This window comes from Ranitomeya variabilis, chromosome 3 (genome assembly GCF_051348905.1).
Source record: "Ranitomeya variabilis isolate aRanVar5 chromosome 3, aRanVar5.hap1, whole genome shotgun sequence".
Classification (NCBI taxonomy): domain Eukaryota; kingdom Metazoa; phylum Chordata; class Amphibia; order Anura; family Dendrobatidae; genus Ranitomeya; species Ranitomeya variabilis.
Genome location: NC_135234.1, coordinates 682,673,026 through 682,745,114, shown reverse-complemented (window position 1 = coordinate 682,745,114; position 72,089 = coordinate 682,673,026). Strand labels below are relative to the sequence as shown.

Below are 72,089 nucleotides of genomic sequence, written 5' to 3'. Positions count from 1 at the left end.
TGCCGGATTGCTGTGAGCGCCATCCAGTGGTCGGTGCTCATGGCAAGTCCTATGGAGACTATTGAAGCATGGCAAAAGTAAAAAAAAATTTTTGAAAAATATAAAAAAATTAATAAATTATAAAAGTTCAAATCACACCCCTTTCGCCCCAATCAAAATAAAACAATAAAAATAAAATCAAAACTACACATATTTGGTATCGCAGCATTCAGAGTCACCCAATTAATCAATAAAAAAAGGATTAACCTGATCGCTGAATGGAGAAGCGAGAAAAAACTGAAAACGCCAAAATTACGTTTTTTTGGTCTCCGCGACATTGCATTAAAGGGAACCTGTCACTTGAATTTGGCGGGACCAGTTTTGGGTCATATGGGTGGGGTTTTCGGGTGTTTGATTCACCCTTTCCTTACCCGCTGGCTGCATGCTGGCCGCAGTATTGGATTGAAGTTCATTCTCTGTCCTCTGAAGTACACGCCTGCGCAAGGCAATATTGCCTTGCGCTGGCATGTACTCCGGAGGACAGAGAATGAACTTCAATCCAATATTGCGGCCAGCATGCAGCCAGCGGGTAAGGAAAGGGTGAATCAAACACCCGAAAACCCCGCCCATATGACCCAAAACTGGTCCCGCCAAATTCAGGTGATAGAGTCCCTTTAACCCCTTCCCGACCTTTGACGCATACGCTGCGTCATGAAAGTCTGTGCCTTCCCGACCTATGACGCAGCGTATGCGTCATGGAATGATCGCGTCCCTGCAGATCGGGTGAAGGGGTTAACTCCGATTTTACCCGATCTGCAGAGACAGGGGGAGTGGTGCTTCAGCCCAGGGGGGGTGGCTTCACCCCCCCGTGGCTACGATCGCTCTGATTGGCTGTTGAAAGTGAAACTGCCAATCAGAGCGATTTGTAATATTTCACCTAAAAAACTGGTGAAATATTACAATCCAGCCATGGCCGATGCTGCAATATCATCGGCCATGGCTGGAAATACTTAAGTGGACCCCCCCCACCCCACCGATCGCCCCCCCAGTCCTCCGTTAGTCCTCCGGTCCCCTCCGTCCGCCTGCCGGCTCCCCCATCCTCCTGTCCGCTCCCTCCTTGTGTGAATAAAGCCCCCCTGTGGTCCGATCACCCCCCCTGTGCTCCGACACCCCCCCCCACCACCCCTTCATACTTACCGATCCTCCCGGTGTCCGGCCGTCTCCTCGCTGGGCGCCGCCATCTTGGAAAATGGCCGGCGCATGCTCAGTGCGCCCGCCGAATCTGCCAGTCGGCAGATTCCTTACAGGTACATTTTGATCGCTGTGGTAGATTCTATCACAGCGATCAAAATAAAAAAAATAATAAATAACCCCCCCCTTTATCACCCCCATAGGGACAATAATAAAATAAAGAATTTTTTTTTTTTCTTTTTCCACTAGGGTTAGGGTTAGAACTAGGGTTAGAACTAGGGGTAGGGTTAGGGGTAGGGTTAGGGTTACGGGTAGGGTTAGGGGTAGGGTTATGGCATGTGCACACAGAGCGGATCGGCCGCGGATCGGCAGCGGATCGGCAGCGGATCGGCAGCGGATCCGCAGCGGATCGGCCGCGGATCCGCAGCGGATCCGCAGCGGATCGGCCGCGGATCCGCAGTGGATCGGCCGCGGATACGCAGCGGATCGGCCGCGGATACGCAGCGGATCGGCCGCGGATCCGCAGCGGATCGGCAGCGGATCCGCAGCGGATCGGCCGCGGATACGCAGCGGATCGGCCGCAGATCCGCAGCGGATCGGCAGCGGATACGCAGCGGATACGCAGCGGATCGGCCGCGGATACGCAGCGGATTGGCCGCGGATTCGCAGCGGATTGGCCGCGGATCCGCATCGGATTGGCCGCTGCGAATTCGAAGCAGTTTTCCATCAGGTTTACAGTACCATGTACACCTAAGGAAAACCAAATCCGCTGTGCCCATGGTGCGGAAAATTCCATGCAGAAACGCTGCGTTGTATTTTCCGCAGCATGTCAATTCTTTGTGCGGATTCCGCAGCGTTTTACACCTGTTCCTCAATAGGAATCCGCAGGTGAAATCCGCACAAAAAAACACTGGAAATCCGCTGTAAATCTGTAGGTAAAACGCAGTGCCTTTTACCTGCGGATTTTTCAAAAATGGTGCGGAAAAATCTCACACGAATCCGCAAAGTGGGCACATAGCCTTAGGGTTAGGGTTGGAATTAGAGTTAGGGTACCGTCTCACAGTGGCACTTTGGTCGCTACGACGGTACGATCCATGACGTTGTGTCTGACACGCAGCAGCGATCAGGGACCCTGCTGAGAATCGTACGTCGTAGCAGATCGTTTGGAACTTTCTTTCGTCGCTGGATCTCCCGCTGTCATCGCTGGATCGGTGTGTGTGACAGCGATCCAGCGATGCGTTCACTTGTAACCAGGGTAAACATCGGGTTACTAAGCGCAGGGCCGCGCTTAGTAACCTGATGTTTACCGTGGTTACCAGCGTAAAAGTAAAAAAAAAAAAAAAACGTACATACTCACATTTCGGTGTCCTTCAGGTCCCTTGCCGTCTGCTTCCCGCTCTGACTGTCTGCCGGCCGGAAAGTGAGAGCACAGCACAGCAGTGACGTCACCGCTGCGCTCTGCTCTCACTGTATGGCGGCACTCAGTCAGAGCGGGAAGCAGACGGCAAGGGACCTGAAGGACACCGAAATGTGAGTATGTACGTTTTTTTTTTTTTACTTTTACGCTGGTAACCACGGTAAACATCGGGTTACTAAGCGCGGCCCTGTGCTTAGTAACCCGATGTTTACCCTGGTTACCTGGGACCTTGGCATCGTTGGTCGCTGGAGAGCGGTCTGTGTGACACCTCCCCAGCGACCACACAATGACTTTCCAACGATCACGGCCAGGTCGTATCGCTGGTCGTGATCTTTGGTAAATCGTTATGTGAGACGGTACCCTTAGGGTTGGAATTAGGGCTAGGGTTGGAAATAGGGTTAAGATTAGGCTTGTGGTTAGGGTTAAGGATAGGGTTAGGGTTGTGTTGGGGTTACAGTTGTGGGTAGGGTTGGGATTAGGGTTAGGATTAGGGTTGGATTTAGGGTTACGGGTGTGTTGGGGTTAGGGTTGTGGTTAGGGGTGTGTTGGGGTTAGGGTTGTGATTATGGTTATGGCTACAGTTGGGATTAGGGTTAGGGGTGTGTTGGGGTTAGTGTTGAAGTTAGAATTGAGGGGTTTCCACTGTTTAGGCACATCAGGGGTCTCCAAATGCAACATGGCGCCACCATTGATTCCAGCCAATCTTGCGTTCAAAAAGTCAAATGGTGCGCCCTCCCTTCCAAGCCCCGACGTGCGCCCAAACAGTGGTTTACCCCCACATATGGGATACCAGCGTACTCAGGACAAACTGGGCAACAACTATTGGGGTCCAATTTCTCCTGTTACCCTTGCAAAAAAAAAAAATTACTTGCTAAAACATAATTTTGAGGAAAGAACAATTATTTTTTATTTTCACGGCTCTACGTTATAAACTTATGTGAAACACTTGGGGGTTGAAAGTGCTCACCACACATCTAGATAAGATCCTTTTGGGGTCTAGTTTCCAAAATGGGGTCACTTGTGGGGGGGTTTCTACTGTTTAGGCACATCAGGGGCTCTGCAAATGCAACGTGACGCCCGCAGACCATTCCATCAAAGTCTGCATTTCAAATGTCACTACTTCCCTTCCGATCCCTGACGTGCGCCCAAACAGTGGTTTACCCCCACATATGAGGTATCAGCGTACTCACAACAAACTGAGCAACAAATATTGGGGTCCAATTTCTCCTGTTACCCTTGTGAAAATAAACAATTGCTTGCTAAAACATCTTTTTTGAGGAAAGAAAAATTATTTTTTATTTTCACGGCTCTGCGTTGTAAACTTCTGTGAAGCACTTGGGGGTTGAACGTGCTCACCACACATCTAGATAAGTTCCTTGGGGGGTCTAGTTTCCAAAATGGGGTCACTTGTGGGGGGTTTCTACTGTTTAGGCACATCAGGGGCTCTGCAAACGTAACATGATTCCCGCAGACCATTCCATCAAAGTCTGCATTCCAAATCGTCACTACTTCCATTCCGAGCCCCGCCATGTGCCCAAACAGTGGTTTACCCCCACATATGGGGTATCAGCGTACTCAGGAGAAACTGGACAACAACTTTTGGGATCAAATTTTTCCTGTTACCCTTGGGAAAATTAAAAAATTCTGGGCTAAAAAAATATTTTTGAGGAAAGAAAACACATTTTTTATTTTCACGGCTCTGCGTTATAAACTTCTGTGAAGCACTTGAGGGATCAAAGTGCTCACCACACATCTAGATTAGTTCCCTTGTGGGTCTAGTTTCCAAAGTGGGGTCAATTGTGGGGAGTTCCTACTGTTTAGGCACATCAGGGGCTCTGCAAATGCAACGTGACGCCCGCAGAGCATTCCATTAAAGTCTGCATTTCAAAACGTCACTACTTCCCTTCCGCTCCCCGACGTGTGCCAAAACAGTGGTTTACCCCCACGTATGGGGAATCAGCGTACTCAGGAGAAACTGCACAACAACTTTTGGGGTCCAATTTCTCCTGTTACCCTTGGGAAAATAAAAAATTGTGGGTTAAAAAATCATTTTTGAGGAAAGAAAAATAATTTTTTATTTTCATGGCTCTGCGTTATAAACTTCTGTGAAGCACTTGAGGGATCAAAGTGCTCACCACACATCTAGATTAGTTCCTTGGGAGGTCTAGTTTCCAATATGGGGTCACTTGTGCGGGAGCTCCAATGTTTAGGCACACAGGGGCTCTCCAAACGCGACATGGTGTCCGCTAATGATTGAAGCTAATTTTCCATTCAAAAAGCCAAATGGCGTGCCTTCCCTTCCGAGCCCTGCCGTGCGCCCAAACAGTGGTTTACCCCCACATATCGGGTATCATCGTACTCAGGACAAACTGGACAACAACATTTGGGGTCCAATTTCTCCTATTATCCTTGGGAAAATAAAAAACTCCGGGCTAAAAATCATTTTTGAGGAAAGAAAAATATTTTTTTATTTTCATGGCTCTGCGTTATAAACTTCTGTGAAGCACCTGGGGGTTTTAAGTGCTCACTATACATCTAGATTAGTTCCTTGGGGGGTCTAGTTTCCAAAATGCGGTCACTTGTAGGGGAGCTCCAATGTTTAGGCACACAGGGGCTCTCCAAACGCGACATGGTGTCCGCTAATGATTGAAGCTAATTTTCCATTCAAAAAGCCAAATGGCGTGCCTTCCCTTCCGAGCCCTGCCGTGCGCCCAAACAGTGGTTTACCCCCACATATGGGGTATCATCGTAGTCAGGACAAACTGGACAACAACATTTGGGGTCCAATTTCTCCTATTATCCTTGGGAAAATAAAAAACTCCGGGCTAAAAATCATTTTTGAGGAAAGAAAAATATTTTTTTATTTTCATGGCTCTGCGTTATAAACTTCTGTGAAGCACCTGGGGGTTTTAAGTGCTCACTATACATCTAGATTAGTTCCTTGGGGGGTCTAGTTTCCAAAATGGGGTCACTTGTAGGGGAGCTCCAATGTTTAGGCACACAGGGGCTCTCCAAACGCAACATGGTGTCCACTAACGATTGGAGCTAATTTTCCATTGAAAAAGTCAAATGGCGCGCCTTCCCTTCCAAGCCTTGCCGTGCACCCAAACAGTGGTTTACCCCCACATATGAGGTATCGGCGTACTCAGGAGAAATTGCCCAACAAATTTTAGGATCCATTTTATCCTGTTGCCCATGTGAAAATGAAAAAAATGAGGCTAAAAAAAATTTTGTGTGAAAAAAAAGTACTTTTTCATTTTTACGGATCAATTTGTGAAGCACCTGAGGGTTTAAAGTGCTCACTATGCATCTAGATAAGTTCCTTGGGGGGTCTAGTTTCCAAAATGGGGTCACTTGTGGGGGAGCTCCAATGTTTAGGCACACAGGGGCTCTCCAAACCTGACATGGTGTCCGCTAACGATGGAGATAATTTTTCATTCAAAAAGTCAAATGGCGCTCCTTCCCTTCCGAGCCTTACCATGTGCCCAAACAGTAGTTTACCCCCACATATGAGGTATTGGCGTACTCAGGAGAAATTGCCCAACAAATTTTAGGATCCATTTTATTCTGTTGCCCATGTGAAAATGAAAAAATTGAGGCTAAAAGAAAATTTGTGTGAAAAAAAAAGTACTTTTTCATTTTTACGGATTAATTTGTGAAGCACCTGGGGGTTTAAAGTGCTCACTATGCTTCTAGATACGTTCCTTGGGGGGTCTAGTTTCCAAAATGGGGTCACTTGTGGGGGAGCTCCAATGTTTAGGCACACGGGGGCTCTCCAAACGCGACATGGTGTCCGCTAAAGATTGGAGCCAATTTTTAATTCAAAAAGTCAAATGGCGCTCCTTCCCTTCCGAGCCCTGCCGTGCGCCCAAACAGTGGTTTACCCCCACATATGAGGCATCAGCGTACTCAGGACAAATTGGACAACAACATCCGTGGTCCAGTTTCTCCTTTTACCCTTGGGAAAATAAAAAAATTGTTGCGAAAAGATCATTTTTGTGACTAAAAAGTTAAATGTTAATTTTTCCCCTATTTGTTGCTTCTGCTGCTCTGAAACACCTGAAGGGTTAATAAACTTCTTGAATGTGGTTTTGAGCACCTTGAGGGGTGCAGTTTTTAGAATGGTGTCACTTTTGGGTATTTTCAGCCATATAGACCCCTCAAACTGACTTCAAATGTGAGGTGGTCCCTAAAAAAAATGGTTTTGTAAATTTTGTTGTAAAAATGAGAAATCACTGGTCAAATTTTAACCCTTATAACTTCCTAGCAAAAAAAAAATTTGTTTCCAAAATTGTGCTGATGTAAAGTAGACATGTGGGAAATGTTATTTATTAACTATTTTGTGTCACATAACTCTCTGGTTTAACAGAATAAAAATTCAAAATGTGAAAATTGCAAAATTTTCAAAATTTTCACCAAATTTCCGTTTTTTTCACAAATAAACTCAGAAATTATCGACCTAAATTTACCACTAACATGAAGCCCAATATGTCACGAAAAAACAATCTCAGAACCGCAAGGATCCGTTGAAGCGTTCCTGAGTTATTACCTCATAAAGGGACACTGGTCAGAATTGCAAAAAATGGCAAGGTCATTAAGGCCAAAATAGGCTGGGTCATGAAGGGGTTAAAATGCAATAACGGGCGATAAAAAGAACATATCTGCACCCAAATGATATAATTAAAAACAACAGCTCGGCACGCAAAAAATAAACCCTCACCCGACCCCAGATCATGAAAAATGGAGACTCTACGGGTATCGGAAAATGGCGCTTTTTTAAACAACGTTTGGAATTTTGTTTCACCACTTAGATAAGAAATAACCTAGACATGTTTGGTGTCTATGAACACATAATGACCTGTAGAATCATCATAGCAGGACAGCTTTAGTATTTAATGAACCTAGTAAAAAAGGCAATCAAAAACAAGGGTGGGATTGCACTTTTTTTGCAATTTCACCGCACTTGGAATTTTGTTCCCATTTTCTAGTACACGACATGGTAAAACCAATGGTGTCATACAAAAGTACAACTCTTCCCGCAAAAAACAAGCTCTCAAATGGCCATATTGATGAAAAAATAAAAACTTACACTTTGAGAAGAAGGAGCGCGAAAAGTAGAAACGCAAAAACGAAAAAAGGCTGCCGCATGAAGAGTTTAAGTAATGGGCATGGTTTGCCATGAAAATTTGCCAAGGTTGACTTCATCATTTTTTTATATTGAAGTAAACAGACAATGTAATTCTTATGATGCTTTTACATTGCATTTAGGCACCAATTCAGTGGCCCAGTTGGGACATATGTCTGAATACCCCACAAAACTAGATTCGGGCGTATGCACCGACAGGGCCAAATACTATAATGGTGCCAACAGAGTGAATGTGTGCTCTGACATGCATTATTTTTGGCATATATGTCTGCGGGAGGCGGACACCCAGATGCAGTCTGCTACGGCTGGACATCCAACTCCAGTATGCATACACATCCAAAAATTATGCATGTCGGACCACATATTCACTCTGTCAGCATCATTATAGTCTATGATCTTAGCTCAGGACATCAAATGATTTTCATATCCCATCACAGAGCAAGGGAACTCTTGTAGCTTGCTTGCTAGCATTGCTAGAATGATAAAGAAGGGGAACTTTGAGCACATGGATCTAAATCAAAGGGGAAAGTGCTGGTTTGGTTCTCATAGGTGGCACAGCAAATGCAAAATGGAAGTGCAAGAGCCGCTGGTGCTAGATATTTCACAGGCAGATGAGGTGTAGGACAGCTACGGTGCTTGTTACTGTACCTGTGTAGGGCCAATTTCTTTTCATGAAAAAAAAACAGGTAGTCCAATTGGACATCATATTCGTTATTGTCCATCTAATAACAATCATATTGATATTAATATGCCTCGAGCACCAAGAGAGCATGTCCTGCCCATTCTGTGGTCAATACACTACAAGCAGTAACCCCGAGACATTTTTGCATTTCGCTACTTTCGTTCCAAAGTGATGCATACCATGTTTAAGGTGAAAAATCACACCAGTATTTCCTTCCTTTATTTTATGACACCAATCTATTAATACATATAGATGTAGACAAATGACTTATTACACCACAGCTTAAAAAATATATCTGCACATAAATTAAATATGGATTTTAGGCTTTCACATTTTTTTGTAAGCATAAAATTTTTTTGTCAGACAGTGAAATAATTACATTTCCTATTCCTATATAAGATCATTCTTTGGAAATACACTGTGTTCCAAATTATTATGCACAAAGAGTTTAGGAGTGATAAGTAGTGTTGAGCGATACCGTCCAATACTTGAAAGTATCGGTATCGGATAGTATCGGCCGATACCCGAAAAGTATCGGATATCGCCGATACCGATACCCGATACCAATACAAGTCAATGGGACACCAAGTATCGGAAGGTATCCTGATGGTTCCCAGGGTCTGAAGGAGAGGAAACTCTCCTTCAGGCCCTGGGATCCATATTAATGTGTAAAATAAAGAATTAAAATAAAAAATATTGATATACTCACCCGTCCGGAGGCCCCTGCACCTTACCGCTGTTAACCGGCAGCCTGCTTTGCTTAAAATGAGCGCGTTCAGCACCTTCCATGACGTCATAGCTTCTGATTGGTCGCGTGCCGCTCATGTGACCGCCACGCGACCAATCACAAGCCGCTACGTCATTCTCAGGTCCTAAATTCCTAGAATGAGGAGTTTAGGGCCTGAGAATGACGTCGCGGCTTGTGATTGGTCGCGTGGCGGTCACATGAGCGGCACGCGACCAATCAGAAGCCGTGACATCATGGAAGGTGCTGAACGCGCTCATTTTAAGCAAAGCAGGCTGCCGGTTACTACCAGGGCGCGTCAGAGGGTGAGTATATCCCTATTTTTTATTTTAATTCTTTATTTTTTACATGGATATGGATCCCAGGGCCTGAAGGAGTGTTTCCTCTCCTTCAGACCCTGGGAACCATACACTGGGAACTTCCGATTCCGATTCCCGATACCACAAAAGTATCGGATCTCGGTATCGGAATTCCGATACCGCAAGTATCGGCCGATACCCGATACTTGCGGTATCGGAATGCTCAACACTAGTGATAAGTAGTGTTGAGCATTCCGATACCGCAAGTATCGGGTATCGGCCGATATTTGCTGTATCGGAATTCCGATACCGAGATCCGATACTTTTGTGGTATCGGGTATCGGTATCGAAACAACATTAATGTGTAAAATAAAGAATTAAAATAAAAAATATTGCTATACTCACCTCTCCGACGCAGCCTGGACTTCAGCGAGGGAACCGGCAGCGTTGTTTGCTTAAAATTCGCGCTTTAACTTCCTTACTTGAAGTCCCGGCTTGTGATTGGTCGCGCGCCGCCCATGTGACCGCGACGCGACCAATCACAGCAAGCCGTGACGTAATTTTAGGTCCTTCAGGATTTTAAAATTACGTTCCGGCGTTGTGATTGGTCGCGTCGCGGTCACATGGGCGACGCGACCAATCACAAGCCGTGACGTCACGGGAGGCAGGACACGCGCGCATTTTAAAATGCGCGCGTCTCCAGCCTCCCGTGACGTCACGGCTTGTGATTGGTCGCGTCGCCCATGTGACCGCGACGCGACCAATCACAACGCCGGAACGTAATTTTAAAATCCTGAAGGACCTAAAATTACGTCACGGCTTGCTGTGATTGGTTACGTCGCGGCCACATGGGCGACGCGACCAATCACAAGCCGGGACTTCAAGTAAGGAAGTTAAAGCGCGAATTTTAAGCAAACAACGCTGCCGGTTCCCTCGCTGAAGTCCAGGCTGCGTCGGAGAGGTGAGTATAGCAATATTTTTTATTTTAATTCTTTCTTTTACACATTAATATGGTTCCCAGGGCCTGAAGGAGAGTTTCCTCTCCTTCAGACCCTGGGAACCATCAGGAATACCGTCCGATACATGAGTCCCATTGACTTGTATTGGTATCGGGTATCGGTATCGGATTAGATCCGATACTTTGCCGGTATCGGCCGATACTTTCCGATACCGATACTTTCAAGTATCGGACGGTATCGCTCAACACTAGTGATAAGGTTAGAATTTTTTTGTTTGTCATTTAAACTCATTGATGGTGATGTGTGTCAGGGCTCTTTATATCACTGAAAGCAATTGCAGAAACCTGTGCAAATTAGTATGGCAGGTGTGTCCAAATAAAGGCAAGACTACTTAAGAAGGCTGTTCCACATTATTAAGCAGCCTACATTTTTTGCCAAAATGGGAAAGAAAAAGGATGTGTCGGCTGCTGAGAAGCAACAAACTGTGGAGTATTTAGGTCAAGGCATGACTACAATCAACATTGCCAAGATACTTCATCGTGATCATCGCACAATCAAGAAGTATGTAGCTGATTCCCAGCACGTGTGCGTGCTGATAAGGAAAAATTGAGGACTCTTTCCAACAGGCAATTGCGTAAGGTTAAAAGAGCAGCTGCAAAAATGCCTTGTCATATCAGCAGACAAGTTTTTGAAGCTGCTGGTGCCTCCAACGTCCCCAGAACAACAAGATGCAGGGTCCTTCAGAGGTTTGCAGCTGTGCGAAAGCCATCCTGTCGAATACCTCTATCCACTGCACACAAGCAGAAACGGCTCCAGTGGGCCAAACGATACATGAAGACTGACTTCCAAACTGTTTTGTTCACCAATGAGTGCCGTGCAACGCTCGATGGTCCAGATGGATGGAGTGGAGGATGGCTGGTTGATGGACACCCCATGAAAACACGGCTAAGGCACCAACAAGGAGGAGGTGGAGTAATGTTTTGGGCTGGAATCATGGGGAGAGAGATTGTCGGCCCCTTTATGATCCCTGAAGGGGTAAAGATGAACTCCATAATCTATGTGGAGTTTCTAAAACAACACTTCCTGCCATGGTTCAAGAGGAAGAACCGTGCTTTCCGCAGCAAGATCATTTTCATGCATGATAATGCACCGTCTCATGCTGCAAAAAACACATCTGCATCTCTGGCTGCTATTGGCATAAAAGAGGACAAACTTATGGTGTGGCCACCATCTTCCCCTCACCTCAACCCCATTGAGAACCTCTGGAGCATCTATGATGGTGGGAGGCAGTTCACATCTAAGCAACAGCTCTGGGAGGGTATTCTGTCCACATGCAAAACAATTGAAGCAGAAACCATCCAAAAACTGACAAACTCAATGGACGAGAGAGTTCAGAAGCTTCTTTCGAACAAGCGGTCCTATGTGCAAATGTAACATCACCTAGAATAAAGTTTTCACTTGAAAACTGTTTGATTTCATTTTGTAATAAGCAGATGATGTTTATAGCTTCACAATTGACCATTTTTTTGTTCAAAATAAAAAAAAAGGATGAAAACTCTGCTGTGCATAATAATTTGGAACATGCATTTTGAGTGTTTATTTTTTTTAAAAGACACTGTTTTCATAGGCAGTTTGTTCCAAAACATTGCAATTATACTAGAATAGTAGATGACTGGAAAATAACAATGACTGCAATTCAGATAGGTAATTTAGAGAAAATATGAGGAAATATTATTTGCATAATAATTTGGAACACAGTGTAGTTACACTTCGTATATCATTTATAACAAGCTCCTCTGAGTATAACGATGGACATTATTTGGTTGTTTTTAGTAGGGTCACGGCTGTTGTCTGCTACAACTTGTCTAAAAGACTCTTAGAGATCTCTGATTCCATGTGGATGACACATGAATTAATATTCTCCCCCTTTACATTTTTAGGTTCTTTTGTTAATTAATATAAAGGAGTGTTCTAGGGGATATTTTTCGTTAACGTCTTAGACTGTTTTAAAATAAGAAGATATATTATACTCACTTTCACACGATTCTTGTTCTCACACTGACATGCTCCTAAATGATCTCTGCTTACTGCTCTTCCAGAAATATCTGAAAATGCCTGGTCAGTAGAGATGAGTGAATCAATTGGGGTGGAATTAAATCCTACTCAAGTTTTATAAAAAAAAATCTATATTCGCCAAAATCCAGATTTTTGGTAATTTACCTCAGTGCAAATTCAGCAGAATGGCTGCTAGTTTTCTGAACCATAATGGGCCAATGAAGGTAAAAAAAATTGTGTTTTTCACCTCTCCGCTCACTTCCTCAGCCCCTCCTATATTCGCTGCCACCTGTCCTATCCTCACCAAATCTTCTGATCTTCAGTGGCTCACAATGGAATCTTCAACCCTCCTGCGTCATACCAAACTTCTGGGTGCTATGGCACCTGGGAGAGTTCTGCACAGGTGCATGGAAGGTCAACGGCATAATCACATCACAACATGCGCTATTGACCTCCCACGCACCTGAGCAAGACCCTAATGGGCACCATGACACCCAGAAGTTCAGCACAGAGCAAGAAGACCAAAGATTCCAACACGAGTGCCTGGGGATCAGAAGATGCGGCAAGGACCATAATGGTGGCAGTGAGTAGCAGAGGGACCGGAGCGATAAGCCAAGGATGAATATAATGAATATTTTATTTTGTACACAATGCGTTTTTATTGCTCTGGGGTCTGGAAAAACCACAGAGCATAATAACACATGAACAGGCAAATTCAAATGTTCCTTAATCACTATTGGTCAATTAATCACTGGCTGAGCTGGGTCACCATTGCAGTTATTATTTAGCTGAGTAGCCAATTCAGGACATTTGCCCTGGGTTGAGGATGGACTAGAAATCAGAGGCCATAAGGGAGCAGATGAGCCAGAACTGCACCTGTCGAGCATTGTGGGTGTATAACATTTTTTCTATTTTTAATTAAATTCTACTTGAAGAACAGTTATAGAAGTGTTCAACTATCTATAATACATAAGACAGAGTGTGACATACAGCAGAGTGAAAGCTTTCTTTGTTTTTCGTTAAAGGGAATCTGTCAATAGGTTTTTGCTGCCTTAAATGAGATACTCAGTTTCCATCAATGTGTCACCTATTGAGCTTCTTATTGTTGTTTTTATAAAACCACTGTCTTAGCAATTGATTATCACTAGAGGACTAGTAAACCTGCTACGAGGTAGTCCACCCCCACGCCCACTAATGATTGCCTACATTCTGCTTATGGTCAGTGTACACAGAAAGCTGCCAATCAATGGTGTGGGAGGAGTTATGCAAAGCTCAGAATTCAAAGAACTGGTAGATCTAAAGCAGGTATAATACAGTGGTATTTCAACTACATACATACAATAAATAATAAAGAGCTGTAAAGTTATAAAAAATATATATATATATATATATATATATCTAAAAAGGTTTCTGTAGCTAATATTTCCCTTATGATTGACTTTATAGTCTACTGGTTAGTGGTAAAATGTTGCCAATATTTCTCATGTAACTGGCAACAATTGTAAGGACTAAGGAGAATCATGTCAGTATCATGACTTAGGGTTACGGTGAGGACATGGGTCCAGGACAGCCTGTTATCATTAACATTACCTCTTAGCAAATTTATGCTACCCTAACCTCAGGCAGGTTCCCCTTAATGGAACTTTGGATTTGTATACTGTATTTCAAATGCTATCGCAGAATATTCAGGCTTTGTCCAAATATTTAAAAAAAAACACGCCCCCATGGAAGAAGCAAGAAGCGAAGCGGCGCTGTCGGGGTGAGAGCGCTAGATAGCAGGGACGCTTTTGCACTCAGCACTTTACAGGTACTGCACTTTTTCTAATATCATGAGCTTCACATGAGCTTCATTTTTTTGATTTGTTTAATAGCACTTAGTACATTTAGGCTAAAAGCCCATGCACAACTTATGAACAAATTTTAATACTTGTAACATGCACTATGCACTTATTTTTTTTCCTATTGTTTTTGCACTTTTAGTGCTTTTTCTTTCTATTTGTATGTATTAGATAGTGCAATCTTTCCTGTGCATACCATTATTCATGCCCTAATGCTCCTGCACTCTTTGTATGTTCCTGAGCTTGAGCTATACATTTCTGAATGTTTAAAATAAAAATTGAACTTTTATTACATAATATCTCATTGCAATTTATTGTCGAGCCTCTCCATACGTTTTGAGGTTGTGTTTGCGGTTTGTCCAAATATTCAGGTTTTGTCCATTAACATCAGCTGGAAAGAAAGTGAGTTTTGCAGTAGAACCACAACCAAAGGAATACAAAAAACTTCAAGCTAAGTAACCATTATTATTACAAAATGTAAAAAAAAAATACACTGGTATAAAATAGTTTAAAAAAATGCATGATTAAGAAAGGAAATTAATAAGTAGTGATCTTATTCCAGTTTAGCAGGTGTGAATGTCACCAGTTTTATTCTCGGCTATGCTAAACAATTATATTTTCAATATTTATTAACAAATTGCTGTTACAACACATCAAACTCCCATTTTTCTTAGTTTATTGGATTAGCTTTTGTTGCCATTACAGATTGTTCTAGTTTTGAAAGGCAGCATGGCGAATTTAAACTTGTATGTGAAAGGATCTGTCAGTAGGTATTTGCAATGTAATCTGTGGACAGCATGAGGCATGGGTTAAAACATTGAATTCATCGATGTGTCATTTATCTGGTTTTGTGTTGTTGTTTACTTAAAATGGAGGTTTTATCACCAGGACGTTATCATTGTGAGGACTAGTTGCCTCCTGATCTGACTCCACTCCCTCCTCTGATAAGCAGCTCAGTGTCTACAGACTATGTATACAGAGCCTGGTGTGGGTTGGGGGAAGCTTTCTCAGCTCTGTTACATTCAAGAACTCTTATTGTGTCAGAACTGCTGCACCCGGTAAACGAAGTGATAGAGAGCTAGAGATACCGGAGAGAGATAGCTTTAGAATGAGCACTGTGAATTACAGAAGAGGGATCTTTTGAAATTCTGATTGGCTTCCTTCGTCAAGTTTTTGAAATTACCAAAGCCTCCAATTTCCCGGAACACATGTGATCTCCTAGGAAAGTATTGAACATTTTTCAAGCTTTTTATTGCAAACACAACCTTAGTAACCCCAACATATATGGCTATGGATAAATGGATGGTAGCTGATTTTTACTGCTATAATATAACACACTATCCACAATTTTTATTCACTGTTTTATTCACTCTCTCTCCTCATCTCCGTTACTAAACTGTGAACTGCGACATCTTCTCACTATCCAGATTCACTAGAAAGTGACTGCTGCATTCACTTCCCCTGCTTTTATACAGGCTATGAATGGCTGATTGGCTGTGCTATACCATGTGATGTGATAGCCATAAAGCATTATCGGGAAGCCCATATGAGTTTTTTTGTGCTTTCTCATCTTCTGCTTTGTGTAAAACGGTGATGAGCATTTTTTATGTTTTATGTGAATTAAAGTGCCAATTGTTCCAATTGGTCAGGTCCAGAAAATTTCCTACAATTTGACATTAATTTGATTCACATCGAATCACTCATCTCCTGTAAAATAAAACTCTATGGTCACAAATATTTCCATTTCTTCAGTTTCTCTAATGCATCAAAAATGAAAAATGAAGCAACCACAATTTTACTTTCTTCCTATCATGCATTTGATAGGTTAACAAAAAGCATGGGGACATGTAGAAGGGAGCGTGGGTTCTGGATCAGACCACACATGATTTATTTGTAGTCTGTAATCTGTAGTCCAAGGAGACATGTTAATTTGCCTAGCAAGTATGGAGACAATATAATAAGATTTTTTTTATGAAGACTTAAATATTTTCAACATTTTTGTTATTTGCCATTTTAGATGCATTTGAGCAATGCAAAAGCTGCATTGGTGGTGATCTCATTTACTACTTTGATTTAATGTATTGAACATGATATTCCTGTGATAATAAGCCAGTAATATTGTCCGCACATACTTATTTTCCCACCACACACTGTCTTCAACAGCTTTATAGAAAATGCAATGATTTGGTACAAGTCTGTATTTTATATTAAAAAACTGTATTTCCTTCATTTTTAAGATTTTCTAACCTATCTTCTATCTTACTTATAGTCTCCTATAGAATATGAAAAGTTAGAGTGTCATCACGGTTCTTTTTCCACCAATCCCATAAAGTAAATATTACAATGTCTGAAGTTCCATTGATTTTCTCCTGGGTTGTTCCTGTCTTTCTTCCCAATCTTCTTCTACTTCTCTCAAAGTTGGCATTCTTCCTAGGAGCATAGACAACTTCTCAGAGAAGCTTTGCTCTTGGGGACATAGCACATAATTATAGATTAAGGAAGCTAGGATAGCCCCTACCATTGGTCCAATCCAGAAGATCTGCAGGGATAAGAAAAATATATAGATAGATAAAGATTTATCCTGATGTTTGTATAAGATAAAATATTGTCTGTTAGAGCCTCATCTATTACAAAATAAAGCCAAGCATTATTGTGGACAACCCCGGGGCCCTGCCTTGTCTATGTACAGGGCATGGTGTGGTTAGGAGGCCAAACACCATCGCTCCCAGCGCTAACGCTAATCAGGGGTCCCGGAATGCCAGGCTCTCCATCATCAGCTGCTGCCAAGAGACATGCAACATTATGTCTCCTGGTTCAGGTACGGGGTGGTTGGTTCCTTTCTCAGCACCCTTCTAGCCCCTTCCGCTATCTCACTGGACAGAGGATGGAGAGTGAGCGTTGCCACAGCGGTGTCAGGTGATCCATGAGAGGGATATTTAATCCCACCATATCCTCTTGGTCACCACTGATTATTAAGCTACACTTCAGTGGTACAGTTGGTAGTTCTTGGTGAGTGCTTCTTTAGTCTGTCTCTGGCTCTTGTGTATTGTGACCTCTGGTTCCTACATCCCTGTTTATGCTCCCTCACCTTCCAAGTTTAGTTTGCTAGGTTCTCTGCCTTATCAATATAGTTTATTGGTGTGTTTGACTTAACTGTGGCAAGTGTGCCCAGCCAGAAGCCTCCCCGCTATTGGGACCTGGGAAGGGCTCTGCAAAAGTCCCCTCCCTTTAGTGGGAGTGGGTGAAGAGTACACCTGACCCTCAAGGATGTGTATAAGCATGACGGCTTGGGCCAATTGTGTCTGGCATTCTGCTATTATTTGCCTTCAGTCCGGTTAGCTCACCATTAGGCCACATTCACACGTTCAGTATTTGGTCAGTATATTACATCAGTATTTGTAAGTCAAAACCAGGAGTGGAACAATCAGAGAAAAAGTATAATAGAAACACGTCACCACTTCTGCATTTATCACCCACTCCTGGTTTTGGCTTACAAATACTGATGATAACTACTGACCAAATACTGAAGGTGTGAACGTGGCCTTACTCTGATGTTACAATGTGTGTTCGTTATTTGCCCATCCGAGACCTTATTCACTGCTTTTCAAAGTAAGCGGCGCTGTGCAAAATAGGAGCTGAAGAGAAGATGACAGCAGCTCTGTTATGCAAAACTCCACTTACTTTGAAAAGACCATTATCAAGGTCCTCCAAGGTTCGATTTGCTATATGTTGATGAACTGGCACTTATATACATTATGATTGACCAAAAAGATTTGCAAGACCTTGGTCCAGGGTCTACATCGGTTTTCCATGGCAGCCGGACCACTGCAGTATAGAGCCTCCTTGATCAGCACATTTATTCAGGCATCCTATGCACCTCTTGTGAGTACTAGACCCCCATACAGTGGCGTATCCAGGGGGGGCAGCCTGGGCATGTGCCCTGGGCGCACCCGACAGGGGGGCACCAGCGGGCTGCCTGATGATGCGGCTGTCCAACAAGGCTCCTCGTCGGCGGCATTCTGCCGCTCCCACACTGAGATATTCACCTACTCCTGGCGGCGCGGTCCCTGCAGGTCTCCGGTTCCCTGGCACCCCAGCTTCTTCCTGTACTGAGCGGTCACATGGTACCGCTCATTACAGTAATGAATATGCGGCTCCACCTCCCATAGGGGTGGAGCCGCATATTCATTACTGTAATGAGTGGTAACGGTGACCGCTCAGTACAGGGAGAAGCTGCAGCGCCGCCCCGGGGAAGCAGGGACTGCACCGCACCAGGAGAAGGTGAGTATAACAGGGAGGGGAGCACTGCGCTGCGCGACATTCACCTGCTCCTCGTTCTGGCATCGCTCCATCTTCAGCAGTGACGCTGAGGTCAGAGGGCGCGGTGACGTGGTTAGTGCGCTCCTTCTGCCTGAGGGTCAGTGCTAAAGATGGAGCGGCGCCGGAACAAGGAGCAGGTGAATATTGAAAGTACTGGTGCCTGAGCGACGGAGAGGTGAGTATGTGATTTTTTTTTATCGCAGCAACAGCAAATGGGGCAAGGGTCTGTATGGAGCATCTTATGGGGCATAATCAACGTTTCTGCAGCATTATATGAGGCAAATATATTTATGGAGCATCTTATGGGGCATAATCAACGTTTCTGCAGCATTATATGAGGCAAATATATTTATGGAGCATCTTATGGGGCATAATCAACGTTTGTGCAGCATTATATGGGGCAAATATATTTATGGAGCATCTTATGGGGCATAATCAACATTTCTGCAGCACTATATGGGGCAAACATATTTATGGAGCATCTTATGGGGCCATAATTAATGTTTGTGCAGCATTATATGGCGCAAATATATTTATGGAGCATCTTATGGGGCCATAATCAACGTTTGTGGAGCACTATATCGGGCAAATGTGTCTATGGAGGATCTTATGGGGCCATTATTAACCTTTATGCAGGATTATATGGGGCTCCTGATTCAATATGGATATTCAAAAACACTCAACCTACCGCTGTCTCAATTAATTTTACTTTTATTGGTATCTATTTTAACATTATGGGGATTCAGGAATGTACCTTGGCTTGGTCATACAGTTTCAATAGAGTTAAGGTTCAAATGGGGGAGGTTTGGGGGGGGGGCACCAAACTGATCCTTTGCCCCGGGTGCAGGAAAAGCTGGATACACCTCTGCCCCCATATCATCGTGATATAGCATGAGGCATAGTGATTGGGTCTGGGTATGTTAGTTAATAGGCCTCCTGTAACATGATGATGTTGTGGAGCCCAGCAATTATTAGGTAATAACAAGGCACATAGGATGCCAGCATTCAGGAGTCAACTAAGGAAGCAATGCCCTGGTCTAACTGCCATGGAGTAAGATGTGGACACGGGACAAGGCTCCTGTGAATCTTTTTGCTTAACTCTACAGTAATATACACAGACTACTACTCTGTCATTCATTACATATAACTTAGTGGCATAATTTTGGTACATGTTCTGTTACAGAGTTGAAACCCATACAGCAAGAAATAAAAAGAAACTTGCTTTATCACATCTATTTTTTATAAATATCCAACAAATTGGAGAAATACCTAATGCAGTCGCCATTTTTTACATCCAGTGTCATAAATAATGTAATAATTTCCACTTATTGTCATCTTTTCAGGGCTTTTACTGCAATTTAGAGTTCTTTTCATTTGTCTTACCCAGTGTGTGTTGAAATTTCCAACTACCAGAGCTGGTCCAAATGAGCGAGCTGGATTCATTGAACAGCCGGTGAAATAAATCTAAAGTCAAGGACGAAAGAACAGTTTATGTTGGGATATTACATCATCTAGTGAGAAATATATTAATGTTATTATCTTCAAGTGTTGGTGGCAATTCAATCATTACAACAGATTATCACACACAGCCCATTACCATTACTCACATAGATAAACATGTAACCCATGGCACGATAATGTGATTCAAGTAGATGAAAGTTATTTTGTTTACTTTTATAAGCTGATATCAATCAAATATTTTATGTTATTAAGATTAACAAAATACTTAAAGACTTTAGCACTAAATTAATAGAAGAATCCTCTAACAATAAGCGGATTAACTAGTTTAAGACCTGGACATTTTCTTCCGATTGATCACCAAGCACATTATCATATTTTTCAAGAGTTTTAAAGATTTCTCAAAAATGGAAATACGTTTCTGTTTCATGTTTTTATATGCGACCGCAACTAATCACCTGATCACTAAAATACAACATACAATTTAAACTGTGTTCCATTTTCCAAAGCAATCATTTTAATGTATGGAATCGAGGCTAGAAATAACTATTTGGACTGACTTGTTTTTTTTTATTTTGTTCAATTTTTTTTCAGATTTTTTATTCATTTATTTTTGCAGTTATTTCACTCATTTCCTCTCCTCTCTTATAAGGTCATAAAAAGATCTTTGGGGGCAGTTCATGAGTTAAATACATTTTGTCATTGACACTTTCCTCTGTAGTTAGGCCTGGCATTTTATCTTCAATTAAAGGGCAAATTCAGCCCCCTGAGTGCACTGCTGAGCTGATCTGGATCTTCTCAAACCCAGCCATGCTGGCACCCAGTGATTACCGTACATGATTGCTGGGACTGGAGGAGGAAACGTACTTTCTGCTTCCTAATCTGTATGTACAGGGCTTATTGTGCTGTAAACAGGGATCAGGAGGGCAGAGATGGTAATAAACCATCTCAGCCTTCTCTAGGCAGAGAACAGCCCCCCAATCCAGCAGCTGCACAATCTCCATATATGTGTAGATTGGCCCAATGATTTAAGAGCGTTGGCAGTCAAAAGCAGTATAAAGTGCTCCACCGTGATGATCTCCTATGATCAGCTGTAATATGTGAGAAAAATTGGCAGCGAGTGTTCAGTTACCCTGCAGGCTCGCACCACAGGTGGAACTGTCCAATTCATAATATGCAGAGAAATTAAAGAGAATCTGACAACTGATGCTTGCTGCCCGATCCACGGCTTCGACTATATGATTCAAAGGACTAGCTGAACAATCTCAGCAACGTATGTTTAACTCTGAAACATTTTAGACTTTCAGAGAAAACATAGTTTAATGGCTGGGGACTGAGGTGCACAGGACACTAGTCAGACAGGTGGGACCCAAGGAGCTTCTCCCTGCCTGCTGCCCTGGAGTGACAGGTCTCCTCTACCTGTGCAAAGACTGAAATCATACAGGCAGTGTTTGATCCATGCTCGGGCAGCATTTATCAGCTGTCAGGTTCCCTTTAATAAAATGTTTGAGTGATACATCTACATGTGATGTCCTTATGAGAAAAATGTTTGTCTTTTTTTAAAACCGACTGCCTAAACCATTCAAAATACAGATATATTTTAGATTGCAATTGATCATATTCTTAGACAAAATACTTTCTTTACTGCCTACAGCAACCAATCGGAGCTCAGCTTTCATTCTTTTAATCAGCTTTCGGCTATGTTCAAACTAGGCTGTTTTAGAGTATTTTTATTGTTTTTTTAATGCAAATTTTCAGCTGCGTTTTACAGTAGCAGTAAAGTTGTTTTTTTTGTCCTCATTATTTTGTGTCTTTTGCTTGGTTTTTGCATGTCACTTCTTTCAGCGTTTTTTCAGCTTTTTTCACCGATTGAAAGTAATGGGTGGTGAAAAAACTCTGAAAAACGCTGAAAAAAAACCCAAAGGTATCAGGTTTTACAAAGTTTTCTGTGCCAAAACCTGATGAAATAGAATCATATATTTTTGTTTTGCACTAAACTTTATCAGCATGCAAAAGAGACAAATGTAGCGTGACAAAAATGCAGCAAAAGATGCAGCAAAATCGCAAGAAAAACCAAGAAAAAGTGAAGTGAAAAAAAATGAAATTTTCGAATTTCAGCCACCACATCTCCCTATAATGCAATAAAGAACAAACAAAATTTTGCATATACCACAAACTGATATCAATGAAAACAATAGCTTGCCGTGCAAAGCACTATCCCTCATACTTCTCCATTGATGAAAAAATGGTGACACGAGCCAAATTTGTTTTAACAAATTTCCAAATTTATTCTCATCACTTAAATAAGAAAAAAAAGTTTTGTATCACCGTAATCATACTAAGGTTGGGGTCACACTTGCATGTGAAATGCGAGAAACTCGCGCCAGTCTCTTGCATCAATTCCCGGTACTGCCGCTGGCACTCGGCCTGGAGTGTACTGCTGCATGCATTTCTATGCAGCTGAATGCTCCAGTCCGAACCGCCGGCGGCAGTACCGGGAATTGATGCGAGAGACTCGCGTGAGTTTCTCGCATTGTACACTCAAGTGTGACCCCGGCTTAACCTAAAGTATCATGTTGCCGGATTATTTTTACTGCATAATGAAAACCATAGAAACAAAACTAAAGAAAATGATGAAGATCAGATTTTTTGACAATTTTACCCTACATGGAATTGTTGTCTACTTTTTCAGTACATTATATGGTAAAGTGAAAGGTGTCATTGAAAACTACAGCTTGTCCTATATAAATTAACCCTCTTGTGGCTATGTCAATGAAGAAAAAATAAAATTCAACTCTTGGAGAAAGGGCCGAAAAAAAATGAAACTGCAAAACCAAAAATTGACAATTGCAGCGGGGAGGGATTAATGGGTGCCTACTTTTCAATTCTCTTTGAAAGATTGGTAACAAACAAGATCATTAACTAAGTATAAGTATCACTAACGCTCAGCTACACACTGACATTTTTAAGTTTTTCCTTCATAAAATTGAAATATAGTAGCATTTATTAGAATAATACCATCAACAGCAAGAAATATTGGGCATCATAATGTAAAGTTATGACGGGCTGTAAAAGTTAATGAGAGTTTCAAAGAAGATATGACATGTAAATTTCCATCTCTCTTCCAAGAATCCATCTGCTCGGATCTCCTACTGTGTGATGTATCACGGACAGAATACTTTATGTAGTCATCAATGACAGGCAGAAATAATTACACAATATTAATGAATGTTTAATGACATGCCTGAGGTCTCCCAGAACGTGCGTGATTTACCATTACTGATGTCAATACTTGGTTACTACTGACATCACAGTCTGAGCTATTAGGACGCAGTAGTCAGCTGAAAAATGACAGTAGGACTTGAAACATTGTATTGCACAATCCTAGGAGTTTTTCTTGAATTTCTATTAAGAGTTCAACAATTGAAGCAAAGGCAAGATTTTGTATGAGACTTCACCTTAGGGCTCCCAAACATGAGCATTAGTGATGAGCGAATGTACTCGTTGGTTTGGTGGTCTCCGAGTATTTGTGACTGCTCGGAGATTGTTTTCCTTGCCTCAGCTGCATGATTTACAGCTGCTAGCCAGCCTGAGTACATGTGGGGGTTGCCTGGTTGATAGGGAATCCCCACATGTATTCAAGCTGTCTATCAGCTGTAAATTATGCAGCTGAGGCAAGGAAAACTAAATTTCTGAGCAGTCACAAATACTCGGAGACCACCTGAGCGTGCTCAGGAAAACCCGAGCAACGAGTATGCTCACTCATCACTAATGAGCATATAACATGGCCGATTGCTATCCAATATTTTATTAGATAGGACTCGGCGCAATGTTATACTATAGGGAAGTGCAGATCTATTTTTTTCATACCGATTGAGCATGAGAAACAAATTGCAGCATTCTATTCCATGAATTCCAGAATTCGGATCAAACGCACCAATACAAGTCTATCGGTGCATGTGGAACATTGGACTGCACTCAGATGTCAGCAAACTCAGACTATGGAGAAGATGGAGAAAATAAGTTCTCCATCTTCTCCACACCTGTGATGCGATTCTCTCATGTGAAAAATTCGGATCACACTAAGATAACGTTCTGATCAGACTCTGACAGAGTTTGAGCCGAGAGTCATTAGAATAGCAGATCCGATTCTCTTGCAGGAGAGAATCATTGGTCGTGTGACCCCAAATGAAGTTTATTTGCCACGGTTAACTCCATACCCTCCCAGGTGATTTTTTCGTTTCAGCACTTTCATTTTTTTTTATAAACTTCTTCTAAGAGCCATAACTTTTTTGAATTATCTAAGGACTTTTTTTTCCCCAGGACAAGTTGTACTTTTCAACCACACCATTTTATGATATAATGTACTGAAAAACAGCGGAAAAGATTCCAAGTGGCAACATTATTTTTTAGGTTACAGGGATATTGTATATAATTTTATATTATTTTTTAGCTGCTCAAAAAATATTAAGAACTGTGTAGAAAAAAACAGTGGTGTGCATCATCATTTTCTCAGATCCATGGCTTTTTATTTTTCCTTTGATAGGTCGGTATAAGAGCATAGTGTCTCTCATCCAAGAGAATTGGGTAGATTATGCAAATGACTCTCTCTGATCAAACAGTGAGCATAGCATGTTCCAATTCTCTAAGATGAGGAGACTATGGAAATCAAAAATTCTCCACCTTCTCCATTGGGTCAGTGCGTGGAAATGAGTCTACACTCATATGTCATCCAAATGCAGTCTAATGTTTTCAAAACACTCGTTGACTTTTTCCACCGACAGACATGCACACGCCCCATAGACTAACATTGGTTTAATGTTTTGTCTTATCCCATTCAGGCCAAAAATATTCTCATCTGCACCTTCCCTAATGGTGAACTGATGTTTTTCTTGATACCAATCTGGAGTACATGTGATATTTTTATTGAATTTTTTGGAGGAGATAAGGCGACCAAAGAAAACCATTCAACTCTGACGTTTCATTTATTTCTCCTTACTGTGTTTCCCATATGGATTCATTCATTTTATTCACTGATATATGGACTTTTACAGATGTGGCATTGACAAATTATTTATTTTATTTTTTTCTTTTGTTATTTTTACACTGGGAAGGGTAGCGGGATTCAAACTTTTATATTTTTTTTTTTTTTTTATAAGCTTTTTTTTTCTTTACTTTACTTTATTTTTTAGTCTCCTCGGGAGACTTGAACTCGATCATTTGATCACTTCTATATACAAAAAGCTTGTGGCTGCCATGGCAACTGATCGGGAGCCCCCTATCTCGTTACGGGTGGGAATTGGTGGGCACCAGAATTAGGATTGTGCCAAATAAACTCTGCTGTCAGACACTGACAATAGCATGTACATTATTTGACAGCAGCAATTGGAGCTGATATTAGATGAAGATGCTGGTGGAAAGGGTTAATATAACAGATTTGGCATTAGAAGGTATACATTTGTTTGAACATATTATTGTATGTATACAAAATCATGTGATGGTTTGATATTATTCTTGTTGATAGCACTAAAAACAGCTGTTTGTCCTCATATTAGTACAAAATAGTCGCCCCATTACCAAGATGAGGATAATAATAAATAATATAGTTAGGGAAAAGCATTATGTGACACCTTAAAATGAATGAAGGATATAGAAAAACAGCAATTTGGCCGTTTTTTTTTTACTTTTTTTTATGATGCACAGTTATTTGGGGTATTGACCATTTGAAAAAAAACTTAAATTACAAGATATAATTACATCGACTTAAAGGGAGTTTGTTAGATCATAAATGGGTTCTGAACTAAGCACTTCAGCTTTTTGGACAGCTTGCCCTGAGAAGATTTGTACATGTATTGTCAAAATACGTGGTTTACTTTCCCAAAAGACATTATTTATTTGATAGCTGGTCAGTGCACTGGGGGGCGGTCTGATACACCATTTCTCAATCCATCTGCCAACCCATCTCCCTCCCCGTTAAAGACAGCGATGGCTTCAGTTGAGCTCAGTATCGGGGCAGGCTCAGAACAGACACTTCTGGGCTTCATGTTCTCTCGAGCCTTCACGTGATTTCAGGCCAGAAAGTACTTCAGAAAGTACTTCAAGGCTACAGCATAGCGCTTGAAAACACACTTGAACTTATCAACAATTTTCAAGGAGGTTTAGGCCCCAACAGTGACTCTTACTGCAGTTTATAAGACCATTCATATACAGCCTTTTTTTTTTAAACTCTTGGTGTCCTCCTGGCTCTACAGATATAAGATCTGAAGATCTTCATAGTGGCTAAGCTTTGCTACTTTACACAGCTATTTACTATAGAAAAGGCATAATACAAAAATGGGGATAACTCAAATGAAATGCCAGCACTTACCCCAACTAAGTGACCCACCACCACAGAAAGACCAATGGAAAGTGATGGTGACCCCACATTGTCATCCCGTCTGTCGTCAGTAGAGGCATAAATGCAGAGCACTAGTTGAAGGGTCAGGATGATTTCCACAGTCACGGCCTGTCCTTCCGTTGCATTATTACTAGGCTGGGAAAACAGACAGAAAAAGAACTTAATGACATTTCAAATTCCCAAATGCAGTCAGACATGATGAAATTACTTACTGTTTCCCTTTGAGAAACGAGCTTCATTAAGATATTATTTTTATTTAATAGCTTTTATTGTATTATCCGCACTGTCGTATTAGATGACAGAGCAGTATCTGATTCTTACATGGAAATGGAATAATTTATTAGCATTGTAAAGTGATACATTCTCCACTGCAAATATCATTTCCAGGGGGCTGATATTTTTTAAAAATGAATATTTCTGGATAAGAAAAAGTGCTGATTTTATGTTTTTCCATGTTAAAAAAACCCAACTACACAGCAAAGTTACTTTTCAGCATTGCTGTATAGAATGAGACCAGTGGCAAATTAAATTTACCGTAAGTTCCTTACAAAACTTGTGCTTTCCCCCTATGCCCAGCTACTTCTATAGTAACACCGGGCAGACATAATTTGATCTGTTATGCATTTCTGATCCAATGCAGTCAGAAGCTATTAAATCCCATGACTCACAGGTGGTATTTCCTCGGATTGTAGTGATTCACTCTCCTTTTCATCCATATTCAGTTCATATCAACATGATGACTTCTTTAAGTAATGACTTAAAATGGAAATATACTTTCAAAAAACTTTGCATAAATCAATAGTATAGGAGGATATAAGAACCTTTGAAATACAATCAGAGAAATCCACTACCTCTCTCTCCCACTTAGCCACTTCTACCTCTCCGCTCTGCTTCCTGAACTTATCATTCACTGTGAAAATCAGCTCTAATCCTTCTTGCTCTGACAAGAAAGACTGCAGGAGTCTTGTATCTTAGCCTGTTATACTCTACTAGATGGTGGCCCGATTCTAACGCATCGGGTATTCTAGAATATGTATGTATGAATATAGCAGCCACATAGTATATAGCACAGGCCATGTAGTATATAGGAGTACTACGTGGCCTGTGTTATATACTATGTGGCTGCTATATACATACATACATATTGTAGAATATCCGATGCGTTAATACAGGCCACGCAGTAAATAACACAGCCCATGTAGTATATAACACAGCCCACGCAGTATATAGCAGGAACGTAGTATATAACACAGCCCACGTAGTATGTAACATAGGCCACGTAGTATATAACACTGGCCACGTAATATATAACACAACCCACGTAATATATATCACAGCCTACATAGTATCTAACACTGGCCATAGAAGTAAATAGTCCCATAAAGCTTCATATGATACACGACTACTCCGCACAGCTGGGGCCACCATACACATAGATCACTATGCCTGGGCCCGGACACTCACCGTGTAATTAAAATAAAAAATAGTTATATACTCACCCACTGGGATCCAGCGAAGCTGTGCCGATGCGCGCGCGCGCGGCTGCCGTCATCTTTCGTTCCCAGGATGCATTGCGAAATTACCCAGATGACTTAGCTGTCTCGCGAGACCGTTAAGTCTTCTGAGTAATTTCGCAATGCATCTCTGAGAACGGAAGTTGGCGGCAGGCGCGAGCGCATCGTCGGACGACGGAAGGTAAGAATAACAGGTTTTTTTATTTTTTTATTATTTTTAACATTAGATCTTTTTACTATTGATGCTGCATAGGCAGCATCAATAGTAAAAAGTTGGGGACACACAGGGTTAATAGCAGCGTTAACGGAGTCCGTTACCCACGGCATAACACGGTCCGTTAACGCTGGCATTAACCCTGTGTGACCGGTGAGTGGACGGGAGTATGGAGCGGGCACCGGGCACTGACTGGACGGAAGTAGGGAGGGACTAATTCTCGGCCTGACTGTGCCCATCGCTGATTGGTCGCGGCAGCCAGGACAGGCAGCTGGCGAGACCAATCAGCGACGCGGGATTTCCATTACAGACAGATAGACAGACAGACAGAAGTACCCCTTAGACAATTATATATATATAGATGGAGCAGAGCAGAAGGAAGAAGAGTAAGGAGCAGGGAGAGGAAACAAGTAGAGGGAAACATAGAAAGATTATGGTGAAATTCTAACAAGTCTGTTACCTCATCCCAAAGCTGATTCACATCCTGACAGCTGAACATTATAGTATTTTGCCCTCTATGTTGTTGCTTGTCTCTATGTGCTAAAAAGTGAGTGATGAGGAAACATCCATCTCTGTATGCTGTGCTGTTGTAGGAGAGATCACTGCAGCACATTGATTGCAAATTAAAAAATGGAGCATGCAGACTGGTAAACTAGTGATAATGTAATATTTAAGTCATAGACTGGCCAGATATAATGTTATTCTTCATGTATACACACAGTACACTTGATTCATCTCTTTTGAACTTTATTTTTACATTTATTTTTGTTATTTTATTTCATTTGAATATATTTTATATATGAGTGGTTGGTGAATACCTTTGTTATTCATATGTAGGCACTAATATTGGAAGAATCCACTCCACTGATTGTTTCTGAGCATCGATAGGAAACTGATATGAGTATGTTTCTAGCCAATACTAATACATATGCATGCTTTATAAGTATTTGTTTGTTACACTGTACATAAGCAGAAAGCTGCCAATCAGTGGTGAGGTGTGATCAGACTACATGGCAGCAAGTCAAATAGTCTTCTAGTGATAATCTCCTGCTGATAAAGCAGTGATTTTATAAAAACTTCTCTAAGCAAACCAGCAAGTGACACATCACTGGAATCAGGGTTTCTGTTGCTCTCATATTGGATAGTAAAAACCTGTTGACAGATTGCCTTTAAGATAATGGCCTGTGAGGATCTAGGGAATTGGCCCTAAACTGCCCATAATATAACCCACCATCACCAGGTATAGGGAGAGCAGATTAGAGGATTAGAGGAAATTAGAGGATTTACTGATAGATGACAACTTTATTGCACTGCTGAAGACCTAAATTAGATTGGGTATACACACAAATACTGCTCTCTAGGGGAGAGAGCTGTAATCCACTTCTTCCTGGAGACTGTTTTTGTCTAGTGACATTCGTTCCTACATTTAACAGTTGCTCCAATGTGGACAATGCATGGGATATAAAACAGATAGCTCCAGTACTTCAAACCTACCATAACAGCCATATTATTGCTCCTCTATGGAATTAAAGTTATTGCAGATTTGTGATCATGCTATACTGTTCTATTTCAGCAACAAAAAACTCCCATAATGTGTAATACTTATGGGAATATGAAGAGATCCAAAACCAATAAATGATAAAGTTAAGTTTTATTACATATCAGTTACAAATACCATCAAACAAAGCAAAATACCATCCAGGGACGCCAAGCGAAAAAAGGGGGAAGTTACATCAAATTAGGTACAGATAATCAAAAATATGAAATTCATATGCCAACAAGCCCAATTTATATAACACACATAGATAGATAGATAGATAGATAGATAGATAGATAGATAGATAGATAGATAGATAGATAGATAGATTCAAATATGTGAGACTACACTTCATGTAAATAACTCTTAGAAACTCAAATGGTTACCAATATAAGGCTGCATATGAACTATATCCCTATGGAGTATCCCCTAGAAGCTATATACCGGTAAAGGAAGAGGGCATAAAACAGTACCAATATCAGTATTTATATCACCCAAAATCAGATGTTATAGTAATGTAATAATAGCTAAGAAAGAAATGGTCTGTAATGCCCCAAGATAGTAAACCTCTTAAAAGTGAAAGTAACATTTACCGGTAGCAAGAGATCCCAAATGTCCGCTTGGCATCCCCTCACCCCGATGCGCATTTCGCCCCTGGAAGAAGCTGGCGGAATAAGGTGATTTTTCAAAAATTTGCTAGAATCCTTGAAACGCTTTTTAATTAAAGATCAAAATTCTAAGCCAAGAATGCCAGACTTTAGGGTTCATAAAGGGTTCTCAATTCCGTTTCTATAGGAACTTTGTGGAACATTTTCCTTAAAAGCTTTATTATTTGAGTTTCAGTCCAGTCAAAATCACAGTCTCAAGTGAACTAGCTCACAATATAAGTTGCCATGCCTTCTTCTCTATTAGTACGCTGCTGAAATCACACCCCGCTCACACAGCAGAGAATGGGAAAAGACTTGAAAAATATATCTTAAATATAAAAATATTAAGACTTGAGAGTGCTCAAACTGCACTATTCTATGTCCTTTTGTGTATAAATATGTGACTCTTCCGATTTTGCGTTATATAATGCTTAATGAGGAGACCTGAGTAGTCTCGAAAGCTTGACATTTATTACCATCTTTTCAGTAAGCCAATAAAAGGCATCAATCACTGAGGACTCTCAATTTTAATATTTGTCCGATGAAACACTGAATCTCTGACTCAGTGTAATTGCTGCTGTAATCACAAGACAATGCTAGCTAGAAAGTTGCCTGTACAGACAGAAAAAGAGCACGGAAATCCATTTCTGTCAAATATTCAAGTCATTTAAGCTTTCTGTTCTTGTAAATTACATTATTTTAGATTTGATGCTTAAATTTAGAGTTTGAAGTGTATCTTCTTTTAAGTGGATCACTAGAGGTAAGCTTTTGGGCTACGATCACTCAGCTTTGGTGCTGCCTTTAAAAGGAAAGATTAAATTGAATTCAGCAATACGTTTTTACTTTATTTTCATTTTTTAAATCTACTCCTGGATTTTGCTAAAAAAAAAAAAACTGCCTCAAAGCTTAAAAAACAAAAACAGGTAGGATTGTGATTCCAGACAGAATTCCAAATTCTGAAAATTTGTCTCAAAAATGTAATTTTGTTGGCAGTGGATTAATCTCTGTACTATTCAGTTGTTCAACAGTGAATATATATTTATATATATTTATTCAGGAACAAGGATAACACAGCTTACATCTGGTATTTCTTAAAGCTTAGGATCTTAGTATCTTGTCTGTCAGATTGCAAAGAGAAAGAAAAATATGCTCCAGCTACACACACAGTGAGCAGGAACTTCCTGTTTTGTTGTTTTTAACAGTGCTTTACTGGCAATATAACACTATTGCTGGAGACAGAAACTCATGCACTACCAAACAATAGTGAACAGTAGTTGTGGCAATATATACAATAATATGCATTATTCCAACACCCCCACTCAACAGCCACTTATCCTGTTAGTCCTATAGTGGTTCTGAATTCTTCAAATTTGGCTCTTGGATGTGATTTTCCCATAACATCAGCTATCATCTGGTCAGTCTCACAATAAACAAATTTAATTACGCCACATTATATCAAATCACGCAGGATTTTCCAGAGCTGACTACTCCCACCAGTGGCACCCTGCTTTTGGCGGGTACCCACAGAGAGGAGATAAGATCAAGCTTAGGAAGCTAACCAAGAGCAGTAAAGTATGTAGCCAGGTGACCTAATTGTTCCAACCTTCAAGATGTCTATGAGGTTTTAGCGATGGTCAATGGAACAGATCTGTGTTCTTCCAGCTGAGGCCATGGTTTCCTAACCTGGCATCCTGCAAAGTCACTTGGAATAGAGGCAAAGTCTCCTTATATAGTTCACAACTGTCCTTCAAGCCATCAACAAGGGGAAGGGGTGATGAGGTTAACCCGCATTGTTTGATTATTCATAGTTTATGCTTCAATGTTTGCAAGTCAACAAACTGCATGGCCTGGTATAATGTATTATCAACAGATCAGCAAACATCACTGTTCAGTGACCTTGTGTCCCTTTTTTGCAAAGATAACAGTATAATAAACTGTAAGAGCTGATATAAGAGGTAAATAACAACCATTCATCAATTTTCAAATATCAACTCCACCTACAAGAAGAATCAATAATTCAGACAATAGTCTATGATTCTGGGCCTACAGAATTAACGTCTGGCAAAATTAAGAAGAAATTCTTTGTCATCACAGTCATGTACAAGTCCTCTTCAATTTCACCATTTAAAATGGCAGTTTTGATGTCAAAATGTCTGACAAACATCTTTTGTACAGCACCTATAGCCGTTAGAGTCCTGAATGTGGTCTGTTTAGGAACAGGAAAAAATGTGACAGCATAATCTTCACCATATTTCTGAGAATATCCATATGTGACTAATATTGCTTTAAATCTGTGAACATTGTCTTCGGAGTCATAAGTGGTCTTACAAACCGATTTACATTTGATTGCTTTCTTGCCTTGTGGTAGTTTTGTGAGTTTCCAAGCTTATAGATGAAGAAGGGATTTAATTTTCCTCATTAGCAGCATTAACCCACTTCAGTTTTTCATAGACAGATAGTTGTTGCAAAAAAGTATGATAGACGCTTAGTTGGTATACCCTTGTTTGATCTTGACAAGCTCCTGAATTCAGGTTCACTTGAGTTGTCTGTTGCTTCTTCAGTGGTTTCCTTGTTATCTTGAAATTGTGAATGAGATTGTTGTTGCTTTAGATGGACTACTGGTATGATGTCATGAAACTTGAGTAACACGATGTAATCATTACATCTCTTCTTATTGTGACCTTGTTGGTTCCTGGGTGCAATATCCTATATCCTCTTTGAGTTTAACTGTAGCCCACTAGAATACCCTCCTTTGCATGAGATTCCCACTTGGCACATTTTTTGGGGGGATATGTACAAATACTTTACTTCGAATATTCTTATGTGTTGTAGTTCAGGCTTCTTGCTGTTCTATTGCTCCAATGGAGTTTTCTCAGTAGCTTTACCAGGTAGTCTGGTTTTGAAGATAGCAAGCTGTCATGATTTCTTCGCCTCAATATGTTGTTAACAAATCTGTGTCAAATAGCATATTTCTTACACTTTTACAAAGTGTCCGTTTCCTTTGTAAAGGGTTGTATGATGCAGTCGTCTGAAACACACTTCTGTTTTCCTTAAAATGCTTTGTGTCTTATTACTTGTGTATTCAGTTCCATTATCGGCATTTTCCCAAAATTGTTATATACTTCACTGAGATATATTTCAAGTTTCTCTGGAACTTCATCTTTGCTGTGAAGCAAATAGCCAACTGTGTATCTTGAATGCTCATGGATAAATGTGAGAAAATATCTCTTCTTTCCACCAGTTTGAGTACTCATTGAACCACAAACATTTGCGTGTATTAAGTCCAGAATCTGTTCTGATTTTGTAGTTGTATTATTAGATTACCAGACCAATGCCCAAACCCCATAACCTCCCTATCCAACATCACTGAAGGGGGGGCTTAATTGTCTCCTCTCCAAATCGCACCTCACCACCTGTGTGCTCAACCCCATCCCATCTCACCAACACCTCCTCCCCAACCTCACCACCACTCTTATCCCATCCCTAACCCACCTCTTCAACCTATTACTATCTTCTGGCACCTTCCCTTCTGCTTTCAAACATGCCACAATCACGCCTATCCTTAAAAAGCCAACCCTCGATCCAATAGCTATGTCAAGCTATTGCCCAGTATCGCTGCTCCTATTCGCTTCCAAACTCTTGGAGCAGCACGTCCACGCTGAACTTTCCTTCCACCTCTCATCTAACTTTCTCTTTGACAATCTACAATCTGGTTTCCGCCCCATCACTCAACTGAGACAGCCCTGACCAAAATCACTAATGACCTACTTACACCCAAAGCTAACAGACAATACTCTGTACTCCACCTTCTAGACCTGTCCTCTGCTTTCAACACAGTTGACCACTGCCTCCTACTACAGATCCTCTCCTCCTTTGGCATCAAAGACCTCACCCTATCCTGGATCTCCTCATACCTTTCCAACCGCACATTCAGCGTCTCCCACTCCCACGCTACCTCCTCATCCCACTCTCTCTTTGATGGAGTCCCCCAAGACTCTGTTCTAGGACCCCTACTCTTCTCAATCTATACACTTGGCCTGGGACAACTCATATAGTCTCATGGATTCCAGTACCACCTTTATGCTGATGACACTCAGATCTACCTTTCTAGCCCAGGCATCAACTCTCTACTGTCCAGAATCCCAGAGTGTCTATCAGCCATATTGTCAGGACTCTGAACATTTTTTATTACCTTTTGTGCATTACTGCCCTTTTCCAAGATGGCGTCTTTGGTCTCATGTGCACTGTGTCTTCCTGCTATAAAACTCCACCCCAGCCTTCAGTCTGTGCTAGAGTATTCTGCCTTGCATCCAGCTCCTGACCTCTGGTGACTCCCTGGCTATATACCTGCTCCTGTGAACCTGTGGGGTTATCCTGCTACTCTGCTCTGAGTTCCTGCTGCATACACCAGTTCCAGTAATCCTCCTTCATCTGCTGCTCGTGTTTACTTCCATCTGCATTTGCTGGACATGTAAGCTGTTTCTGCTCTGCAAGAACATGAGACTATTACCCAGGCCTCCCTGGTTGAGCTAAGATATTATTTGAACTGCCTTATAAGCATATCTATCTGTGTTTTGGACTAAGCAAGGACTTATTCGTTTCAAGTATCCCCAAGAATAATTGTGCTTCATAGACTTTCTGCGTGGTTGCATTTTCCTCTGAAGTTTCCTATAGACTGCTAAGCTGCATTTAATATTTACTCCAAGTGTTGTGGACTTGAGTTTCTCTCTGCACCTGTTTGAATCACCGTGTGATAATATAGACTTTAGCACTTATAAAACTGTGTCCTGTAGTTGTCTTGTTCCACGCAAACAGTCTCCTGAGTTATCCCCTATAATTATTACACATATCCTCCTTCTCCTCTTGCTTCCTTAAACTCAATGTGGACAAATCTGAACTCATCATCTTTCCTCCATCTCATAGATCTTCCTTACCTGACCTATCTATCGCAATTAACAACATCACGCTTTCCCCCATACTGGAAGTCCGCTGCTTTGGAGTAACCCTTGACTCTGCCCTGTCCTTCAAACTGCACATCCAAGCTCTTTCCACCTCCTGTCACCTCCAGCTCAAAAATATCTCCAGAATCCGTCCTTTCCTCAACCGTCAATCTACTAAAATGCTTGTGCATGCCCTCATCATCTCCTGCCTTGACTACTGCAACATCCTTTTCTGTGGCCTCCCTGCTAACACCCTTGCACCTCTCAGTCCATCCTTAACTCTGTTGCCTGACTAATTCATCTCTCTCCTCACTACTCCTCCGCTTCCCCCCTCTGCAAATCTCTTCACTGGCTCCCATTTCTTCAGCGCATCCAGTTCAAATTACTAATACTAACCAACAAAGCCATCCATAACCGGTCTCCTCCATATATCTCTGGACTAATCTCCTGATATCTTTCCTCACGTAATCTCCGGTCCTCCCAAGACCTCCTTCTCTCCTCCACACTTATTCGCTCCTCACCCAAATGCCTCCAAGACTTTTTCTGAATATCCCCCATCCTCTGGAATTCTTTGCCCCAACACTGACTATTAACCACATTCGGATCCTTCAGACGGAACCTGAAAACCCACCTCTTCAGGAAAGCTTACAGCCTGCACTGACCCCGCTGCCTCCTCACCACTACTGAAGCTACCACCTCACCAACACCGGAGCTCCTGCAACCCTCAACCTATTGTCTCCTTCCCCACCATACTGTAGAATGTAAGCCCGCAAGGGCAGGGTCCTCACCCCTCTGTATCATTCTGTAATTGTTAGTTTGCTTACTGTAAGTGATATCTGTAATTTGTATGTAATCAATGGTGATATATAAATAAATAAATAATAATAATGATAATAATATTAGGAAAGGATTTTTTTGACATTTTTGCCAATGGCAGTGCTTCAGTCTGGACTTCAGATTGAAAATGAGATTCAGTCATATCTACCGATGAAGCCATTGAATTTAATAAAGCTGATGGAGTCACTTTGTGGGCGGCCTGACCTCACTTTCGGCATTGTCCTCCTTTTGAGGTGGGCACAAAAAACGTGGTCGACCATATTTTTATGAATGACTCAAAAAGAATGACAATTCTAAAACTGAGGTCAAATAAAGCACAAAGTGACTCTATCTCAGAATCGAAATTCTAAGCCAAAAATGTCAGAATTGAGAGTTAAAAAAAGAAAGCATGCTATTACTAAACACTTCCATGCTTGTGAGACTGCATATTTTGGCTGCTAAAACCCCTTCAACCAAGGGACAATATTCTTGCTTGATCTGCTTTCTATTCTAGACAGGTTTATTTGTACCTTCATGGAAGATATAAGGAATCTACCATATTTGTTCAGTATTACAAGCATAGAAGCTCATTTAAGAGTAGTAATTTTCCTTGATGTGACAAATGATCTCCATGCGTTAAATTGTACGTAAGAATGTAAGAATATCATTCCAAGGGTAATTGCCCTCTTGTATTCAACCAATTATCACTTAAGTGATCATCAATGGGAGTTGTTGCAGTAAGTTAAATCAAAGATATCATTAAATACCGAGCATCAGCCCATTAAGATCTATAATTAATATTCTACATGTGACATGGCAAAAAGTTACGAATGAGGTCATGAAGCAAATGTGGAAAATCACCCTACAATAAGGAAGTAAAAATAAAGTTTTACGTAAAACTGAAAATTAAAAGTAGTTATGATCTTTAAATTGTTTCTGGTGTACCTTCAAGTATATCAATCATTGAAGCATAATTTCTATGTCTTCATATCCCAATTTCTATTGCGGCAAAAATGTCAGAAGTGCTGAAGTCATAATTAAAGCACAGGGAGTATTTATATTTGTAAAGTATGAGACTCCAAATCCATGAAAGCAAATTATGACAGGACCAGGAAAACACGTTGGGAAATCCCTGTATGCTGTGTTAAAGGGGTATTCACATCTCCAAGATCCTATTCCAATATGTAGTAGGTCTAATAATAATATTAGCAAATACCTCCAATTAGAAATGTGGTGTAGGTTTTATGATTTGATGTGTCTCTTTCCTCATGCGTAGACATTACAGGACCTTAGGTATCAATGGTTACGACCACTCACAACTAACTCTCAGTAGAACAGTGGTCGTAACCATAGATACCTAAGGTCCTTCAATGCCTGCACATGAGGAATGTGACACAACAAATCATAAAACTATACTACATTTCTAATTGGAAGTATTTGCAAACATTTTTATTATTACACCTACTACATATTGGGATAAGATATGGTAAGTGGAAATGCCCCTTTAAATTTAATAATGAGTTAAGGAGATACAATGAACAAAAGTTCTCTAAAACAGAACCTGCAATAGAGTATAGAAGAAAAACGTAGATCCCCTGGGCACTGCTGAAATGCATGATGGCTCATAGGTAGAGTAATGGTCACGTTATTGAGACTATGCGCTTCAGCAACGAACAGGAGCCTTCATCAGCCTTTTCAGTGTTGAAATGTGTTGCCGCAATACTGTGACCATTCCTCTTCCTATGAGTCATCGTTCTTTCCCTCATTGGTTCCCTTTTTCTTATGTGCTCCATGGCACTTACTGCAGTTGCCTTCTCATATAACCAGCACATGGAGGAGCAGCAGTTGGGATAAGTTTTCAGACAGAGTTGTGCCAGTTAGAAGCTCATCTCCTTAAGGTGAACAGTTCCGATTACTCTCACAGTTACTTTATTCACTCAAAACCTCTATTCTGTCGAGCACTGCTTTTTTATCTTTTTCCTTTAGATTTAAATGTAGCCTTTCGTGTGTCTGATCTGCAGGCAGGATGTTATAGAAATGAAGTAGCTGAAGTAGCTGGGGGATTTGTGGGAAAATGTTCAGTAATCCTTTCATATTATTAATTGACATCTCTGGTATTTGTATGTAGAAGAGTCCAATGGGCAGGTGCAGCGCCCCAGAGTCCTGGTCGTGCAGTATTGTCGCTCTCCCACCAGGGGGAGTGATGGTACGTCTGATTGTACTAAAAGAGTTCACCTGACCAGATATCACAGTCACACACTACACTTCACACTCCAACCACCAGGGGGAGCAAAGGGTTCTATGTATTAGGCCACTCCTCACACTCTGGTAAAACTGGGGGTCGGATAGGAAGTTAGACAGAAAAGCTGACTGGGGAGACCCAGGGAGGACCTGTCAGGGGTGGGATCCTGACAGCGGCCTAGCACGAGATAGAATGTTACGGAGCTGCACCTGCACTTCCTTGCGGCAGCATCCTAAGAAAGGACACAAAGCGAAGTATATTGTGGAGAAGTGAGAAACGAGATCACAGCACAAGGAGATAACACCAGGAGGAGTCCTGCCTTAAGATTGGCAACATCCTCCTGAGGCGCGTAGCCGGCGGCCGGAGCGCCGAGGGAGTGATTGGCTCTACGCATTACTCTGAACTATGGCAGGGCAGTTAATTCCAAGTTGGCTGTCCAACCTTTAACCTAATGAAGACAGCGGAGGCAAATTGTGGGAGAGGGCCATCTCTAGGGTCCCTATAAAATAGCTCCAAGCCTACCCCGTCATACGGGTCGTCCTATCCATATCATCTGGGGGACGGAGAGAGAGAACAGAAACATACACGACAGTTGTGAGGACTATCCCGTGGTGCTCAGCAGGGAAGTACTACAACACACAGGCGCTAGTAGCAAGGCTACTGATTTCCACCTGCAAAGGGAACTCTGGATGTGCCTTCGGACCGGCCGGACTCAGCCAGCCCTGTTAGCAGTGCTCTGGATTGTGGACGCTGAAGTCTACAGTAAAAGGTAAAGAGACTGCAATCTTGTGTCCTCGTTATTTACTGTGACCTACACCATCGCCATCTATCTTACTGGGAAGCCCTGGGGACATACTTCACCTGTGGGAAGGTATACCATCTAGCTGCCATAACATCACCCCAGTGGACCCCTAAGCAGCGTCGGTCACCCTGACCGAACACCACAGGTGGCGTCACGAACACTTGACAAACTACACCTTTAATTGGATGCCCCTTAGCAGGGCCAAGGTCCGGGTCAGGCCACCGTGACATCCCCAGAACTGAGACAGAAGGGACCCGGTACCGAGTACCCCATTGCCCTGCGCCTGGGGGCGATCCACAGTCATAGTCAGTATTTCAAAGTCTTCACTACATGACTGTGTTTGCAGAGATAGCTCTGAATCATTAAGAAGGACCGCCAACTGGTCTAATGATTTAAAAAAAAAACAGGGATGTCAGTGACTAAAATGCAAGTCATCCTTAAATGTTTACTGAAAAAGTAGATATCATTTTGCTCAACTACTCCTTCTCAGTTTCTCAACTCTTCCATTATCTTTTGTCTGTCATGCTTTGCAATTTGGTATCACAAAGAGATGGCAACAGAAAGCAGCTGGTCTTTACTTGAAATCTCGAGGCTGACATATAGTAGATACTAAGTCTCTAGGTTTCTTAGGTTTTTAGTCTCTTGGTTTATTAGGTTCTCTTTGACTCCACAGAAAACTTTGTGGTGGAGAGTCTACCAAGAAAGACTACAGACTAAAATTGTGAAAGGGTAGAAAGACCTTCTGCTCCACAGCAAAGTACAGGAAGCTGCAACAAGAAGGGATTCGCCATGACATCCACAAAACTGTCAAATCTCTATGTGGCTCCCTAAGAACAAGGGCTTACAAAATCAGAGGAAAACAATCGAGTTAGTGGAAAACGAATTAAGCAGCTTTGTTGAAAGGTAGATTGCACTTAGTGTTTTGACTCCATGAGAAAAATACTTTGTTAACGATTAAGGGTATGTGCAGACGTTCAGGAATTGGTAGCGCTTTGGACGCAGCACATGTCCGCTACATGAAAAGCTCTGTCGGCTATTGAATGTGTCCAATACATTGTACGGGTGAAATTTATCTCATGTCTCCACAACATAAATAGACATGCTGCAGTCGGGAAAGATGCGCCGCATGTCAGTCTCCGCTGGTGATCCGCGGGCATCTGTGCACTCATAGTGCGCATGGGATTTCTTGAATCACATCCACTATGCTGTAACATCTGGACGCTGCGGGTTGGACACTGCACAAGTATGCAGCATCCAACCCGCAGCATTTACTGATCGTGTGCACCTACCCTAATAGTGTAAAGAGTTGCATCCATTCCAGGTCAGACACTGTCATTGCCCCCATAATAATTGTCATTAATTCACTAGTCTGTTTCAGAACCTGCACTCATTGGTGGGTTGTTCAGTCTAACAGCAAGCCTTACAAACGCTATCTAAAAAAGACTCTTCAAATAAATGTACAGGGTGGGCCATGTATATGGATACACCTAAATAAAATGGGAATGGTTGGTGATATTAACCCTGTTTGTGGCACATTAGTATATGGGAGGGGGAAAACTTTTCAAGATGGGTGGTGACCATGGCGGCCATTTTGAAGTTGGCCACTTTATAAATGGCCCACCCAGGTGTATCCATATAAATGGCCCACCCTATAAAACACAATCTACAGTCTGTCTTGTATTTCTACTATCTTTGAAGGCAATAGTACATCATAATCCCTTAAAATCTTGTACTTAACCTGTTAATCTTTACAGACTATTATTTCCCAGGTAAAGGGCTTTTCACCTAATTTATCTACTTCACATCTCTATTCACATCACATGTGCTGTATTGTTTTAAAGGGAATCTGTCAGGAAGATCAACCTGTCTCCTCCACCTTCAAACCACATAAAGGGGCATGCAGCTCCTTGTAATGTAAAACCATATACATCTTCATATCTTCTATGCCTCATAACCAAGTACTTAGCATTTAAATCATATGTAAATAAGGAGTAACTTGATCTATTCATAACAGAGTGCCTACAGAACTACTGCCTTCCCAGGCAGTTTCCCCTCCCAACACCAGCCTCTTTAGCTTGATTGATAGCTCACTGCTTTTGTGAGGTCAGCCACCAGGCAAGGAAATTATATGGTGAGCTATCCCCCAAGCGAAGGGCAATTACAGACGGTCATATTATTGGTCCAATAAAACATCAGATCACACTCGGACCAATATTATTGGGGCTGCACATGTCTGATTATTCCTCACAGTCTTTCTGAAGAAGAAAAAATTGCTGCATTCTCGAGTTTGATCCAATATTCGGATCACTCCAAGCCATGCAAATCAATGAGTGCTTGGAAATTTCCACGCACTGGCACAATGGAGAAGATGGAGAAATTTTGTTCTCCATCTTCTCCCAGTGTTCTCCGATTCTCTCATCCAAGAGAATTGGATCACACTATGTTGAAACTCTGATCAAAGTTTCATTAGAGTGTCATTTGCATAATCGGCCTGATTAAATCGGATGAGAGACTCTGTGGCCATCTGCATAAGCCCTAAAGAGGATAATGGTAGATGGGGAAAGAATCTCAGGAGGCAATGGCTCCTTACATTCTCTGTCATACACAGAGCAGCTCCCTGACTTCCACTGGATGCCAATTATGCCAGAACATCACAGTACTGAACGTGGGTAAAGGCTGTTTTTATTTTATAGGGTGCCATATAGCAATTGAGAAGGGGTTGCTTGAGTAATTGACCACCCCCCTTTCACTTCAGTACAAAACTGTGCTCCCAAATCAGGGCAAATGTTTTCATGGCCAAGAAGCTGTCTACAAGCCTTTCATCACCAAACTCAATGTAAAGTGTCATAGGGTATAGTGGAAAGGCTTATTCAATAAAGAAAAATAAAGTATGCCAACATATTGTGTCCTATTGCTTACCAAATGGATAACGTTACGCTAAGCTAATACATGAACATATTTGTTCTTACCATGTATTTGTTCTAACCATGACATACAAAGCCATCCACAACCTGTCTCCTCCATACATCTGTGACCTCGTCTCCTGGTACTTTCCTGTTCGCAACCTCCGATCCTCACAAGACCTCCTTCTCTACTCCCCTCTTATCTCCTCTTCCCACAATCGCATACAAGATTTCTCTCGCGCATCACCCCTACTCTGGAACTCTCTACCACAGCACATCAGACTCTCACCTACCATCGAAACCTTCAAAAAGAACCTGAAGACCCACCTCTTCCGGCAAGCCTACAACCTGCAGTAATCACCGATCGACCAAACCGCTGCACGACCAGCTCTAGCTTCACCTACTGTATCCTCACCCATCCCTTCTAGATTGTGAGCCCTCGCGGGCAGGGTCCTCTCTCCTCCTGTACCAGTTGTGACTTGTATTTTTCAAGATTATTTGACCTGTTTTTATTATGTATACCCCTCCTCACATGTAAAGCGCCATGGAATAAATGGCCCTATAATAATAAATAATAATAATAATTTGTATGTAAGCACTCCTAATACAGGGTGGGCCATTTATATGGATACACCTAAATAAAATGGGAATGGTTGGTGATATCAACTTCCTGTTTGCGGAACATTACTATAAGGGAAGGGGAAAACTGTTCAAGATGGGTGATGACTATGGTGGTCATTTTGAAGTTGGCCATTTTGGATCCAACTTTATAAATGGCCCACCCAGGTGTATCCATAAAAATGGCCCACCCTGTATATATGCTGGATTGATATTACAGATGTAATAGAGCCCTACAAATCAATGTTTACATAATTAGAAAAGTTTTCCAATTTTAGAAAACTCCATCTTTACTTACCCTTCCCGGTCCAGCGATGAGTCTCTGCCAGAGCTCCTGTTGTCTATTATTGTCTGCAGTGCTGATGTCACTTTGACAGTGCTGTAACCAATCAGTGATCTCAGCAGCTTGAGTAGGCAGTACAGGCTGCTAAGAGCCTCACTGATTGGCTGCAGCGCATTCAATGTGATGCCAACACTGCAGACAATTACAGACACTGCATTTAGCGTCTGAGACTCAGCTCTGGACCTGAGAAAGGTGAATAAAGCATTTTTTAAAACTGCAGCCAGAGGACAGGGGGTTTCTGAAATCATAAAAACCCTTTAATCTATATAATTATTCAAACAGTTAGTTCTTCATTTTCTTAAAGTATTCATTCACCTTGCTTTGAATAAATATGAATGAATTTCTAGGTATAGAGATATTTTTGCTTCTTTTCTGTAAAAAGTAGTTAAATAGTTCACATTTTATTTCAGCATTTAACAATGGTCTTTCATCCTCCGCAGCAACATAAGATTTAATTGTGTTGTCTTACAAGCCGTGAGATATAATCAGACTGAGCTCTTGGCAATGTTTCTTTTCCATCTTTTATAGTGAAGCTTTTTATTATTTTTTTCTTAGTCTAACAATATTTTCACAGACATTAAGTTATGAAGCAAATCACATTATTTCTAACCCCCAGACACACATCAGAGGTACATGGGCTGAGTTTATTAACTAAGCTAAAAATACATTTGTCACATTCTGGTAAGAGCATACAGTGTAATATTCGCTTACACACAGGTTTACTGCTAAATATAAAAAATCTTCACTATTTTATACTGGGAAATATATTTTACATTTGCCTTTTACATAGTCAGTGAGACTTCACACTTGATAAGAATATTGAAAATTGTTCACTGGACTCTCAACCAATATCAGTCCCTTTAAGGGCTCATGCACACGACCCTATATTTGTCCAAATGCAATCCGACAAACTATAGGATCGCACTCAGACCAATGTTGTTGAATGGAGCCGTGTATATGTCCGATTTTTTTCCCGCGGCATGCTCAATTTGCATCCAGTTATCGGATGAAATTTAATGGGTCCATGGAAAACATTGGACTGTACTCGGATGACATCTGAGTGCATTTCTATTCATTTCCCAGAAGTACAGGTTGTTCTAGATGTAGCTTTATATACATGTTTGTACGACTCAATGCCCATGCATCCACTCTGAAACAAACTTGTACCAGTGTGTATGCAAGTGTATTAGAATGATGGTAGTCAAACCTGGTAATTTTGACATGAACAAACGACCATCTAATGTGTTCCGCTGCTCCAACTTTCCCCTAACCTAATGGCATTTGTAATGGGGAAAAAACAAATTGGCCTGTTGGTTTTCAACAAGACAGATACTTTTGTTTTCAGATAATGGAAGGAGTCTGGTAGGGGTTTTCTCCATTCTTCCCATTCGGACCAAGTGTATGATTTGACCAATCAAGCATGGGGGTCAGGAGAAATAGCCTTCAGCCAAAAAGCTTGTAGCCAATACCTATCTAAAATGTACAGCCAGGTTTAATTAGCCACAAGTGCTCTTCCTAAAATGCAGTAATCTGGTCCTCAATCTCGATCTGCAGCATGGTGGATTGACACATATACCATTTATGTAGGTTATTCTAGATGGAGAATGCATTCAGAAACATATATCGTATCCATGGGGTGTCCTTAGACCAGATTTAGCCATACATTCTTCACTAAGTCTGAGATTCCATCTAGCATCGCGAAAAACAGAATTTGGACATTCCTGTGACGGAGTTATAGCCTTCAATTATCAAACTAAGTCCAGAACAAGTAGCTTTGGACTCTGAGCTTTTTTTAGTCTGTTTCCATCTTTGAAGTTTGAAACAATAATGCAGTAGACTACTCTACTGTTTATGACTTCAAAGACCAAAAAAGCTCAAATGGAGTCTAAAATTGCATGTTTTGATCTCTATTTGACAATTGAAGTTTATGGTTCTGTTGTGGGGATTGAGACTAAACACCAGATGGAGTGACAAATGTGTGATCACAGCATGATGTGAGTCAGGCCTTAATATAAGAGTCATAGTTAATTAAATAACAGTATCCAATGTCCCAGGAGCAACATTGAGTCCAAATGATCTGCATGTTATCAGTACATATTAATAAATGAATGTACTACACAAGTCCTATCTACTAAAAGTAATAGAGCCCTTATATATATATAAAGGTAAGATTTACCAAAGATGATAAGGTAATAATGACTGCTTTTTTAGCCATAGTCAGATTTGATGATGCTATATTTGCCGAACCTTGGTCACCCTAATGTTACAAATCAATAATAAAACTTACCATATTGACTCCAAAGTTACCATGGACTTCTTGCGGGGTGAATTCATACAGTAAAGCAGCTCCAATCACTGCTCCTAACATCTGGGCGCAAACGTAGCACACAGCACGGAAGAGCGAGATCTGTGATGATACCAGGAAAGCCACAGTCACAGCTGGATTAAGATGGGCACCACTAATGTGCCCTAAGGTTTGAACAAGGGTCCCTATGCCCAGGCCAAAAGTCATGGCGATCTGCAGAACTGTTGGAAGTGCAGACTGCCAATTCATTGCAGAACCGAGGCCAAAAAAGACGAATATGGAAGTACCAATGAGTTCTCCGGCAAATGCCCTTGTGAAGGGCCCAGTGCACATCTCCTTCATCATGGGTGGTTTGGTTAACGTGCAATCAGGGAAGATAAGCTGGCAGTTCCTTTTTCAATTGTTTGTCTTCTTGTGATTTCAATAAATGATAGGTGCACGAATCCAGCACAAATTATATACAAGGCAGGGAAATTGCAGTGTTACAAGGGGTGGCACCCAGTCCTCAGAAAATGATAGCTGCCATCTATTGCAGGCAGAAAAGTTTCCAGCTTCAGGCAGCAGTCGTCACTCCTCTTTTATTAATATGGCTCTTATAACTCACCTCTTCCCCTGCTAGACACAGAAATGAGGATTTACATCCATGTGATACAGCTGCATCCTCTCCTTACTCTCTTCTACTATGACTAGGTTTGCAGTGAATGGCAGCCACGGATTTCTCAGAACACCACATTATCCACAGAGTGAATGTTGTTGTTGTTACATGATTCATCCATGTTACTATTGAATTTTCTATTTTATTTCATATGAGACACGACTCACACGAGCTGAGTGACAGCACGAGCGTGACAATTACAGCCAATTAGAATATGGATCTGACTAATAAATGTCCAGTAAGGAAGTACAGCAATATATACAAATGATCAAGATGTTCTCATACCATCTGTATTTTGGAAGTGACTTGTATAATCGTAAATGTAAGACAGCTCAATGCTGCCAGTTGATAAATTGGTTCAGTTATAAAACTATTAGGCCATTGAGGTTTACTCATTATATTTTTGACCCCCCCATAGGTGCTTTCAAGATAAAAAATATATACCGTAACCTTCATAATAAACTCATGGTTACTGACCCATAAGATAACGAGATTGTAGCAAAAGCTGTCACTGAATGTGATCCGATTCCGGCAGTTTTTTCCCTTGGATGCAGCTGTCAATATTGACTGTGGCGTCTAAGGTGTTTGACAGAGAGAGTGAGTGTGTGTCTTCTGTCTAGTCATCAGTACTAGTGATGAGCCAGTACACTCGTTACTCGGGGTTCCCCGACCATGCTCGGGTGATCTCCGAGTATTTGGGGCATGCTCGGAGATTTAGTTTCCCTCCCCACAGCTACATGATTTGCAGCTGCTAGACAGGCTGAATACATGCGGGAATTCCCTAACAAGCAGGCATTCCCCACATGTATTCAGGCTGGCTAGCAGCCACAAGTCATGCAGCTACGGTGACAAAAATTACATCTCCGAGTACGCCAAAATATTCGGAGACCACCCGAGCATACTCGGGAAATCTCAAGTAATGAGTATACTTGCTCATCACTAATTAGCACCATAAAAAGCTATTGCACAATGCCAATGGATTACCATGGCAAAATGGGCTTACAGCATGAGTGTAAATACTACGGGATTGATTCGATATTGCATTTGCGCCTATTCTTTGTCTATTTTTTGTATTTTAATCCTGTTTTTGATTTGCGCTAAAATCTTCAATATCATATGCTTTCATTCACCCCCCACATCCGATCACTGGCTCGCTCTTCTTATCTGCATCTCAAAAACATTTCCAGAATTCGCCCTTTTCTTACTTTCGACTCTGCAAAAACTCTTACTGTCTCACTTATTCATTCTCGTCTGGACTATTGTAACTCTCTACTAATTGGCCTACCTTTTACCAGACTCTCCCCGCTCCAATCTGTCCTGAATGCTGCTGCCAGGATCATATTCCTCGCCAACCGTTACACCGATGCCTCTACCTTGTGCCAGTCATTACACTGGCTACCCATCCAATCCAGAATCCAGTACAAAACTACTACCCTCATCCACAAAGCACTCCATGGCTCAGCACCACCCTACATCTCCTCTCTGGTCTCAGTCTACCAACCTACCCGTGCCCTCCGCTCTGCTAATGACCTCAGGTTAGCATCCTCAATAATCAGAACCTCCCACTCCCGTCTCCAAGACTTTACACGTGCGGCGCCGATTCTTTGGAATGCACTACCTAGGTTAATACAATTAATCCCCAATCCCCACAGTTTTAAGCGTGCACTAAAAACTCATTTGTTCAGATTGGCCTACCGCCTCAACGCATTAACCTAATTATCCCTGTGTGGCCTATTAATAAAAAACAACAACATAATCACGTTCCTCCATCATGTTCTCATACACTTTATGCAGTTAATAGCCTCTGTGTCTGTACTGTTACATACTTAGGCAGTTAACTGGTTCATGCAGCTTTACATGAACACCCGAGCCTTACACTATGGCTGGTCCAAATAACTAAAGCAATTGTTACCATCCACCTCTTGTGTCTCCCCTTTTCCTCATAGATTGTAAGCTTGCGAGCAGCAGGGCCCTCATTCCTCCTGGTATCTGTTTTGAACTGTGATTTCTGTTATGCTGTAATGTCTGTTGTCTGTATAAGTCCCCTCTATAAGTTGTAAAGCGCTGCGGAATATGTTGGCGCTATATAAATAAAATTATTATTATTATTATTATTATTATGTTCACCTGTTTCATTTTTATTTATGCTCCTTAATGAGGCATGGTTTTGTTTTCCAGATGTTTACAACAGATTCAATAATTTTACATCAAAATGTTTGTGCAAATGTGCTCTAGTCCCACCTTAGATTGATTTTATGCATGCCTGAAATTATTGCCCAAATTTTGCATAATTTTAGCAGGACATGCGACTTTTTGCACTAAAGAGTAAAAAAAAAGAGTACCTTAAGATTAAAGAGTAACTGTCGTGTTCATTTGTATCTTATAAATTAATAGCATACATGTAAATAAGAAACTTAGTAATTTATCTTATCAGAGAAATCTTCTTTCTCCTCCAGGAATGATCAGTTATTCTCAAAATTCTGAATACTTGGATAAAATTCATATTCAGTGAAGATAGATTTTCCTATTACTGAGATAGGAGATGACAGTCACTACTGATGAAATTCTATGAAGATGGAGGAATAATAATAATAATAATAATAATAATAATAATAATAATAAAAATAATGATTAGTGTTGAGCATTCCAATACTGCAAGTATCGGGTATCGGCCCTGGGATCAATATTCATGTAAAAAATAAAGAATAAAAAAAAAAAATATGGATATACTCACCCCTCTGGACCCTGGACCTTAGCGATGTAACCGGCAGCCTCCGTTCCTAAGAATGCAGTGAGTGTAGGACCTTCGATGACGTCACGGCTTGTGATTGGTCGCATGAGCGGTCACATGAGCGGTCACGCGACCAATCACAAGCCGCGACGTCATCGAAGGTCCTTCACTCCCTGCATTCTTAGGAACGGAGGCAGACGCTTGGACCGGTGAGAGCCAGGGGCCGTCTGAGGGGTGATTATATCAATATTTTTTATTTTTATTCTTTATTTTATACATGAATATGGATCCCAGGGCCTGAAGGAGAGTTTCCTCTCCTTCAGACCCTGGGAACCATTCCGATATTTTGTGTCCCATTGATATGCATTGGTATCGGGTATCGGTATCGGCGATATCCGATATTTTTTGGATATCGGCCGATCCAATCCGATACCGATACCTTTGCATATCGGAAGGTATCGCTCAACACTAATAATAATAATTTTTATTTATATACCGCCAACATATTCCGCAGCACTTTACAATTAAGCGAGGACATGTACAGGCAATAAATTCAGTACAAGTTAAGACAATTTAAACAGTGACATTAGGAGTGAGGTCCCTGCTCGCAAGCTTACAATCTACAAGGAAATGGGGGGACACAATAGGTGAAAAGTGCTTGCTATTTCAGGTCTGGCAATTATAATAAATAGGGATTTTCATATAAAGCTGCATGAACCGGTCATCAGCCCGTGTGTTTAAGTGCAATAGTCAAGTATCAAGTGCAGTTATCATGTGCATGGAGGGTGTGGAGACAGATGAATAGTAGGGTGCAGATTCAGAGTAATATTTGGAAGGAGGGAACAGGGCAAAGTTAGTTTACTGAGTAGTTGATGTGGTAGGCTTGTTTGAAGAGATGGGTTTTTAGAGCGTGCTTGAATAGGTCGGGGCTAGGTATCAGTCTGATCGTCTGGGGAAGTGCATTCCAGAGAGCTGGCGCAGCACGAGAGAAGTCTTGTAGACGGAGGAGCGAGGTTCGGATTACAGGGGATGTTAGCCTTAGGTCATTTGTAGAACGGAGGGCACGTGTAGGGCGATAGACAGAGATGAGAGAGGAGATATAAGGCGGTGCAGAACTGTGGAGAGCTTTGTGGGTGAGAGAGATGACTTTATACTGGACCCTGTAGCGAATGGGTAGCCAGTGTAATGACTGAATGAGGAAGGCGCTTTCCCTATAGCTATCATTTTTGCCTCCAGCTCTCCTTAGTCCTATTCATACCTGTGAAATAAACGGATTATTTTTTAAAGAATAAAAAAAAGCATTTTTATATTTTGCGCAAAATTCATGAACTACATGCACCATTTTGAAGAATTTGAAACAGAAAACATCAATGACCACAAGACAAAAATTGTTTTCATTGATCAAAGGTGCTAAGGTATATAAAAAAAAATACAAGTTTGGTATTTCCACCTGAAGATGTTATTTTTAATGCATGGTAAACACTAGGGGAACAAAATGCAAAAACAATGACAACATTAATTTTTTTTTACTTTTTCTCCCAAACCAAATAAAAGCTATTCTATAGATTTTTTGGTACACCAAAATTGTGATACTGAAAAATTAAACCGTAGCACCAAAAACAAACCTTTACCAAGCTTCATTGATGGAATAGTAAAAAAGTTATGGATCTATGATCCCTTAGGCTGCCGTCACACTAGCAGTATTTGGTCAGTATTTTACATCAGTATTTGTAAGCCAAAACCAGGAGTGGGTGATAAATGTAGAAGTGGTGACGGGTTTCTATTATACTTTTCCTCTATTTGTTCCACTCCTGGTTTTGATTTACAAATACTGATGTAAAATACTGACCAAATACTGCTAGTGTGACGGCAGCCTTAAAGGGAATCTGTCAACAGGGTTTGGCTACATAATCTGAAAGCAGCAACCCTGGTTCCAGGGATGTGTCACTTACTGGGCTGTTGTGTTGTAGTTTCAATACAATCAGTGTTTTGTCAGCAGGAGATTATCAATATAGTACTAGGTTTCACCTGCAACCATTCTGCCCTGTTGATGGGGCGTGACAATGTGACCTCAGACAATTCGTCACTCAGGATTTTATTTTAACCCCTTTACCCCCAAGGGTGGTTTGCATATTAATGACCTGGTCAATTTTTACAATTCTGACCACTGTCCCTTTATGAGGTTATAAATCTGGAACCCTTCAATGGATCCCAGAGATTCTGACAAAGTTTTCTTGTGACATATTGTTCTTCATGTTAATGGTAAAATTTCCTTGACATTACTTGAGTTTATTTGTGAAAAAATGGAAATTTGGCAAAAATTTTGAAAATTTCGCAAATTTCCAACTTTGAATTTTTATGCCCTTAAATCACAGAGATATGTCACACAAAATACTTAATAAGAAACATTTCCCACATGTCTACTTTACTTCAGCACAATTTTGGAACCAGATTTTTTTTTAGCTAGGGAGTTATAAGGGTAAAAAGTTGACCAGCAATTTCTCATTTTTACAACACCATTTTTTTTTAGGGACCACATCTCATTTGAAGTCATTTTGAGGGGTCTATATGATAGAAAATACCCAAGTGTGACACCATTCTAAAAACTGCACCCCTCTAGGTGCTCAAAACCACATTCAAGAAGTTTATTAACCCTTCAGGTGTTTCACGGGAATTTTTGGAATGTTTAAATAAAAATGAACATTTAACTTTTTTTCACAAAAAATTTACTTCTGATCCAACAACAGGAGAAATTGGACCCCAAACGTTGTTGTCCAATTTGTCCTGAGTACGCTAATACCCCATGGTGGCTGTAAACCACTGTTTGGGTGCATGGCAGAGCTCGGAAGGGAAGAATAGCCATTTGACTAATCAATGCAAAATTGGCTGGAATTGAGATCGGACACAATGTCACGTTTGGAGAGCCCCCAATGTGCCTAAACATTGAAATTCCCCACAAGTGACACCATTTTGGAAAGTAGACCCCCTAAGGAACTTATTTAGATATGTGGTGAGCACTTTGAACCCCCAAGTGCTTCACAGAAGTTTATAATGTAGAGCAGTAAAAATAAAAAATCTTATTTTTTTCACAAAAATGATTTTTTGCTCCCCAATTTTTTTTTTCCAAGGGTAACAGGAGAAATTCGACCAAAAAAGTTGTTGTACAATTTGTCCCGAGTACGCTGATACCCAATATGTGGGGATAAACCACTGTTTGGGTGCATGGCAGAGCTCAGAAGGGAAGGAGCGCCATTTGACTTTTCAATGCAAAATTGGCTGGAATTGAGATGGGACGCCATGTCTTGTTTGGGGAGCCCCTGATGTGCCTAAACATTGAAATTCCCCACAAGTGACACCATTTTGGAAAGTAGATCCCCTAAGGAACTTATCTATATGTGTGGTGAGCACTTTGAACCCCCAAGTGCTTCACAGAAGTTTATAATGTAGAGCAGTGAAAATTAAAAAATCCTTTTTTTTCCACAAAAATGATCTTTCAGCCCCCAATTTTGTATTTTACCAAGGGTATCTGGAGAAATTGGATGCCAAAATTTGTTGTTCAATTTATCCTGAGTACGCTGATACCCCATATGTGGAATGAAGAAAATTACTGTTTGGGTATATGGCAGAGCTTGGAAGGGAACAAGTGGCGTTTTGGAATGCAAACTTTGATGGAATGGTCTGCGGGCGTCACACTGCCTTTGCAGAGCCCCTGAGGTACCTAAGCAGTAGAAACCCTAACAAGTGACCCCATTTTGGAAACTATACCCCCCCAAGGAACTTATCTAGATGTGTCATGAGCACTTTAAACCCCCAAGTGTTTCACTAAAATTTGTTAACGCAGAGCCGTGAAAATAAAAAATATTTTTTTTCAACAAAAATGATTTTTTTTTGCCTCCAGTTTTGCATTTTCTCATGGATAACATGAGAAATTTGACCCCAAAAGTTATTGTCCAATTTGTCCTGAGTACACTGATACCCCATATGTGGGCGTAAACCACTGCTTGGGCGCACGGCAGAACTCGGAAGGGAAGGAGCACCGTTTTACTTTTTCAACGCATAATTGTATGGATTGTGATCGGATGTCATGTTGCGTTTGCAGGGCCCCTGGTGTGCCTAAACAGTGGAAACCTCCCAATTCTAACTCCAACCCTAACCCCAACACACCCCTAAGCCTAATCCCAACTCTAACCACACCTCTAACCCCAACACACTCTAACCCCAACACACCCCTAACCCTAATCCCAACCCTAACCACACCTCTAACCCGAACACACCCCTAACCCTAATTCCAGCCCCAACACACCCCTAACCCCAACATACCCCTAACCCTAATCCCAACTCTAACCATACCCCTAACCCTGACACACCCCTAACCCAACTGTAAACGTAATCCAAACCCTAACCCCAACTCTAGCCCCAACCCTAACTTTAGCCCCAACCCTAACTTTAGCCCCAACCCTAACCCTAACTTTAGCCCCAACCCTAACTTTAACCACAACCCTAACTTTAGCCCCAACCCTAACCCTAACTTTAGCCCCAACCCTAACTTTAGCCCAAACCCTAACTTTAACCCCAACCTAACCCTAACTTTAGTCCCAACCCTAACCCTAATGGGAAAATGGAAATAAATACATTTTTTTATTTTATTTTTCCCTAACTTAGGCAGTGATAATGGGGGTTTGATTTACTATTTATAGCGGGTTTTTATAGTGGATTTTTATGATTGGCAGCTGTCACACACTAAAAGATGCTTTTTATTGCAAAAAATATTTTTTGCGTTACCACATTCTGAGAGCTATAATTTTTCCATATTTTGGTCCATAGAGTCATGTGAGGTCTTGTTTTTTGAGGGACAAGTTGACGTTTTTATTGGTATCATTTTCGGGCACATGACATTTTTTGATCGCTTTTTATTCTGATTTTTGTTAGGCAGAATGAACAAAAACCAGCAATTCGTGAATTTTTTGGGGGGAGGGCATTTATACCGTTCCGCGTTTGGTAAAATTGCTAAAGCAGTTTTATTCTTCGGGTCAGTACAATTACAGCGATACCTCATTTATATCAATTTTTTATGTTTTGGCGCTTTTATACAATAAAAACTATTTATCTATCGTTTTATTCTGAGGACTATAACTTTTTTATTTTTTCGCTGATGATGCTGTATGGTGGCTCATTTTTTGCGGCACAAGATGACGTTTCTGGCGGTACAATGTTTATTTATATCTGTCTTTTTGATCGTGTGTTATTCCACTTTTTGCTCAGCGGTATAATGATAAAGCATTGTTTTTTGCCTAGTTTTTTTTTTTGCGGTGTTCACTGAAGAGGTTAACTAGTGGCTCAGTTTTATAGGTCGGGTCATTACGGACGCGGCGATACTAAATATGTGTACTTTTATTGTTTTTTTATTTACATAAAAAATGTATTTATTGTAACAATATATATATTTTATATATTTAGGTTTTTTTGTTTTTTTCACACATGTAAATACTTTTTTTTAACTTTTTTACTTTTGTCCCAGGGTGGGACATCATGGTAAAGTGTCAGTTTCGCTGGTCTGACACTTTGCAAAGCACTGTGTCAGATCAGCGATCTGACAGGCACTGGAGGAGGCTTGCCGGCGTCTGCTCTGAGCAGGCGCTTGCAAGCCACCTCCCTGCAGTACCCGGAAGAAGCCTCGCGGCCATCTTGGGTCCGGGGCCTGCAGGGAGGAGGACGAAGGAGACACTCGGAGCAACGCGATCACATCGTGTTGCTCTGAGGGTCTCAGGGAAGCACGCAGGGAGCCCCCTCCCTGCGCGATGCTTCCCTATGCCGCCGGAACGCTGCTATCATGTTTGATCGCAGTGTTCCGGGGGTTAATGTGCCAGGAGCAGTCCATGACCGCTCCTGGAACATAGTGCCAGATGTCAGCTGTGATAGTCAGCTGACACCCGGCCGCGATCGGCCACGCTCCCCACGTGAGCGTGGCTGATCGTGTTAGACGTACTATCCCATCAGTGGTCATACGGGCCCATACCACCTCGACGGGATAGTATGTCTAATGTCAGAAAGGGGTTAAGGGTATCAGACTACAGACGGCTGAATAAAAATGCACATCACAATTTTTTAGATTTATATTTTTAAAATAATTAGAAAACCATGAATCATTTCCTTTACACTTCATAAAAACCTACTGTTTAGTGTCGGTATCAAAATACAATACCAATAAAATACATTTAAGCGTGTGAGTGCACATCGTACAGATGGCAATGGTCAACGCTTTCCTGCTGTCACAATGTGCAGGCCAGACCAATACGTCATACCTTCAGTTCCAGGAGGTAGTGATCAAGGCCTTAATCTTTGGAGATCGCAAAGGAGTGGGCCCCTGTACTTCTGGAACTGAAGGTTCTCGGTATCGTACCAGGTCAACATTTCTCGGGGGAGGCCCCTCAAAGTGGAAAAAAGGTAAGTCGCAAAAGAAGTGCTGAGTGTGTTACAAAAGAGGAAAAAGCATGGAAACCATTTATCAATGCCACACCTGCCCCACTAAATCTGACCTGTGTATTAAAGAAGGCTTCAGACTCTACCACATCTCCATGCACTACTAAATTCATTTCTGATTTACAAAACTGATGTATGACAACCTGACGAACACTACACTACTGACGTATGCCACTAAATTACAAAATTCACATACCAGAAAACAGTAGATTAGTTCCAAAAACGGGGCAATTGTTGGGCATTTCAACTGTTTAGGCACAACTAAATAAGTCCTGTGGGAGTTCTATTTTCCAAAATGGGGTTACTTGTCGGTGGTTTCTACTGTTTGGCACTTCTGGGATCTGCAAACGGAACATGATGCCCGCAGACCATTGCATCAAAGTCTGCATTTCAAAATGCACTACTTCCCTTCTGAGCCCCGATGTGTACCGAAACAGTAGTTTTTTCCCACATATGGGGTATCAGCGTACTCAGGACTAATTGCACAACAACTTTTGGTGTCCAATTTCTCCAGTTACCCTTGGCAAAATAAAAAAATGGGTGTTAAAAAAATAAAATATAATTTTTTTTCCACAAAATGATCTTTTATTTTCACGGCTCTATATTATAAACTTTAGTGGAACACTTGGGGATTCAAAGTGCTCACCACACTTCTAGATAAGTTCCTTGAGGGGTCTAGTTTCCAAATTGGCATCACTTGTGAGGGTTTCTGCACTGCTTAGGCACATCAGGGGCTCTCCAAACGTGACATGGTGTCCGATCTCCATTTCAGTTAATTTTGGTTTGAAAAAGTCAAAAGGCACTCCTTCCCTTCCGAGCTCAGCCATGCACCCAAACAGTGGTTCCTTCCCACATATAGGGTATCAGCGTACTCAGGACAAATTGCACAACAAGCTTTAGGGTCCAATTTCTCTGATTACCCTTGGGAAAATAAAAAAAATTGGGGATAAAATAGCATTTTTGTGGAAAAAATATAATTTTTTATTTGCACAGCTCTACATTATAAACTTTCGTGAAACACTTGGGGGTTAAAATTGCTCAACACACATCTAGATAAGTTCCTTGGGGGTTCTAGACTCCAAAATGGGGTCACTTGTGGGGGGTTTCCACTGTTTAGGCACATCAGGGGCTCTCCAAACGCGACATGGCGTCCGATCTCAATTCCAGCCAATTTTGGGGTGAAAAAGCCAAACGGCGCTCCTTCTCTTCCGAGCTCTTCCATGCCTAAACAGTGGTTTCTTTTCCCATATATTGGGTATCAGTATGTTCAGGAGAAATTGCATTATAAATTTTGGGGTTCATTTTTTCCTGTTATCCTTGTGAAAATACAAAAAAAATTAGTCTAACGTTACATTTTACTGAAAAAAAGTTAAATGTTCATTTTTCCTTTCACATTCCATTAATTCCTGTGAAGCATCTGAAGGGTTAAACTTCTTGAATGTAGTTTTGATCAGCTTGAGGGGTGCAGTTTTTAGAATGGTGTCACTTTTGAGCATTTTCTGCCCTATAGACCCCTCAAAGTGATTTCAAATGAGAGGCGGTCCCTAAAAAAAATGGTTTTGTAAATTTTGTTGTAAAAATGAGAAATCGCTGGTCAACTTTTAATCCTTATCACTTCCTAACCAAAAAAAAAAAATGTGTTTAAAAAATTGTGCTGATGTAAAGTAGACATGTGGAAAATGTTATTTATGAACTATTTTGTGTGACATTTTTCTGATTTAAGGGCATAAAAATTCAAAGTTTGAAAATTGCAAAATGTTCCAAATTTTCACCAAATTTAAATTTTTTATACAAATAAATGCAAGTTATATCGAAGAAATTTTACCACTAACGTAAAGTACAATATGTCACAAAAAAAAATCTCAGAGCTATTACCTCATAAAGGGACAGTGGTCAGAATTGTAAAAATTGGTACAGTGATTAACGTGCAAACCACCCTCGGGGTTAAAGGGGTTAAAAGGAATGTCAGTAGATCAACCCTCCAAAGCCGTCTATATGGGCATGCAAGTCATAGGACCCTGAATAAAATGAAACCTTGATATCTCTGATACGATGTCTTATTCCAGAGAAATCTCTTTTTATCTAATATGCAAATGAGCTGTTCATAACTATGGGCTGGCCAAAGATCTGCATGAGAATCCCTCTTTTCCTTTTATGTACAAGGCTAATCCAAGGTATATTTTGAAGGGCCTTCAGGCGGCCCTCTACAATATATTTGGGAGAGCCCTCAGGCGACCCTCACTTTATTTTGGGAGGGCATTTTAAAAAAAAATTTTAAAAAAAGTTTGCAATGATTGCGGTCATTATTTTCTGTTAGATCAGCGGTTCATAGTGTTGCAATCATTACCTGCCTCCCAGGATTTTTGGTACTTTTTTATATTTTGGTCCAACAACAATACTGAAATGTTAGGAGGAGGAGGAGAGGATGGAGGAGATGGAGAGTCCACCTCCTTGTGGAGGAGGTTACAACTATAGAAGATATGGCTAATTTTATGTACCGCTGAGTTTCCTGTGGCCCACGTGTTATATGCAGTTTGGATAACAGTGATTACTGGTCTGCTTCTGTGTCTGTCCATGTGTCTGCTTCTGTGTCTGCTTCTGTGTCTGCCCATGTGTCTGCTTCTGTGTCTGCCTGTTTCTGCCTCTGTGTCTGCCTCTGTGTTTCCTTCTGTGTCTGCTTTTGTTTGCTTGTGCGTCTCCTTCTGTGTATGCCTCCTGTATCCACCTCTTTGTCTTCTTCTGTGTCTGCCTCTGTTTTTGCTTCTAGCTACTCCCCTACTTACCCCTCCCATTTCCATAGACTTTGATATGTTGTAACTGTTATCTCATACCTCAGCGTGCTGAGAATTTGCCCAGAATCGGTGATATCGTATAACACAAAGTTCCTTATCTTTACTTGTATTATTGAGTCCTGAACTACAAATTAAAACCACTGTTATTCTTTAAACTTAAAAACATAGGATATTTCTGAACAAGTAATCATTTAGAAAGGAAAGAACTCAAAACAATATATAACCTATAAAAACTCTAAAGTCACAACGACCTCCAATATATCAATAAAAATCAGTTTTAGTTAAAAAAACAACACAAAAGACAAGAAAAATGCCATACAAATAAATTACTCAGTGTTTATAGGAATAATTCTACAAAATAGTAGTGAATGAGGTTCCCAGATGGAGCTGAAATTTAAGGAGACACACCGGGGTACATGAGTATAAAAAGTGAAAGGTGTTCCATTAAAGCATTGGCTAGACCTGAACTTTCACAAGTAGTGGATACAATTGTAATTGTACATAAGTTTTAGGTCATTCTCGCATCTAATAATTATCTATCTGTATTATTGTTGCCTTAACTAGCAAAAATTAAAGAAGAGAACTATAAGAGAAAGATTCAGATAGCTGAAAGAACTCAAGAAATGACAAACAACTTGCTAGCTCTTAATCAGAGGTAGAAAGTAGTGCATGCCTCCAGTGAAATCTCTCTGTTAATGCAGACTTGGACTTAAAGGGGTTGTCTGGGAATTTACCATTGATGGCTTATCCTCAGGTGATCAGCTATTCCCGATGTCTGAGGCGGGCAGAATTGCTCAGCTTCAGAGCTGCCCCGCATAGCTCTGTTAACTTCTAGTGGAACTGCATATCTGCCCACTATTCAAAGCAATAGGGAGTGGATGTGCAGTAACCGACCGCTGCCACTATTATGTCGATGGAGCTGTCCTGTGCAGCTCTGCAACTGACACTGGGAACAGCTGATCGGCAGAGGTGCACCTCCCATCGATCAGACATTGATGACCTATCCTAAGGATAGGCCATCTAATCTATAATTGCCTAGAATACTACTTCCTGCAATTTGTGCCAACTTCCGTGGCTTTGTCCGGAGCTAATGTCCGGAGTAGGGTTGAGCGACTTTCATTTTTTTAAGATCGAGTAGGGTTTTGGGAAACCCGATTTTGTCCAGAGTCGAGTCGAGTGCAGTCGGCCGATTATCGCTAAAAGTCGGGGATCGACCGAAACACGAAACCCAATGCAAGTCAATGGGGAAGCATAGTCGGCAGTGAGTGGAGGCCAGGAAAACACCTACAGTGCCCATTTTAATGCCAAAAACATCCATTCTTGTTTCTGAAGCTTGCCAATCTTAATTAACTGTATAATAATAGTTGGGCATAGGGAATTGGGGGAAAGTTGTGGGGGGAGTAGGGCTGGCTCAAGTTTTTCGTGGGCCCAGGAAATGCGGACTACGTCACGGCGGTGTTGCAGGGAAAGGTAAGTATTTAAAAGTTGCAAGTGCTGTGATCCTGAGCAAGCAGGGGGGGCCCACTCGTTCGCATTGCCACTGGCACAGGGCCCCTCAAAGTACGGCGGTGTGTTTGCATGGCGGGGGCGCCTCCCACCAGCAGCGACACTTTTGCGTACTCTGAGGGGCCCTGTGCCAGTGACGTCGCCAACGAGTATGCCCCCCCACCTGATGAAGGAACCTGCACTTTCATCTGCACCTTCCTCTTTGTCCCTGTGTAAGGTGGTATAACATGCGGGAAGGGGAACCTTACTTTCAGCAGGGACAGATTCTGGCTGTGTAGAGTACAAGGGGAATGTAGTGGTCTAGGTCAATGTACCAGCAGACTCATTTAGCAGTGGCTGGGCAATGGGCAGGATGAGGAGGAAACAGATATAGGGCCAAAGAATAAAGTAGGCTACATGCAGTTCAAAATTGGTAACAGGACTAAACAGGCGGCATTGCTTTGTTCAGTGGAGTAGCAAACCCAAGAGCAGCAGACACTGTTTCAAGGGCCTAACCACACTAGTAGGCCAAATGCAGTTTAATATCTGATAGTATAGGGCGAAAGCCAGAATGTGGAAGCTCAGCTTTGTTCAGTTGAGGACAACACCAGGGAGGGGCAGACACCTTTAGTAGGCCGGAAAAGCCTATTGCATTTTTTAAAATGGTAATTTGGAGCAGAAGGTTGAAGCTCAGCTTTATTTAGTTGAGGGCAACACCAGGGAGGGGCAGAAGCCGTTAGTAGGCCCTAACCACCATTTTTTTTTTTTTTAAAACCACTTAATGAGAGCCGGAAGGTTGAAGCTCAGCTTTATTTAGTTGAGGACAACACCAGGGAGGGGCAGAAGCCGTTAGTAGGCCCTAACCACCATTTTTTTTTTAAAACCACATAATGAGAGCCGGAAGGTTGAAGCTCAGCTTTATTTAGTTGAGGACAACACCAGGGAGGGGCAGAAGCCGTTAGTAGGCCCTAACCACCATTTTTTTTTTAAAACCACTTAATGAGAGCCGGAAGGTTGAAGCTCAGCTTTATTTAGTTGAGGACAACACCAGGGAGGGGCAGAAGCCGTTAGTAGGCCCTAACCACCATTTTTTTTTTTTTTAAAACCACTTAATGAGAGCCGGAAGGTTGAAGCTCAGCTTTATTTAGTTGAGGACAACACCAGGGAGGGGCAGAAGCCGTTAGTAGGCCCTAACCACCATTTTTTTTTTAAAACCACATAATGAGAGCCGGAAGGTTGAAGCTCAGCTTTATTTAGTTGAGGACAACACCAGGGAGGGGCAGAAGCCGTTAGTAGGCCCTAACCACCATTTTTTTTTTAAAACCACTTAATGAGAGCCGGAAGGTTGAAGCTCAGCTTTATTTAGTTGAGGACAACACCAGGGAGGGGCAGAAGCCGTTAGTAGGCCCTAACCACCATTTTTTTTTTTTTTAAAACCACATAATGAGAGCCGGAAGGTTGAAGCTCAGCTTTATTTAGTTGAGGACAACACCAGGGAGGGGCAGAAGCCGTTAGTAGGCCCTAACCACCATTTTTTTTTTTAAAACCACATAATGAGAGCCGGAAGGTTGAAGCTCAGCTTTATTTAGTTGAGGACAACACCAGGGAGGGGCAGAAGCCGTTAGTAGGCCCTAACCACCATTTTTTTTTTAAAACCACTTAATGAGAGCCGGAAGGTTGAAGCTCAGCTTTATTTAGTTGAGGACAACACCAGGGAGGGGCAGAAGCCGTTAGTAGGCCCTAACCACCATTTTTTTTTTTTTTAAAACCACATAATGAGAGCCGGAAGGTTGAAGCTCAGCTTTATTTAGTTGAGGACAACACCAGGGAGGGGCAGAAGCCGTTAGTAGGCCCTAACCACCATTTTTTTTTTTAAAACCACATAATGAGAGCCGGAAGGTTGAAGCTCAGCTTTATTTAGTTGAGGACAACACCAGGGAGGGGCAGAAGCCGTTAGTAGGCCCTAACCACCATTTTTTTTTTTAAAACCACATAATGAGAGCCGGAAGGTTGAAGCTCAGCTTTATTTAGTTGAGGACAACACCAGGGAGGGGCAGAAGCCGTTAGTAGGCCCTAACCACCATTTTTTTTTTTAAAACCACATAATGAGAGCCGGAAGGTTGAAGCTCAGCTTTATTTAGTTGAGGACAACACCAGGGAGGGGCAGAAGCCGTTAGTAGGCCCTAACCACCATTTTTTTTTTTAAAACCACATAATGAGAGCCGGAAGGTTGAAGCTCAGCTTTATTTAGTTGAGGGCAACACCAGGGAGGGGCAGAAGCCGTTAGTAGGCCCTAACCAAAGTTGAAGGCCAAATGCAGTTTAATTTCTGATACTATAGGCCGAAAGCCAGAAGGTGGAAGTTCCGATTTAGACAGTGGAGGACAATTTGAATTAGGGACTGCAGACAGACTTAGTAGGCTGTCCCCTGTGGACCATGCATCCACCACATTAACCCATTGCGCCGTAATGGACACGTAATCTTCCGTGGCCATGCCTACAGGTCCATGCGTCTGTTGTCAGGTGCACCTTTGTACTCACAGATTGCCAGAGTGCATGGACAATGCGGTCTTCTACATGCTGGTGGAGGGTTGGGATGGCTTTTCTCGCAAAAGAAGTGTCGACTGGTTAGCTTGTAGCGTGGTACAGCGTAGTCCATCATGGCCTTATTAATAGTAAATAAAATATATAACTAGGCTCTATGAACTTTTAAATAGGTTCCAGGGGTACACGGGCAGCATTGGTGTGGTCAGTGGAGGAGTATTGCAAGTAGGGGCTGCAGACAGGCTATCAAAGGCCTAAAATAACAAACAGTAGGCAGTCATGGCAGTTTTACATCGGTTACATGGATACACAGGCAGGCACTCCAGGCAGCATTGTGCTCAGTGGAGGAGTATTGCAAGTAGGGGCCGCAGACAGGCTATCAAAGGCCTAAAATAACAAACAGTAGGCAGTCATGGCAGTTTTACATCGGTTACATGGATACACAGGCAGGCACTCCAGGCAGCATTGTGGTCAGTGGAGGAGTATTGCAAGTAGGGGCCGCAGACAGGCTATCAAAGGCCTAAAATAACAAACAGTAGGCAGTCATGGCAGTTTTACATCGGTTACATGGATACACAGGCAGCTAGGTGGTGAGTGGAGGAGTATTTAAAGTAAGGACCGCAGACAGGCTATCAAAGGCCTAACATAACAAACAATAGGCTCATGGCAGTTTTACAGCGGTTACATGGATACACGGGCAGGCAGCTTGGTGGTGAGTGGAGGAGTATTTAAAGTATGGACCGCAGACAGGCTTCGAAGGCCTAACACAATAAAATGGGCTGGCTGTAGGCACTTTAAAATTGGTTCCAGGGGTACACGGGCAGCAGTGGTCTGGTCAGTGGAGGCCTAGTGGAAGTATGGACCGCAGACAGGCTTCGAAGGCCTAACACAATAAAATGGGCTGACTGTAGGCACTTTAAAATTGGTTCCAGGGGTACACGGGCAGCAGTGGTCTGGTCAGTGGAGGACTAGTGGAAGTATGGACCGCAGACAGGCTTCGAAGGCCTAACACAATAAAATGGGCTGGCTGTAGGCACTTTAAAATTGGTTCCAGGGGTACACGGGCAGCAGTGGTCTGGTCAGTGGAGGCCTAGTGGAAGTATGGACCGCAGACAGGCTTCGAAGGCCTAACACAATAAAATGGGCTGACTGTAGGCACTTTAAAATTGGTTCCAGGGGTACACGGGCAGCAGTGGTCTGGTCAGTGGAGGACTAGTGGAAGTATGGACCGCAGACAGGCTTCGAAGGCCTAACACAATAAAATGGGCTGGCTGTAGGCACTTTAAAATTGGTTCCAGGGGTACACGGGCAGCAGTGGTCTGGTCAGTGGAGGACTAGTGGAAGGAGGGAGCGCAGAAAGGCTTCAAAGGCCTAACATAACAAACAATAGGCTCATGGCAGTTTTACAGCGGTTACATGGATACACGGGCAGGCAGCTTGGTGGTGGTGAGTGGAGGAGTATTTAAAGTAGGGACCGCAGACAGGCTATCAAAGGCCTAACATAAAAAAACAATAGGCTCATGGCAGTTTCACAGCGGTTACATGGATACACGGGCAGGCAGCTTGGTGGTGGTGAGTGGAGGAGTATTTAAAGTAGGGACCGCAGACAGGCTATCAAAGGCCTAACATAACAAACAATAGGCTCATGGCAGTTTTACAGCGGTTACATGGATACACGGGCAGGCAGCTTGGTGCTGAGTGGAGGAGTATTTAAAGTATGGACCGCAGACAGGCTTCGAAGGCCTAACACAATAAAATGGGCTGGCTGTAGGCACTTTAAAATTGGTTCCAGGGGTACACGGGCAGCAGTGGTCTGGTCAGTGGAGGACTAGTGGAAGGAGGGAGCGCAGAAAGGCTTCAAAGGCCTAACATAACAAACAATAGGCTCATGGCAGTTTTACAGCGGTTACATGGATACACGGGCAGGCAGCTTGGTGGTGGTGAGTGGAGGAGTATTTAAAGTAGGGACCGCAGACAGGCTATCAAAGGCCTAACATAAAAAAACAATAGGCTCATGGCAGTTTCACAGCGGTTACATGGATACACGGGCAGGCAGCTTGGTGGTGGTGAGTGGAGGAGTATTTAAAGTAGGGACCGCAGACAGGCTATCAAAGGCCTAACATAACAAACAATAGGCTCATGGCAGTTTTACAGCGGTTACATGGATACACGGGCAGGCAGCTTGGTGCTGAGTGGAGGAGTATTTAAAGTATGGACCGCAGACAGGCTTCGAAGGCCTAACACAATAAAATGGGCTGGCTGTAGGCACTTTAAAATTGGTTCCAGGGGTACACGGGCAGCAGTGGTCTGGTCAGTGGAGGCCTAGTGGAAGGAGGGACCGCAGACAGGCTTCGAAGGCCTAACACAATAAAATGGGCTGGCTGTAGGCACTTTAAAATTGGTTCCAGGGGTACACGGGCAGCAGTGGTCTGGTCAGTGGAGGACTAGTGGAAGGAGGGAGCGCAGAAAGGCTTCAAAGGCCTAAAATAACAAACAATAGGCTCATGGCAGTTTTACAGCGGTTACATGGATACACGGGCAGGCAGCTTGGTGGTCAGTGGAGGAGTAGGGACCGCAGACAGGCTATCAAAGGCCTAAAATAACAAACAATAGGCTCATGGCAGTTTTACAGCGGTTACATGGATACACGGGCAGGCAGCTTGGTGCTGAGTGGAGGAGTAGTGCAAGGAGTGTCTGTCCCAGTACTCCCAAAATATAAATAGATGTTAATGTCTCGCAAAACAACCAAAACAAAAAAAAAGATGGCATACTTAGGTACAGGGGTGGGCTCATCTGCTGTGTTTCTGACATAGTAATTTGGCAGTAACTATTTAATGGTGCCAATATAGGACACAGACACAGACTACTTTAAGTTGCATCATAGATGTCTACAAATTTGTATTGTCAGTGCCAGACATTGAATGATGTCAGCGAATAGACTAAAGATTGGTGGAGCTGTGCGACATAATTTTGCACGTAGTAGAGCCCAGTTTGAGCTGGGGTAGGGGGGAACTCTCTTGAGGCCGGCGGGACCGCCCCAGGGCCACTCATGTTACAACGGTGTGTCTGACGTTGGGTGCGCACCACCACCGCCAGAGACACTACATTGTACTATGAGGGACCCAGTAGCAATGCCGTCAACCAAAAGCGAGCACACCCACCTCTTCAGACAAACAGCAGTCTCACGGGTGCTTGCGCCAAGTCGCGATACCACGGCCCCGTGTGGGGAGTTTGGCCATTTAGGGAGGTGTAAACATGTCGTATGCTGTACAATCTGCAGCAGCAAATTAGACATTAGAAAAGTAATTCACAGGCAAGAGCTTTTCATAGGAAAGCTAGGTGTCGGCCGGGCAAGGTGGGGCAAAAGATTTTGAAATCCAGTTGTGGTTCATTTTAATGAATGTTAGATCGTCAACATTTTGGGTAGCCAGACGAGTCCTTTTTTCGGTTAATATTGACCCTGCAGCACTGAATACTCTTTCTGATAGGACACTTGCTGCCGGGCAAGCAAGCTCCTGCAATGCATATTCTGCCAATTCTGGCCAGGTGTCTAATTTGGAGGCCCAGTAATCAAATGGGAATGACGGTTGAGGGAGAACATCGATAAGGGATGAAAAATAGTTAGTAACCATACTGGACAAATGTTGTCTCCTGTCACTTTCAATTGATGCAGCAGTACCTGTCCTGTCTGCGGTCATAGCAAAATCACTCCACAACCTGGTCAGAAAACCCCTCTGTCCAACGCCACTTCTGATGTGTGCACCCCTAACACTCCTAGTCTGCTGCCCCCTGGAGCTCGTGTGAGAACGATCACGTGCGCTGTGTGCTGGGAATGCCTGAAGCAAACGGTCAACAAGAGTTGATTGTTTGGTTGCTAATATTAGTTCCAAGTTCTCATGTGGCATAATATTTTGCAATTTGCCTTTATAGCGTGGATCAAGGAGGCAGGCCAACCAGTAATCGTCATCGTTCATCATTTTCGTAATGCGTGTGTCCCTTTGTAGGATACGTAAGGCATAATCCGCCATGTGGGCCAAAGTTCCACTTGTCAAATCTCCGGTTGTGATTGGTTGAGGGGCAGTTGCAGGCAAATCTACGTCACTTGTGTCCCTCAAAAAACCAGAACCCGGCCGTGACACGCAACCAATTTCCTGTGCCCCCGTGAAAGTTTCCGCATTAAAAATATACTCATCCCCATCATCCTCCTCGTCCTCCACCTCCTCTTCGCCCGCTACCTCGTCCTGTACACTGCCCTGACCAGACAATGGCTGACTGTCATCAAGGCTTCCCTCTTCCTCTGGTGCAGACGCCTGCTCCTTTATGTGCGTCAAACTTTGCATCAGCAGACGCATTAGGGGGATGCTCATGCTTATTACGGCGTTGTCTGCACTAACCAGCCGTGTGCATTCCTCAAAACACTGAAGGACTTGACACATGTCTTGTATCTTCGACCACTGCACACCTGACAACTCCATGTCTGCCATCCTACTGCCTGCCCGTGTATCCTCCCACAAATAAATAACAGCACGCCTCTGTTCGCACAGTCTCTGAAGCATGTGCAGTGTTGAGTTCCACCTTGTTGCAACGTCTATGATTAGGCGATGCTGGGGAAGGTTCAAAGACCGCTGATAGGTCTGCATACGGCTGGCGTGTACAGGCGAACGTCGGATATGTGAGCAAAGTGCACGCACTTTGAGGAGCAGGTCGGAGAACCCAGGATAAGTTTTCAATAAGCACTGCACCACCAGGTTTAAGGTGTGAGCCAGGCAAGGAATGTGTTTCAGTTGGGAAAGGGAGATGGCAGCCATGAAATTCCTTCCGTTATCACTCACTACCTTGCCTGCCTCAAGATCTACTGTGCCCAGCCACGACTGCGTTTCTTGTTGCAAGAACTCGGACAGAACTTCCACGGTGTGTCTGTTGTCGCCCAAACACTTCATAGCCAATACAGCCTGCTGACGCTTGGCAGTAGCTGGCCCATAATGGGACAACTGGTGTGCAACAGTGTCATCTGCCGATGGAGTGGTTGGCCGACTGCGTTCTGTGGAAGAGCTGTAGCTTCTGCAGGAGGACGAGGAGGAGGAGGAGGGGGTGCGAACGCCTACAGCCAACTGTTTCCTAGACCGTGGGCTAGGCACAACTGTCCCTAAATTGATGTCGCCTGTGGACCCTGCATCCACCACATTCACCCAGTGTGCCGTGATGGACACATAACGTCCCTGGCCATGCCTACTGGTCCATGCATCTGTAGTCAGGTGCACCTTTGTACTCACAGATTGCCTGAGTGCATGGACGATGCGCTGTTTAACATGCTGGTGCAGGGCTGGGATGGCTTTTCTGGAAAAAAAGTGTCGACTGGGTAGCTCGTATCGTGGTTCAGCGTACTCCATCAGGGCTTTGAAAGCTTCGCTTTCAACTAACCGGTAGGGCATCATCTCTAACGAGATTAGTCTAGCTATGTGGCCGTTAAAACCCTGTGTACGCGGATGCGAGGATAAGTACTTCCTTTTTCTAACCAGAGTCTCATGTAGGGTGAGCTGGACTGGAGAGCTGTAGATCGTGGAACTTTCGGGTGTGCCGGTGGACATGGCAGACTGAGAGACGGTTGGAGACGGTATTGTTTCCGCCGGTGCCCTACATGCAATATTTCCTCCTACAAAACTGGTGATTCCCTGACCCTGACTGCTTTTGGCTGGCAAAGAAACCTGCACAGATACTGCCGGTGGTGCGGAAAATGGTGGCCTTACAGTGACGGAAGGGATGTTGCGTTGCTGACTAGCTTCATTGGCCGAGGGTGCTACAACCTTGAGGGACGTTTGGTAGTTAGTCCAGGCTTGAGAATGCATGGTGGTTAAGTGTCTATGCATGCAACTAGTATTTAGACTTTTCAGATTCTGACCTCTGCTTAAGCTAGTTGAACATTTTTGACAGATGACTTTGCGCTGATCAGTTGGATGTTGTTTAAAAAAATGCCAGACTGCACTCTTCCTAGACTCTGATCCCTTTTCAGGGATTGCAGACTGAGCTTTAACCGGATGGCAACGCTGTGCTCCAACAGGTTTTGGCTTTGACACGCGTTTTGGTCCAGATACGGGCCCGGCAGATGGAACCTGTTGCGATGTTGATGCCTGCTGCGGCCCCTCCTCCACCTCCGCTTCTGAACTACTGCCGCCTGCACCCTGTTCCCCCAATGGCTGCCAATCGGGGTCAATAACTGGGTCATCTATTACCTCCTCTTCGAGCTCGTGTGCAACTTCGTCTGTGTCACTGTGTCGGTCGGTGGTATAGCGTTCGTGGCGGGGCAACATAGTCTCATCAGGGTCTGATTGTGGATCTGTACCCTGAGAGGGCAATGTGGTGGTCTGAGTCAAAGGAGCAGCATAGTACTCTGGCTGTGGCTGTGCATCAGTGCACTCCATGTCAGAATATACTTGTAATGGGCATGGCCTGTTAAATGTTTCACTTTCTAAGCCAGGGACGGTATGTGTAAAGAGCTCCATGGAGTGACCCGTTGTGTCGCCTGCTGCATCCTTCTCTCTTGTTGTAGTTTTTGCTGAGGAGGACAAGGAAGCGACTTGTCCCTGACCGTGAACATCCACAAGCGACGCGCTGCTTTTACATTTACCAGTTTCGGAAGAGGAGGCAAAAGAGCTAGAGGCTGAGTCTGCAATGTAAGCCAAAACTTGCTGTTGCTGCTCCGCCTTTAAAAGCGGTTTTCCTACTCCCAGAAAAGAGAGCGTTCGAGGCCTTGTGTAGCCTGACGACGAAACTGGCTCCACAGCTCCAGACTTAGGTGGAATATTTTTATCCCCACGACCACCTGATGCTCCACTACCACTACCATCATTACCAGCTGACAATGAACGCCCACGACGACCTCTTGCACCAGACTTCCTCATTGTTTTAAAATCTTAACCAAAGTAACTTTATTTGTTGCTATCAAACAACTTACACGGTGAGCTATAACTTCAGTATGATTTCAATATCCCTTAACAGGTTGGTGAGACCACAAGGAAAATCAGGCACAATGTTACACACTCTGTTTTCTGTGGCACAAAATCACAGAGATGACACACACGCAGGACTGTCACTCAAGCACTAATGTCAATATTAATCTCCCACCTAATTTATTTATTTTTTTTTCTCAGGGAGACTTTAGAAACCAAATAATATTAAAAAAAAAAAAAAAAAAGGCTTTCTATGGCCCACAATTAGAGAGAGAGAGGTGGCACAACCAGGAGTCAAGACTGGCGCACAAGCTGAAAGGGCAATATTACTCTCCCACTGTTTTTTATGTTTTTTTTGTTTTTTTCAGGGAGACTTTAGAAACCAAATAATATTAAAAAAACCAAAAAAAAAAAAGGCTTTCTATGGCCCACTGAATGAGAGGGAGAGAGGTGGCACACCCAGGAGTCAAGACTGGCACACAAGCTGAAAGGGCAATATTACTCTCCCACTGTTTTTTTATGTATTTTTTGTTTTTTCAGGGAGACTTTAGAAACCCAATAATATTTAAAAAAAAAAATAAATAGGCTTTCTATGGCCCACTGAATGAGAGGGAGAGAGGTGACACACCCAGGAGTCAAGACTGGCACACAAGCTGAAAGGGCAATATTACTCTCCCACTGTTTTTTTAGGTTTTTTTTTTTTTTTCAGGGAGAATTAGAAACCAAATAATATTAAAAAAAAAAAAAAAAATAGGCTTTCTATGGCCCACTGAATGAAAGGGAGAGAGGTGGCACACCCAGGAGTCAAGACTGGCACACAAGCTGAAAGGGCAATATTACTCTCCCACTGTTTTTTTATGTATTTTTTGTTTTTTCAGGGAGACTTTAGAAACCCAATAATATTTAAAAAAAAAAATAAATAGGCTTTCTATGGCCCACTGAATGAGAGGGAGAGAGGTGGCACACCCAGGAGTCAAGACTGGCACACAAGCTGAAAGGGCAATATTACTCTCCCACTGTTTTTTTAGGTTTTTTTTGTTTTTTCAGGGAGACTTTAGAAACCCAATAATATTTAAAAAAAAAAATAAATAGGCTTTCTATGGCCCACTGAATGAAAGGGAGAGAGGTGGCACACCCAGGAGTCAAGACTGGCACACAAGCTGAAAGGGCAATATTACTCTCCCACTGTTTTTTTATGTATTTTTTGTTTTTTTCAGGGAGACTTTAGAAACCCAATAATATTTTAAAAAAAAAATAAATAGGCTTTCTATGGCCCACTGAATGAGAGGGAGAGAGGTGGCACACCCAGGAGTCAAGACTGGCACACAAGCTGAAAGGGCAATATTACTCTCCCACTGTTTTTTTAGGTTTTTTTTTTTTTTCAGGGAGACTTTTGAAACCAAATAATATTAAAAAAAAAAAAAAAAATATAGGCTTGCTATAGCCCACTGAATGAGAGATAGCGCACACACAGCAGTGGCACACAAGCCCTGACTGAGGCCAATATTTTTCTCCCACTGATTGATGTAGTGTTTCTGTGTTGAGGTAGATTTTAGAACACAAATCACGGAAAAAATAAATAGGCTTTCTATGGCCCACTCAGTGAGAGATGGCACACACAGGGATGGCACTGTAGCAGAAATGCCAATCTTAATCTCCCACAAAAAAAAAACAAAAAAAAAAAAAAAACTGTCCTACAATTACTATCTCCCTGCAGTAATGTAAGCCAGGTATGGCAGGCAGCAATAGGAGTGGACTGATGCACAAATTAAATAAAAAGTGTGGACAAACAAAAAAGATAGCTGTGCAGAAAGGAAGGAACAAGAGGATATGTGCTTTGAAAAAAGCAGTTGGTTTCCACAGTGGCGTACACACAGCAATACAGCTATCACGGAGCCTTCTAGGGCAGCCCAATGAGCTACAGCGCTGAGGGGAAAAAAAAAAAAAAATAGCTTCCACTGTTCCTGCACACCGAAGGTGGTGTTGGACAGTGGAAATCGCTGCAGCACAAGCGGTTTGGTGGTTAGTGGACCCTGCCTAACGCTCTCCCTGCTTCTGATGAAGCGGCAGCAACCTGTCCCTAAGCTCAGATCAGCAGCAGTAAGATGGCGGTCGGCGGGAACGCCCCTTTATAGCCCCTGTGACGCCGCAGACAGCAAGCCAATCACTGCAATGCCCTTCTCTAAGATGGTGGGGACCAGGATCTATGTCATCACGCTGCCCACACTCTGCGTTCACCTTCATTGGCTGAGAAATGGCGCTTTTCGCGTCATTGAAACGCGACTTTGGCGCGAAAGTCGCGTACCGCATGGCCGACAAGCACAGGGGTCGGATCGGGTTTCATGAGACGCCGACTTAGCCAAAAGTCGGCGACTTTTGAAAATGATCGACCCGTTTCGCTCAACCCTAGTCCGGAGCTAATGTCCGGAGCTAATGTCCGGAGCTAATGTCCGGAGCTAATGTCCGGAGCTAATGTCCGGAGATAAGTGACGTCACCAGTGTCCTACACCCAGGCAGAGCACAGGGGCCCCAGGCAGCATATGGGGCCCCAGGCAGAGCACAGTGGTCCCAGGTAGAGCACAGGGGCCCCAGTCAGCCTATGGGGCCCCAGGCAGAGCACAGGGGCCCCAGGCAGCATATGGGGCCCCAGGCAGAGCACAGGGGCCCCAGGCAGCATATGGGGCCCCAGGCAGAGCACAGTGGCCCCAGGCAGAGCACAGGGGCCCCAGGCAGAACATGGGGCCCCAGGCAGAGCACAGGGGCCCCAGGCAGAGCACAGGGGCCCCAGGCAGCATATGGGGCCCCAGGCAGAGCACAGGGGCCCCAGGCAGCATATGGGGCCCCAGGCAGAGCACAGCGATATTTTGGACCACTGTGCGGTGTTTCAGACCCCCTGTGTGATGTCTGGGGCCCTGTTCTTAAGTATATTAAAGATTAAAGTAACGTATATTAAAGTATATTATAGATCAAATTTGACACGTTTATGAGCACCATTGAGTGATATACTCAAGAATGACATAATTTTTCAACATTTTATGGTTTCAAACTGTAAACACTCAGAGTTTTTTTTACTTCAACCAGAAAACCTT

General features: G+C 42.4%; 1 protein-coding gene across 1 annotated transcript; it reads right to left on the bottom strand.

Moving 5' to 3' along the window:
* Window positions 1–13,895: 13,895 nt before the first annotated feature.
* Window positions 13,896–45,894, bottom strand: LOC143817009 (aquaporin-2-like). Its single transcript, XM_077298051.1, has 4 exons — window positions 45,350–45,894; window positions 26,457–26,621; window positions 20,015–20,095; window positions 13,896–16,850 (listed from the first exon to the last, which is right to left on the bottom strand). Exons 1-4 carry the CDS (start codon window positions 45,710–45,712, stop codon window positions 16,650–16,652), a joined length of 810 nt encoding a protein of 269 aa, XP_077154166.1. The 5' UTR covers window positions 45,713–45,894; the 3' UTR covers window positions 13,896–16,649.
* Window positions 45,895–72,089: the final 26,195 nt, after the last annotated feature.

Excerpts from the sequence above, each read along its gene's own strand:
- LOC143817009 (XM_077298051.1), bottom strand. The coding sequence starts at position 45,712 with ATGATGAAGGAGATGTGCACTGGGCCCTTCACAAGGGCATTTGCCGGA. Across the intron at positions 26,622-45,349 it reads GTAACTTTGGAGTCAATATG|CCTAGTAATAATGCAACGGA; the intron begins GTAAGTTTTATT and ends CTGTTTTCCCAG. Across the intron at positions 20,096-26,456 it reads TGGTGGGTCACTTAGTTGGG|ATTTATTTCACCGGCTGTTC; the intron begins GTAAGTGCTGGC and ends CCTTGACTTTAG.